At 33.0% G+C, this 72,089-nt stretch overlaps 1 protein-coding gene across 1 annotated transcript; it reads right to left on the reverse strand.

Moving 5' to 3' along the window:
- Nucleotides 1–7,228: 7,228 nt before the first annotated feature.
- Nucleotides 7,229–17,126, reverse strand: LOC141713330 (asparagine synthetase [glutamine-hydrolyzing] 3). Its single transcript, XM_074516692.1, has 14 exons — nt 16,844–17,126; nt 15,472–15,610; nt 14,647–14,742; nt 14,192–14,333; nt 13,284–13,379; nt 12,824–12,918; nt 12,148–12,309; nt 10,409–10,489; nt 10,110–10,331; nt 9,899–10,033; nt 8,248–8,328; nt 8,075–8,161; nt 7,859–7,966; nt 7,229–7,775 (listed from the first exon to the last, which is right to left on the reverse strand). The coding sequence occupies exons 1-14, from the start codon at nt 16,921–16,923 to the stop codon at nt 7,620–7,622; spliced, it is 1,680 nt and encodes a 559-aa protein (XP_074372793.1). The 5' UTR covers nt 16,924–17,126; the 3' UTR covers nt 7,229–7,619.
- Between the last annotated feature and the right edge of the window lie 54,963 nt (nt 17,127–72,089).

Here is a 72,089-nt window from a genome sequence, read left to right on the forward strand (position 1 = left end):
ATATTTTCGAGAATGTTTTTCAAGTGTATTTATATTTTAAATATTAATACAAGAGATATTCCAATTTGCTGAAAAATCAATATATATATTTTTAAAGAATATACTCTAAAAATTCAAAGCAATCAGATCGTAAAAGAATGATCGGAATATGATCTTTCTTAGGCTCTCTTGCATTATTAATAAGGAAACAAGTGGAAAAGGAATATCAAAATTTGGGTATTCTTTAGAAGGCTCGTGCTAAATTTATTTTAAAAACAAATGCTTTTTAAGGGATAAAATATATATGCTTATATATGTATGGTTTTGAATATATGATATTCATGTGAGTTGTATAATCATAAGATGATTATGTAATCTGTATATATACTGATATATACATGATTTATGTTTGTTCTAATTATGAGAATCATATTAGATACAGATTCTGAATTGGCTGCTGCAGATTTGCTGAAATCTGGGTCTGGTGTCCGATTTACGCAAACGAATACCCTATTTCATAGGTAAACGAGCGTCTGAACAAAACTGATAGATAAAGCTATCAACGACTCGTCTGTAAGGCGTTTGACGTCGTTTACTGCCCGTAAACAGTGATTCTTGTTTTTCTGATTTGATTCCGATTTTTGTCATATTTTCTTTTTATGATTAGATCATGGATAATATGATATGTTAAGATCAGATTATGTGTTTTAACATGCTTTTATGTGTTGTATGAGCATGGTGGATGGTTATGGCCTTTCGACCTTAGTGTAATGGTTTTGGTTTTGGTTTTAAATACGACTTGCATGTCGTCAATCTTTGTAATCATAAATCTCGAATGTAACTCGAGTTATTCTTGTAAGTTCATTAGATTAGTTTTATTTTCAATCATGTAATGTAATTGAAGACTCAAGAAGGCTATCCAATGGAGGTGATACAGAGAAGAAGACGAGGCATACAAGAAGACTTATGTAATAAGTAGTTGTATTTATTTCCATCACCATATTAGATTGACCTTGATCTTTATCATGAGCTTGATAAAGATCACATAGGATGGGGCCATAATCAAACATATTTACTTTATTGCACTTTACATTTACTTGTTCATTTAATTTTATATATGAGATATATGCCTATGTTTACCATGCGATGATAGATTTAGGTGAACTTAAATCAATATAAGGCGTGCTCTAGAAAATCTAGAATAGGAATCGTTTCTTGCCTTAACAATAAATATTATGAATACGATCATGAGATTCTTGTGTTTATAAAACACGTAATTGAATATGAATTTTCAATATTGAGAGAAAGGATGATTCTGTCAACAACAGATTTCTATCTGTAAGAAAGGGTTATTAAGTGACGCCTCTTGACAATGCTCCACCCGATCTGGGAATCATCTGATTATCGATTATTGATTTAAAATATTTAATTTAAAAGGAAGAATCTCTTTATAATATGATTATGATTGTAACGTAATATAATCCCTCTAAAATTAAATAATATCAAGTAGTAATTGGCCAATGACACAACGGCCTTGTGTCGGTCATAGCCTTCCAACATGGTAGAAAGTGGTTCTTATTTATACTCTAAGAAATTGATATTTGATAAATATATATTAATGTCTAAATTTATTCCCCTCCTCATATTTGTCCAGGTAATTTTCTCTCTTATCACAAATATATTATTTCTCGGAGAAAATACTTTTAAATACTTAAAAATATTTTCCACACTTTAAAAGTATTTTATATTTTAGGAAATATATTCTAAGTATTTATTATAGCCCAAACTTGAGCCAAAAAAAGTCTATCTGTTTTCATAAAAGGTCGTTCATATTTTATTTGGAACTGAAACCTGATTTAATCGTTTTAAATCCAAATAAAATACTTTCACTTGCTAGAAAATCTTGAAACTTGATATTTGTCACTTAAATGGTATTTCTATGCATGGTTAAAGTTTCGTAATTTTTCAAGAAACTTTGTTCGGGTGTGATTTTTCGGGTGTTGACCAAGATTTTGACTGAGTGTTTGACCAAGCTACCTTTGACCAAAAATTTCATATCATCATTTTATGATATTTAAATAATTATCATATTTTTGGTTGTATTTATTAAAGGGTTTTCAAAGTCGTTATATTAATGGTGCTAATTACTTAATTAATTAAGTAATTTTTGATTAATTGAAAAAACTAAAATACCACTATTATTTAATTAAAAGTTGCTAGGATTTTTTCTCCATAAACTTGTTTGTCCTATATGCAAGTTGCAAACAAACACAATTAAACCTGCACATCATCAATTCACACCACTTTCTTCATCCACCATTCATTTTAACTCAATCTCAACTACTCCCTTCACCTAACTCCTTCTATAAATAAACACCCACCCCAACCATTTTTTACAAAAGTTAAGAGCTAATTAATTTCTGGGCATTTTCAAGAAGTATTCTCTCTACACACTCTCTAAAATCTAAACCCAAATAATTCATCTCAAAAACTTCTCTCTTATAAATATACATCATATATCCAAGGTTTTTGATCTTCAAGCTTAGTTCCACCAATCAAGCTCTATCATCCCAAGTAAAGCTCATACACACCACTTTCTTGCCTCCCGAAGGGCTGCCCAAGTTCGACCAACAAGCCAAAATCCGTCCGAACCTCCAGCGAATTTTTTCGGCAAACTTTTCCATTCATCTTTTAAAAGTAGTAAACCTCTTAGTTTTTGTATGAGTCTTAACCGAACACACTTAATATTCATATAAGAAGCTTAGTATTACCTTCTCTTCATCTTTACAAGCTCTTATATAGAATAATTTGAAGAAAAACAAATTCGTATAAGGATTGTTTAATCGAACAAAATTCGACAAATTATACACTTCTAGCACGAAGTGATAATTTTATATAAATCTTGATTTAAATTCCTTACTAGCACCTCGGTGTTTCTTGGGAATTAAATCACAAAAACTAGCATTTTATTCTTTAAACTTAAACGCACTTATTTTGGGCATATATTGATATATTTACTATAACTATTTAACAAGACTTAAGCGACTTCCCTCACTAGCACCTTTAGTATTTCGTGAGAAAAACTTAAGGCTTATATTGTATATATCTATATATATATATCTGTTTATTATATTTAGTTAAAATATTTAAGTGAATTCCCTTACTAGCGCCTATAGTGTTTCGTGAGAAAATCTTAAATCTTTTAAGTAAATATAAGTATATATATAATCGTATAAATATTAAGCGACTTACCTTACTAGCATCTTCAGTGTTTCGTGGGAAAAACTGAAGGCTTGTATTGTTTATATATATACACATATAAATTGTGCTAATATAATTTAAACTCTGCTCTTATATTTTGTGATATATTGTGTTTAAATTACGCACCTTTCATTTTCTCAGTCAAATATATTATAAGTGCAACTAGTTAAAGAATAAGGGTAACGCTCTCGATTTTTAAAAGTCTACACACGGCTATATTAAACGAGAAGTTATTTTATCAAAGATCTTAAAGGTATAACGCTTCACTAAGGACTTGATATATTTATTACTTCGGAAATAAGATATATCATCCAAAATGAAGTAATATCAAGTATACTTTGACTTTTATATTAGTCGAAAGAAAGTATACATTTATAAAGCCTTAAGTTACTATACTTAAAGGACTTAACATTTATACTCTCGCACTTCACTTTATCTATGTCGAGTAATAATTAATATACTTTGATTAAAACTAATATTATTTTAAGAATATTTGTACGTCATTAGGTCTAGTTAAGTATTTTACTAGTCCCAACCTTTTTTATATAACGGGTATTGTTTCGTAGATATTATCTTCTTCGTTTTGCAGTGAGGTGAAGTATAGTGAGGTGATTCTTGTTCTAAGACCCATGCCATAGACGTACTAACGGGGAGTTAGTAGTCTTTGCACAGTGAAGAAGAAGAAAGACCCAATACCAACTATTAAGATCCAAGATCGGCAAAAGCCTAGAAGGACAAAGACTCACCAAGGGTTCTACATCAATTTTAAAAAAATAACGGGGTGTTATTGTCTAAGATAGGTTGTGTAGGTTTACACATTTATTTTGAGGTGGTAACCCAGAGTTACGCACTAAAACAGATATTTGGTGGGGTTGTAAAGGCTTCTCCGCCTACGTAAAGAGCAAGGTTATTTTAAGGGAAAAACTCGAGTTCGGGAGAGGAGCTCGGGGACTGGACGTAGGGGTGAGCGAATCTATTAGAGGTTGCGCCATCACGAACCAGGATAAATCTCACGTGGGGTATTTTCTTCCTTATCTTTTATTTTCACATCTATTATCTGCATAACTACTCGGTAAAATATTTAAAATGGGATAAATATTTTTAAAACCCCATAATAATTTTTAAATTGGTAATAAATCTGTTCAACCCCCCTTCTAACTTAAAATAGCCATTTTACGGGACCTAACAAACAAATTTGTTGCCAAGTAAGTAGTACCTCCACTTTTGAACGGCCATAATGATGGCTATCAACTCTTTCTCATAGGTGGAGAGTCATAAGTGTTTGTTGGCCGACATCTTACTCAAGTATGCAATTGGTCTCTTCTCCTGCATAAGGACTGCCCAATTCCCATGTAACAAGCATCTATCTCCAGTATAAATGCCTTGTTGAAGTCAGGCAAGGAAAGTACAGGGGTGCTCATCATTGCAGCTTTAAGTTGTTTGAATGCTTCTTCAGCAACTGGATTCCAACAAAGTTCCCATTTCTTAGTATTTGTGTGAGAGGCCTACTGATTGGACCATAATTAGCCACAAATCTCCTATAATATCCTGTAAGCCCTGAGAACCCTTTTTTCTGTTGGGTATGTCCATTACATTAGTAGTTTTTATTGGGCCTGTCCAATAATTCCTGTTAAGCTGTCACTATATAAACTGACACACTCTTTTTGTGCAAGGCATGAAGGGAATTATTGAAATGATATTTTGTTTTCTTTCTCTTTCTATCCAATCTGCTTTATTTTACTAGTTAGTCTCCATTACTTGTACTAGTTTAATTGTAGTAGTGAGAAAGTGGTATTAGAGCAACCCTGGGCCATGGCTGAAACTGTGAAAACCCCCCTACAAAAGCATGAAAACTCCATTAATGGTCTGGAATCAAAACTGGATCAGGTGCATCTGGTGATAGAAGAAGAAGCACACGGAAGTGCAGAAGTTTTAGAAGGAGTCAAGAACCATATGGTATATCTCACATCCACTACAGAGGAGAATAACAAAAGGTTCGATGACCTGATGGAGACCATGGAATTTTTTTAAAAAAAATCGGAAGGGTAAAGATGGTGAAAATATGGAGGTAGGATCTTCAAGCAAAAATGGGAAGCAAACTGGGGCTAAAAACATAAGATACCCGCCTGGTTTTGGATTGGGACCCCATACCCCAACCCATTTTGCTACACAAACTGATATTACCCACTGGGAAGAGGTGAGACAGAACCATCAAGCAAGAACATCTGTAACTATGGGGGAGGTCCTTGTTCTGCTAGATCAACTCCACAACAGAGGCAAAATATGCATACACATGAGACGCATAAGGTAAGGCCTCAAGCTTCTCAAAACTCTCATTATATACACCCTCCCTTTACACCTTACTCTGCACCACCACACACACCCCAATCATACAACCAACAACCACCAGTCCTGCCACCACTACTTCAGCAGTACTACAACACCATGGGCTATTTTCTAGATGGCACTTTACCAAGCTCTGATACCACTTTGTCACTACTACATTAAAACTAGTACAAGTAATGAAGACTACAGCTAGTAAAATAAAGCAGATTGGCTAGGAAGGGAAAGAAAATAAAATAACATTTCAATAATTTCATTCATGTCTTGCTCAAAAAGGGTGTGCCAGTTTATATAGTGACGGTTTAACGGTATTAATGGATAGGCCCAATAAGAACTACTAATGTAATGGACAGGCCCCATATAAAAAAAGTCGAGCGACATCGTATTGCTGAACAGAGAAATAAAGACTTGGCGCCTAATTTACTTTACCAATTCAACCCAAATTTCCTCAATTCACGACAATACAACAGAAGGAAATACCTCTAGCAATAGGTTGGTGGCAGAAAATTTTGGTGGCAGAAAACTTTTACGGCAAACTGATTTTCCTTCCCCTCCTTCCTTCCTGATAATGTCTTGCATTTTATAGTGCTCGGTTGATATGTGTAAGAATTAGGGTTCCCAAATAGGTCAGGTTCGATATGTAATTAGGGTTTAGGATTTAGGGATTTGGGCTGATTTTTGGTAGGCTTTCTGCTGGGGATCGATAGTATTAAAGTTGGGCAGCGGCGGGGCAATATAGAGATGCAATGGTGTTAAAATCCGGCGATAAAAAGTGAAAACCATCGGTGAACAACGATTCCGACGATGAATAGTAACGTAAATAGTAAAATTCAGGATTTTGGCTCTGATGCCAATTTGATGTAGGACAAGATTTGTAGAAACGATGATTTATTAAACAAAATATAATAAAAAGATCAAATTAATGAATTATATGATCACAAGGTTAATTAATTAATATTATTCCCAAGAAAGTGTATAATCAAAGTTAAGTAAAATATTGGGATCACAATCCTTATATAGTGAATAGAAAACCTAATGAACTTAAACTCGTTAACAATTAGACTTTGTTATAAATAAACTACTTACGTTAACAATTAGACTTTGTTATAAATAAATTACTTAATTAATAAACTCATAGCCCCACATACTAGACATATAGATAAATATATCATATATATGTAGGGTGACAATCCATGAAAGGCTATAGAGGTATGTAGATAACTATTATTTAAAAAATATAAATATATAATATATTTCATTTTTGGTTATATGTAGTTACGAATTTTAATTACCAAATTAAAAATGAAATTGTACATTTTTTTATTTAAAACATCATTGAAATTTGATGAAATAGTTTAAAGTGATATGTAATAAAATCACAATAAAAACACACTTATTCACAATTATTTCACAGTATAATCAAATTTAATATCATTTATTTTCAAATTTTAATTATTAAACATTTTATTATATTTAAATATAATTATTTTTCTATGTTAACACTAAATTTGATGAAATCCTATAATAGAATGAAATATTCTATTACAGAGAGCTCTTTTCAAGAAAGGCCTGCATATGTATACTAAGTAAATGAATTCTTTATTTCCGTTCCTCATCAAATAGTGCCAAAAATTAATAGACAAACTAGAATGTCAACTAAGTTGAATAGAAGAGAAGAATGTGAACCGAATTTGTGAATATGGAGGACTCATAGACAAACGTTTCATACATGTAATACCCTAACTAGGGATCATTACTCTTAACTATAGTGGCGATGTCAACAGGGCGATGAATGGACAAAACCCCCATATATTATCTAGTTAATTCCTACATGCATAGTCCTCCCCACTGCTCCACCAGTACAGAAAAAAAAACTGAACACATCCACAGAATACATTTAACATTCGAAGTTTGAAAAAAAAAACTAACATGTAATCAACCAACAACTTGCATCGAAACTGAGTCTCAGCAATAAAATGTACAATTGCTAGACTGCTAAGTTTACTGCTTTGCGATATAGATGGAGCGCTTAAGCATTAAGCTTTACTGTCCTCATAAGCAGCCTCATGAACACCAAGAGCAGCACGGCCAGATGGATCAGGGTTCTTTGACCAGGACGCATCCCATTCCAGTGCTTTTGCTGTACTACATGCCACACTTGGACCACCCGGAACTGTTGACCTAGCAGCATTCTGCTCATGTGGATTGGACGAAAGTGAGATGAAAGAAGAATTAAATTCAAACATTGAAAATATGAGTCGATGCAGAACCACACCTTGGGATAGAATTTCTCAAATATAGTTCGATAATAATAAGCTTCTTTTGTTGTAGGAGTGTTTTCAGGGTAAATGTAGCTTGCCTTCATTAACATTGCATCTGTAACCTGAAACGATACACATGGTTAAATGATTAGCAATTGAGGAACATTTGAGAAAATAGGAATAATAAACATACAGCTGTTCGCAACAATTAAGCATATAAGGTGAAAAACCTGTTGGTTTGCATGATCTTTCAAGCCATCAATCCAACTGTACCCCACTCCATCACTGAATTGCTCCTTCTGTCTGTACAAGATGTGCTACAAACCCAAACCAGCACCTCTCAGCAACTCTATCACAGCAGTGTGCAGTTCAGTTATTATTAACATACTAGAAAGAGACAAACCTTTGGCAAATATGGATTCTGATCATCATCAAACGCATGGCGTAATACCCACTTCTCAATCCTTTTCAGATCAGGCCTAATCTGTCATTTTTTTATACATATGGAGATTTTAAATTATGAAGCTGATTTATTTATTAACATCCCGACTGATATGTTGAATATTTGGGGTGCACATATGGACAATTAGCAAGGATCATTTAGTTAAAATATTTTACCCATTTCAAAAGGACATTTATACCACAATACTTTAATGAGGCAGTCACTAAACTGTGGCATGGTGATTACAACAGTAATATAGATATATGATAACATGAAATACTTCCGTTAAAAGACTTGGCACATAAATTCCAGAGTACAAAGAACGGACCAACACAGACATACATCTGTGATTTGTTTTATAGAGTTACAGATAAAAAACACCAACAAATTAAAATGACAAGTTCACATTACTTTAATAATGTTTAACCAGCTTTCAATGTTTAGAATTTTACTAGCATAAATCCCGTGTGATGCACGGGTTTCCATTATTATTTTAAATTTTTATTTATCAAGTTATATTATATTTTTAAAATATTTATATAAATATATAATGATTATAAATTTATAATAAAAATAATAAAATAACATGTGGTCGTAATTCAGTAGAATAAATAGACTATTTCTAGTAGTCTAGTAGATATGTAACACTATTATTAATATCTTTTAATAATAGGATAAGTTGTATTCGTAGTTTAGAGGATAAGTATACTATATTTAGTAGTAGTTTAATAATTTAGTAGTTTATTATATATATAACACTATTTATCTATTTTTGTAATAATCAAAATTAGGGAATTATCGTTGAACCAAACCGTTGAACCAAATTATCTCTATTCCGGCTATTATAATATAGTATAGATAAGCATCACAGTAAGCATTTCCATCAAGCTAGCTTATAATAAGCAGGCATAAGCATATCTTTCACTGAACAAGCCTGTTATGAAAATTTAACCAAATAAAACAAAACAAAGCTTAACTGAAGTAGGTGTTCGGTGATGTGTTTACCAGTCTGTTTCAGGTTTCGCATATTCAAGCTCTTTTTACACTTCTTTAGTGATATAGGGCATGTTAGTGCTAACCTTAATTTCAATCCTTCTGCCAAAAAATTTAACCATTAATAACATATTCATGTCATGCGGCCTTAACTCCATCTATTTCTCTGATGAAGGCTTTCCCTTTTATAATATTAATCTGAATTGGTTCTCATGCCTAATTACACTGGAACGTCGGTATTAAATAGAATACATCCTCTTCAGAAAACATCAAATTGTATATTAAAAGATACATGAAATTTTGGTGGGCATAGAAAGATAAAGAAATTTGTAAAATGCACTAGTGGCAACTGAATGAGTTGGTTAAAAAATCAAGTCATAAGCAGCAAGACATATTGAGGTGTGCCTATACCGCCGCAGCAAGGTGCCAACATAACTAAAACCTTTAAAATGAATTGTTAGCAATCCTAAAGACAAAAATGCATTTATATTCAAACAACCAAACGCAAACCCCAACAGTAACCCAGCTTTAAATGTTCCTATCAGGAACAACCATAACCTTATCAGAATCTATGCGAAAGAGAGGAGAATAACAAACTTCCGGGAGATGTACACTTTACCATTTTCCAGTCAGGATCGATACTCATTGCGACATCAATGAAATCTTTGTCTAGAAAGGGTACACGTGCCTCAAGACCCCAAGCAGAAGTTGATTTGTTCGCCCTCAAGCAGTCATACAGATGCAGAGCCTTAATCTGATCAAAATCAAACTAACAATCAGACATGCAACTTTTATGGAATCTAATTATGCATATCAAAGGGTTACAATACCTTCCGACATGTTTCCTGATGAAATTCCTCCTTGTTAGGAGCCTTGTGAAAGTACAAGTACCCACCAAATATTTCATCTGAACCTTCGCCAGAAAGAACCATCTTTACTCCTAAGGATTTTATCTTTCGAGACATAAGAAACATTGGTGTGCTAGCTCTGATAGTGGTAACATCGTATGTTTCTATATGATAAATGACCTCCTCAAGTGCATCTATACCTTCCTGGTGCAGCAAAAAATATCAGTATTCAACCATGGTTACATGACAGATGACTTTACCATGCTTGAGAAAAAACTTGCCTGGACTGTAAAATGAAATTCATGGTGGCGTGTGTGAAGATAATCTGCTACTTCTCTGGCAGCTTTCAGATCTGGAGAACCCTGAATGATGAAAATAAAATCGACTATGATGGTATTAATATTTTAGCTTTGATTGCCTGAAAAATAGTATAAAGATGAATCAACTGAGCAGATGTTAGCATATAAGGTTAATAGTTTATGAAACAAGCTTGATCAAAACACTAGCATAAATGCATTTTAACAAGTATGCAATTCTTCATCTATTAGACTCTGCAGTTTGCGTGCTCGCCCATGCATACACATGTTCAGCCTCACACGCGCCTGCATATTCCTCTTTTAACTAGCAATCACAATGAGTACCTTCAATTACTAAGGTAAGTTATCCTGCTAGATTATGAATTATGTCTGTAACTTCATCTTTTTTCTAATGAGGTCTGTACAAGGTGACTAACAGTAATAATTCTGGTTCCCTACAAAGTTTGCGACACGCTACAGAGTACAATATAAACAAGGACTATCAGAATCAACGTTAAAAAAGTATCCGTGAAGTGTGACAAAATTAGAAAATAATGATGGGATAGTTGCCAATGTACTTCTCCTCTGGTTTTCTAAAAAGTTAATAATTAACCAAATAATGCTGTAATTTGTTTCCAATAGCAGCTAGGGCCTTTTGTGAACTTCTAATTCAAAATTTCACTTCTATGGTCTAATTGCTATGTATACTTATGCGCGTGTTCACTGTTCAGAACATGTCAGGAGTGTTAAAGCCACAACAAAGACAAATTGCTACTTTGTTTTCATTTAAAACATAATGGAAAACCTGATGGCAGTGTCACCGTGGCTACCAAAAAAATAAAGTTGGCAAGAGCAGTGTTGTTAAAGGCGCGCCGAGGCGCACGAGGCGCAGCGAGGCGCACTATTAGCGCATAGTTCTTACCGAGGCGCAGCGCAAAATAGGTCCAGTACAGAGAACGTAACTTTACAATAGCCCCGCTCATCATACCAATATAGATCTACTGAACCATAACCCCTCAATTCCACGAACATAGTAAATTCTCTCCCAGAAATGTAGTTGCAGTTAATATGATACTCAGAAAAAAAAAAATTAGTATGATGGTTACAATGCCAAGTCTGATATTCGTGATAAAATGTCATGGGACATTGTCATCAAATTATGATTACATCAACGGAATCATGTAAGCACACTACTTGGCTATATACAATTGAAATTTGCAGGTAACTGTAAACTTTGCAAGTTCGGATTTTCAGCAAACGAGGTGATAACTTTTTAGTAGTCTTACAGAATTGAAACTTCCACCTTCTCTTGTTTACTTACTTATCATTACTTTTGTCGCAAGTACTTGATATTTCGAGTAAAGGTGAAAAGCCCAAGGAAGACATTAAAAACACTCTACAACATCTATCTTCAGAATAAGTGTGTAGCTCTATTATTACAACTATCCAGACATATAAGTGTGGGTATACAACTCATACATTGGGCGAAGACATACCATAAACTGACTAAAATACTACACCCACAACAAACATTTAATCCACAGGGGTAAGGAGAAAAGACACTTTATGAATTTTCAAGACCCTTTTACTAAAGCTTTATTGCATTATAGTTGGCGTTGAAATGAGATATTTATAGAGATTATTAAATTGGTAGTCTTGTGCCGTTGTTTTACCCAAAAAATATTAAGAATACTAGTAGCAGCGATTTGAACAAGTATTAGCACCTTCAAGCCAACGCAGAAGGTATGTAACTGAGACCCCCATTGACAAGCAGCTTCTGAGTCAACCAGATAGCGTGCAGCCACTGCAGCAACAAGTGATGAATCCAGTCCACCTGATAAAAGCACACCAAATGGTACATCCGTCATAAGTCTCTTAATCACAGCCTGCAATACATTAAGTAGGAATCCACATGAGATGCATAAAGAAAAACAACACTAAACTCACATACTTAAACAAAGAATATTTTTTAAAGTACAAGTGTTTGTAGATATAGAGAACTATCGTGATAAAGAAAAGCTGGCACACTTCTGCTCAACACAAATAGCATGAAAACATGTCACAATAACACAAAAGGAAAAAAAACCTAGATTGCGGTGAAATTGTATGAGTTGCCAAATAGAAACATGCAATGCAATAATGATCATCTAGACACAAACATAACAAATGAAACAATCCAGTCATGTAGGAATTAAGATTAAGAGTACAATAATCATAATCTTTCAACATATATATTACAGTTCTAATATATGGCTTTTAACTTTAATTGGATTTGGAACTACAATTATAACAGAATTTGCTTCGCTACTGGAAAAGTTTGATACTCATACTGTAAAAGTTCTCGAAAGTAACGCAGATGGTATATCATCCAAAATAAAAATTGAAAGATAGCCAACGAACCTTCTCAAAAGCCCTCCGTAACACTAGGGGATCATAAGGTGTTGAAGGGATTTTTTCCAAGTACCAAGGTGGGTTGTACCACCTCTTTATTTCACCTGTTGACATCAAATATGAGAGATCAAGACAAACATTATAACACAGAGAATGAGTTTAGAGCATAGAAAAGGTGATCAAGGTGGTAAAAGTGAAAACATTAAATCTACTTTCAAGGTTTATTGCTTTCCAGTACATAATTGTAACACAGGACTTAACTAATCAAATTAGTAACTCTAAAAAATGCCAAGACCAAGAACATTTAAAACTTTTTTTAAAATGGCATAATAATAGAGAGGCCTTCAGCAAGGCAGCTAGCCCAAAATAAGAGATGGGACAGATGAGCGGAAGTGGACATAGAGGCAGAAAACACTTTGACTTGTTAACATGCAACACTAAAAGTCAATATAATGCCTGCCACATTTACCAGTTTTGCTAGAATAAATATGCCCAGGAAGAAAAGACATGAATCGTTCACAATCATCACTCAAAGCCTTCATTTCTGAAGCAAACCAGACCGACCCTGCAAAAAAGGTACAACTTTCAAATATATTTTGTTCCAAAAGTATTATCTTGTTGCATTTGTTAAAAAGTAAAAGATCATTAAACTGAAAAAACTGCTAGAATCCTAGCACAAATCCAAAAAAAAAGAGTAAATGAATACAAAAATTTAGAGAATATTATCAAACTTGTATTCACATTATGTATTGTCTTTATACAGAATCTAGTTCCACTAAGTGAAAGAGCAGGTATCAGTAGGGAGGAACGGAGGAATCAACAAATTAACATATCCTTTCTGACTTCTAAAAATAATATTAGGCAACTCATTATAAGTCAACATCCAGTAACACTTTTGAACTCGAGCAAAGAAGAATGGCAATTTATAGGCCAGGTTTCACTCTAAAATCTGTATTGTTGATTCAGTTTAGTGCTGCAAACAAAGAGGTCCGCAATTTAAGCCAGCCAAGATTCAAAGATTTAATACAAACACTACCTATATTACCTCATAAAACCTATAGGATTATCTTGTGAATTATTTTTTACAGGACATAGAGTACACCCAGGCCCCGGCACTAAATTTAGGTATATAATGATACTAAAACATAAAAAAGCTATGCCTTTTCCAGTGATGGTACAAATTTCATAAGCAAACATCTCTGAGTGGATACCATGGTGGCCAGTGTAAAGGTCGAGGGTTCGAGCCTTCTTGGGAGGTAGGTGATTAAGTAAATTTTTGTAATTGAATATACCAAAAAAACATCTCAGAGTGAGGGAAGTGATTCGATGAATTGACTGAAAAATGGTAGAAAATCAATCAACTTCCAAAATACATACCATCAAGACCCCAGCCAATGTACAGTGGGGTGATACCAATAGCATCCCTTGCAGCAATGTAACTTTTGTCACGGGTGTCGAGAAGTACAAAAGAGAACATTCCATCCAACATATTAACAAAACCTTCTCCATGTTCTTCATACTGGCAATGATCAACAGTCAAGTCTTAAGAAGTTTATGTAAATTTCCATCCTCTGTGTGTGTTGTCTGTGCATAACAGTGACAGATACCCCCCCCCCCACAGACACAGATAAATGTATATATATATATATATGTATCTATCTCTCTCCCTCTCTCTCTCTTTCTCTCTATATATATCCCTCCCTCTCTCTCCCTCTCTCTCTATATATATATATAGAGAGAGAGAGAGAGAGAGAGATTTCTTGGTATTGTAATACTGAATTTATCGTAGCATATTACATAATCAAAATCACCGCCTACTGCAAAGCACTTACAAGATGAGCAATCACTTCACAATCACTTCCGGTACGAAATTGGTGATTCTTCAAACTTTCCCTGAGAGCTTTATGGTTGTAAATCTCCCCATTTACCTACAAGCAGACGTGCAAGGATCAAACATGTAGTTAAGCTAGGAATAAAAGAATATCGGGAATATTTAAGTTACAATTAAACTGCAGGCACTTTAAATGCAAATGTCCAGAAGGTAGTCTAAAGTTGTGTTAATAAAGCATATTCAACATTAGTTTAGCACTTACAACTAAGTAATAATAGAGCCTGAGTTTGAGACGCTCTTTATAGAAATGAATTAGAAGTTCACGAAATTTTATCACCGAAGGCGAATTTTAAGTTTTTAACACATTTGAAAAGAGAAGTTGAACCACAATGGATAATCTAACTGATCAGCAGAATAGGTATATCTAGAAGGACATCAGTAAATCACAATTAAGTTCCAATGTGTTTCCTTTTCAAATTCTAACCAGGTCTAGTGTCTTAGGTACAAATAAGAACCTATCCAATAACCTATTGTGAGGTTCTACTTTGACATCCCAGAATATATTCTACTTCAGGAACTATAATTACATATATAATATATTACATATATGTAAACAAGTTCTTAGAATGAATTGGAGTGTACCCATAGGTCTTGGAAGCAACTATGCTGTGATGCTTGCAATTTGTAAATGTAAGATTGTAAACCATAAATTAAATTGCAGTCCACTAAGCTTTATGAATAATAAAGTATAATGTATATCAGCATATCAATCAATAGATCCTATATTAGAATAGACAAATATTCAAAAGAATTATTAAATCTTTACCGTTACAATAACGGTCTTGTCTTCATTATATAGTGGCTGATCTCCAGAAGCGGGATCAACTATAGCTAATCGCTGATGAGCAAGATAGCAATCTTCATAGCAATGCAATCCACTCCAATCTGGACCTCTATGTCGCAACCTACATTTCCCGAAATGATTGAGGGAGGAATAGTATCATCATTAATAGTTAAATCAGATCAATATGGCAGATGGAGCCTGACTAAAGAATAAAGCAGAATGACATCCATATAAGTTACAGACTGGGTCCGATTCTATATAGTAACTACTAAAGTCACTAATATCAACCAGTTCAATAAGTTGAAACTGGAGTAACTAAAGAATCAAGTTTTTTTGAATTTAGTATACTACCATAAATTAAAGCTAATTGCAATTTCATACTTAGTTGTTCCACTATGTTCTAATGCTATGCGAAAACCAAAATCTTTAATTGATGTATAGTCGATTATTTTTCAGGGTCTAACCTACAGTATTTGGTTATAGTGTTATAGTTAGAGTTTAGCTGTTAGCTTTAGTGTCATGCTAAAATATAACGCCATTGCCCGCCATTCCCCCAAACAGACAAAAACATAGCACTTGGTCCAAGAACAAGTTCACCGGAACCCCAAAGTTCATCGGCACCTGCTCTGTTTAGTTCTAAAGGATAACTTGAGGTGGGAATAGAGTGAAATCAGTACAATTTTTTGAGCAGAAAAATTAATACTCCCTCTGTCCCCCTAGAAAGTATACATTGGGGGACAGGGAGCCGGCACGTATTTTAACGCTCCTTTATAACATATTTGCATAAATTATTTTAAATTTTTTTTTCTTCTGAATTAAAATTTGATATTTGAAGTTTAATACAAAAAAAGAAAATTTTAAAAATAAATTAGGGAAGTATGTTTTTTATTCACCTTAAAATGCGTGTCGAACATTGAAAAAAACTGTATACAATCTGATGGGACAGAGGGAGTAATTTTAATTCATTCCTCCATTTCATTAAAAACTTTAAATATAATACCGATTGATCCTGTCAAGTTCTGGTCCTTACCATAATCGCTCATTCCTTCCTTACTCAATTTTCCGATTTCACTCTTTATAATTCTGTGCCTATTTTGTCATTTTTTTTCAATCCTCTTTAATCCTTTCCTCCGCTCATAATCTAGTTATCATCATACAGTTGAGTAATCACAACTTCACATAATACATTAGATCCATTACCACTTCAATCTCGCAATTAAGTTCGTATTTCTCAAAAACACCTTAATCCACAACATACATTAATCATACAACACTGAATTCTAAATATACATATTAAAATCAACAATACATATTACATCCATTCAATAAAAAAAATAAAATAAAATGCTTTAACCTTCTGGAGAGTTCGATGATTCTGGAGCGTTTAGTTTGAGAGCTATCAACACAGCCAAATACTGCTAGTATTCCACACATAGTTAATGCCCCTTGTGATTTTTACTCCCCACAGTAAATTGTGATTTTATTATATCTTCCCCCACCAAAGAGAGGGAAGGAGAGAGAGAGAGAGAGCGAGAGAGACTGTGTGCTGCGAGAGAGACTGTGTGTTTCTGTGTGTACGTGTGTGCAAGTATATTACAGTTACATATAGTGCTTTGTGGCGGCTGCTTTTTCACACTTCACTTTTGTCTGTCTTTCTTTCCTAGGCTTCGTCTTTCTATTTTTTAATTAATTAAAGGTCTTTTTTGTTTATTTTTGGGTTATATATTGTTTTCGCTTTAAATTTAAACTAGCATAACACCATACAATTATATTAGTAAAATTTGAGTATTATCAGTATGTATGATTTTCATGTAAAATCTATATTATATTATATTTACGTATTATACAACGTGAATGTGAATGCATATGTTCTTCAAACTGATCATGTTCTAATAAAATCATGTTCTACAATGTTCAACTTGATAAATGTATGAGATTTGCAAGTTATTTATTAAAATAGTGATATTCGTAGAACATGATTCACATTATAATACGTTTTACAAAATATTTTATACTATTTTACTTGCTGAACATATATGGACTCCCGTACTCAACTAAAAACAATGACTCAATTGAACTTAACTCATATATATATATATATATATATATATATTAGAATTCAATATTTTAAAAAAAATATTTAAAATTAGCAATAATAAATTTACAAAAAAAATATTTAGTGTTGGAAAATATTGTACATTTATTTTGAATTATTTGAAAAAGGTTAAAATTATAATGTATTGTACTATTTCATTTAATTCATGTTATGTTATCGAAATAAAAAAATTAATATTAGTCGATATTTTGAAAGGATTAACAAGTTCAACTAATATTGAAAAAAATTCATCAAATTGAATATATTTAATTTTAGAAAAATAATATACAATGTTATCAAGTACTATATAAAGAAATATTAGAATCATAAATAAAAGAAACTTCAAAATAATTTGAATGATGATATTAATACAAATTTATCTTCAGATTCTTAAAAAAAAACTTCTGAATATCCGTAGTTATTCTTTACGATATATGAATTAATTTTATGTCACATCCATGACTGATGTTCTGTTGAGTAAAAATAAATATTGTTTGATTGTCAGTTATACTACGACTGCGATATATAAATAATTGTAATTTATTTATAAGATAATAATAATTTTTGAGTAATCATAAATACATGTTATTTGAGTAATTTACTGAATAACAATTAGATATATACATGACCAAGATATATAGTATACAAATAAACGAGACCAACATAATTTACTCGAAAATATAATAAATAATAATTTACATACATACACACACATGTGACTTTATCTTTACCAATATTAAAAGATTCAATTTTAATGGTGTATTTCAGAGTTATTGATATATATATTAGAAAAAAATAACAAAAGTCTTTTATATTCTGAAAATAAGAATGATCAATTAAATTTAAGTTTTTTTTCAATGTGTTAAAAACTAAATAGATTATGTCAATTTTAATTTATGAATTGACAATTATCTCACATCTTATAAAATTAACTTTGTATAATAGAGATAATTAAAAGCTAAATATACGTCTGAGTTCAACTTTAGTTAATGAATTAAAACATTAACAATGATATTAAATCAACATAAACGTTGAATTAAAAAAAATAACATTTTTCTTAAAAAATAAACTTATATTAATTGTTTGGTAAATTCTACTTTGTTAAATATTACGACAACATGTCTTGACCTGTTTAATTATGCATTACTAATCCTTTTAAATTAAGCAAGGTAATTGTAAATTAGTAATGACTTTAGAATAAAATATCTCATTACTTCAAATTTATTTGACCAAAACTAAAAAAAATTACCCTACTCTGCAATATACATATATGTTAATTTTTAGTTTCTTTTTATAAATATATTGACAATATTTGATGGATTAACTTCAATATTTTTCTTTTACACGCAGAGTAACTACCCTGCTTATATTCATTTAGTAAATACAAATTACACGATACAAATAAGAAAATATTTATTATGATTAGTGAGATATATTAGAAACGTTATGAACGTTATTAATACTAGCTTAAAACCCGTGCGATGTACGGATCACACAGATTTTTTTTAATATTATATAATTTTTTAAAAAAGGTATTTTGAATTCAATTCTTAATTTTGTTCATTTAAATTTTAAATGATTTATTTTAGCATGGTGATAATTAATTAAAAATATTAATTGAAACGATTAAGTAATCACCATGCTAAAATAAATCATTTAAAATTTAAATGAACAAAATTAAGAATTGAATTCAAAATACCTTTTTTAAAAAAATTATATAATATTAAAAAAAATCTGTGCGATCCGTGCATCGCACGAGTTTTAAGCTAGTATTAATAACGTTCATAACGTTTCTAATATATCTCACTAATCATAATAAATATTTTCTTATTTGTGTCGTGTAATTTGTATTTACTAAATGAATATAAGCAGGGTAGTTACTCTGCGTGTAAAAGGAAAATATTGAAGTTAATCCATCAAATATTGTCAATATATTTATAAAAAGAAACTAAAAATTAACATATATGTATATTGCAGAGTAGGGTAAATTTTTTTAGTTTTGGTCAAATAAATCTGAGTAATGAGATATTTTATTACTAAAGTCATTACTAATTTACAATTACCTTGCTTAATTTAAAAGGATTAGTAATGCATAATTAAACAGGTCAAGACATGTTGTCGTAATATTTAACAAAGTAGAATTTACAAAACAATTAATATAAGTTTATTTTTTAAGAAAAATGTTATTTTTTTAATTCAACGTTTATGTTGATTTAATATCATTGTTAATGTTTTAATTCATTAACTAAAGTTGAACTCAAACGTATATTTAGCTTTTAATCATCTCTATTATACAAAGTTAATTTTATAAGACGTCAGATAATTGTCAATTGATAAATTAAAATTGACATAATCTATTTAGTTTTCAACACATTGAAAAAAAACTTAAATTTAATTGATCATTCTTATTTTCAGAATATAAAAGACTTTTGTTATTTTCTTCTAATATATATATCAATAACTCTGAAATACACCATTAAAATTGAATCTTTTAATATTAGTAAAGATAAAGTCACATGTGTGTGTATGTATGTAAATTATTATTTATTATATTTTCGAGTAAATTATGTTGGTCTCGTTTACTTGTATGCTATATATCTTGGTCATGTATATATCTAATTGATATTCAGTAAATTACTCAAATAACATGTATTTATGATTACTCAAAAATTATTATTATCTAATAAATAAATTACAATTATTTATGTATCGTAGTCGTAGTATAACTGACAATCAAACAATATTTATTTTTACTCAACAGAGCATCAGTCATGGATGTGACATAAAAATAATTCATATATCGTAAAGACTAATTACAGATATTCAGAAGTTTTGTTTTTAAGAATCTGAAGATAAATTTGTATTAATATCATCATTCAAACTATTTTGAAGTTTCTTTCATTTATGATTCTAATATTTCTTTATATAGTACTTGATAACATTGTATATTATTTTTCTAAATTTAAATATATTCAATTTGATGAATTTTTTTCAATATTAGTTGAACTTGTTAATCCTTTCAAAATATCGACTAATATTAATTTTTTATTTCGATAACATAACATGAATTAAATGAAATAGTACAATACATTATAATTTTAACCTTTTTCAAATAATTCAAAATAAATGTACAATATTTTCCAACACTAAATTTTTTTTTGTAAATTTATTATTGCTAATTTTAAATATTTTTTTTAAAATATTGAATTCTAATATATATATATATGAGTTAAGTTCAATTGAGTCCTTGTTTTTAGTTGAGTACGGGAGTCCATATATGTTCAGCAAGTAAAATAATATAAAATATTTTGTAAAACGTATTATAATGTGAATCATGTTCTACAAATATCACTATTTTAATAAATAACTTGCAAATCTCATACATTTGTCAAGTTGAACATTGTAGAACCTGATTTTATAGAACATGAATCAGTTTGAAGAACATACGCATTCACGTTGTATAACACGTAAATATTCAACTTGCTGAACATTAATGATATAACACCATAACACACGTTTATATCATGTAGTTTATTATTTTAATTTTTAAATTATTAGAAACATAAAACCTGAACCATTAGAATGGATTTTAATATAAACTTAGGATTTTGGACTCCAGAATTCCACACAAAAATATGGACTTTATGTATATGATTACTTATAATAATTATATAAAATTTAGGATTTGTCTCATAAATATTTGAATATAAATATATCTTCAATTAAATAATGCAACAAATAAACTATTTTTTTATGAAGAAGCACCAAATATCTTACCATTTTTCAAATAACATGTTAATGAAAATTATTAATTTTACGTTATAGTTGTAATTTAGTTTTTTCTAAAGAGACTTGAAAAATAGGACTTTGGGAGCATCTCTTTATAAATTCACCATCATTGAATAATATTTTAAACCTAATTTTTTAAAATGGAACATTAAAAAATAAATCAATTTAGTATATCTTCGTAGTTTTAACAGAGTTCGTGACATTTGTTGTGCAAGACATGCCATGTCTGTACATTAACAAGACTAAGTCAAATTGACAACCCTAAGTAAGTTGTATGATAATCTATGTTTGTATTATGTATTATAATTCTTAAGTCTGTAAAAATGTTCAAAGGCAGACTGAGGTCTTTTTCTGTAAACAGTATCAAGTCTAAGAATTCTATTTGGAAGAAGATCAAGAAGATCATGCCTCAGAAGAATTATGAAGAAGCTTGGAGATTGAATAAATTTGTTTTGGGAAAAATATTCTAAGTTAAGTTCTCTACAAGTCACATATTAAGTATTATAGAGAAGTCATTCGAGAACTCCAGAATGACTTATCGAGAAGTCAGGAAAGCTACTAGAGAACTCAGAGATATCGATAAGCCAAATTGAAGACATGAAGATTGGAGATATCAACAAGTCATTTCTTCACTAGAGAACTCTAGAGATATCGACAAGTCAAAATATCACTAGAGATCTCTGAGATATCGATAAGTCTATTTTCCACTAGAGAATTCAGAGATATCAATAAGTCAAAGTAAGACATGAAGATGAGAGATCTCGACAAGCTAAATTCTCTTACAGAGAACTCAGAGACCTCTACAAGTCAAAACAACTATGGAATAATTAGAGATCTCGATAAGCCAATATACTTATCGAGTTGTCAAGTTCTCTGTATGCCTAACTGGAGATCTCGAGGTAAACCTCAAAGTACAAATTACAGACCAGTTCAATATTCAAGATTATCAAGTAACAAACAATCTAATCAGTTGGATTGACAAGTCTACAAAAGCATCTTGAAGAGTACAAGATGAAGGGCCAAGATTAACTGGTAGAACAAAGTCACAGGCGTGCAAGATTAGCAAAGATACACTAAGCTAGAAATATAAAGATTTGATTATCTAAAAATAGGGTTTAGTATATTTTATTGCATGCTGTGTAATAACCAGTATTTACTGTTCTATAAAGATGCTTTGTTAGATGTAACAATTTAGATAAGAAAAATCTTGTATTCTCTCAAGAAGAAGCTCTTTATTAACAAAGAGCCTAGAAATTTTGTAGCAAAACATTCTTAATTTTAATATAAAATTAAGTGAGTTTTGAAAGATCTGTGTTACAACTGTTTTATGTTTAAACCTCTTCCTTAACACATTTCACTACAAGATTTAATTTACTTTATTCATCACCATTTATAAATTAAGAAAAGCATAAAAATACAAAAACACATCCAGCCCCCCCTATGTGTTATTCATTACCTAACAAGTGGTATCAGAGCAAAATCTGAAAGTAAACAGATTCAAGATCTTGGAAGAATGAATACACAGAAAATCCCTACTTTTAATAAAATTAACTACACTCTATGAAAGAAGAAATGTTGATATTTGTCAGGATGGCCAATCCACTATACATTCAGATCCTCAAGAATGGGCCCTTCAAACCTATGGTTAGAGTTGAGGAATCTACAGATGGAGACATGATTATCCCATCTCATTATGCTCCTAATGATCCTTCAGAATACACTGAGTCTGAGAAATAAAAAGTCTCCCTGGATAGTGGCTTGCAGTTAATCTTAATAGAGTCACTTGACAATGTAATGTACAACAACATTGTCAACTGTGACACTGCTAAGCAGATCTGGGAAAAGATAGAGATACTTTGTGAAGGAACTCAGGAAGTTAGGTCAAATCAAAGAAGGATATTGATTTCACAGTATAAGGGTTTTATGGCTAAGCCAAAGGAAAGCATTACTGATGTGTTTAAAAGGTTTAACAAGTTGATTAATGACTTGCAGCTTCATGATAAATATTATGAAGCTGAAGAAGTGAACTTGAAGTTTTTGCTCACTCTTCCTAATCATTTGGAACAGAAAATCTCAGCAATTAGAGAAGGAAGAGACTTCAGCAGAATAACTCTGGAAGTTCTATATGGAATCTTAAAAACATATGAACTAGAAATGATTCAAAGAAAATCATTAAGAGCTGGTCAAGGGCATGTTGTAGATGGTTCAAGTGCTCTAATTGTCAATGAAAGCCAGACCTCCAATAATGAGCCAAGATTTCAGACTCTAGTTGCCTCAACAAGTGAGCAAAGAAACAATGATTCACATGAACAAGTCATACTGGAATTGGAAGAAGATGAGTTCTACACCTTGGATGAACTTGATGAGCTAGATCAATCAATGGCCTACCTGAAAAGAAAGTTCTCTAACATTAGAGTAAAGAAGCCAAGATTTTTCAAGGGTAAAGGACAATTATTCAACAAAGACAGCAGCTGGAAAGGAAAAGGGAAGTACACATCTAATAGCAAAAATGGTTACAAAACTGGACCTGTTGACAGATAAAAAAAAGATAAGGTGTTTTAACTGTGATGAGTTAGGTTATTTTGCTACAGAATGCAGGAAACCTAAGAAAGCAAAAAAAAGATAAAGCTTATCTTGAATTGGAAGCAAAGTATGAAGCTCTTCTAAAGAAACAACAAAGCAAAGCTTATATTGCAGAGGGGATAATGATGAAGATGGGGAAGTTGGAAATTATGCACTAATGGCCTTGGAGCAAGGAGAGTCATCCTCATCAAAAACACAGGTACCAACTCTTACCACCATTGATTTAAATGTGAATCAATATAAGGAAAATGCTGAAAAGATGAGCATAGAAATGTTTCACATTCATACAAGTATGGTTGTTATTAATGAAGAAGTTAGCAGACTGACAAAGATAAATGAGAAGCTTGAAAATGAGAAACAAGAAACTGAATTGTTGACGGTAGAGCTTGAAGCTGTGAAACAAGAAAATGCCTACTTGAAAAACAAGCTCAAGTGTGCAAATGAGATTGAAGTTGTGTTGAGGGATAAGCTAGAGAAAAATGAAGTTAAATTAAAGTCCATCAAGAATGCATCTGAGTTGGTTGGATTATATCATGAAAAAAATAAACCATGTGCTAACATAGCCATTGGATTTGATTATGAGGCCTTAAATAGCAAAAAGAAAGTTGCAGATGACAAAGACAAGAGCATTGCTAGTGAAGATGTCCCAGTAATTCTGAGAAAAGTAAAGTCACCTGTGTTCAAGGCTTGAGAAATTGACTTCAGTGAATATGAGTTAATAATCAAACAGGAGCTAGCAGATGAAGATGTAGCAAAGATAAGTGAAGAAAACTCTCCTATTATTGAAGTTAAAATGAAGCTCATGGGTAATCAAGACTCCAAGACACATATCAAGGAAATAAAAACTGAAGATGCAAGAAAGAAGAAGAAGAATAGGAATGGGAAAATTGGAATAAACAAAAGCAATAACTTTGCTTATGTTGCAGATGCTCCAAGAAAGAAATGCGAAAAGTGTGGTTCTGTTAATCACCTAACCTATCTTTGTAAAAAGATGGTTAGCAAGCCAGTTAAGGGAGCCTGCAAGTATAATGAAGCCAAGGCAAATAATCCTTATTCATTATGTGATAAGTTTGACTGTAGTCCCTGCAATTTAAAAGTAATGAAGAGTTTCCACAAGCTGAGAGTAGATCTTAAAGAAGTTAGTATTGGATCTCCAGCTCCAAGGGAGAATGCACAAACATCTATGAACACTATTCTTTCTGAGACTTCTAACTCTACTTCTGCTAAATCATTTAACAAGAAGAAAGTACCCACACTGCTTGGGTTGCTAAACACACTTAAAACTCATTATGTGCAGGACAAAATGAAGAAGATAATATGGATCATAGACAGTGGATGCTCCAGGCATATGACAGGTGATACGTGTTGGATTTTTAACGCAGCGGGGTCATGGTAAAACACTTTTACACATACAAAATCCAAATAAAAGCATATAAATCGTGAATAAAAATTCGAGGGATCGAATATAACCTTTTAAAATAATTCGGAGACAACGATCAGAGATCCTTAGCAGTTGCTCCTCAAGTGTGAAGCACTCCACCGGTATCCACCAAGAAAACGATGTTAAGGAGGAAGAAGGAGGTGGAGAGAATTGGGTTTTCCAAACTTTTTGGGTTTTCGGGTTTGATGTGGGTTCGAATAAAATAGGGTCTATAATAGTGTATTTATAGGCAAAATTTTCAGCTGAAAGTTTCCCATAAATATTATTATTATTATCCCATTTATTATTCTCATTAATAATTAAAACACCTTTTAATCATTAATCCTTTTTCTAAACACTTTAGAAATAATTCTCTCTCTTGATTTAATTTCCAAAAATTAAATCCTTTAATTAATAATATTAAGAACTTTTCTTAATTAATTTATAATCAATTAAATCTCATTTAATCAATTATTAAATTTGCCAATTAATTATTTATTTCACAAATAAATAATTATTAGCCATTATTAATTAATTCCTCCACCATTAAATCATTCTCTTTTTATGGTGTGACCCTGTAGGTTCAATATTAAGCCGGTAGTAGAAATAAATAATAATAAAACTATTTTATCATTATTTATATAAATTCTCTAATTTATTAAATATGATTAATTAATTAATCACATTTATTCTACATCGTGAGTGATGCTTCTCAACATATCGTGACTATCCGGATAATATGAATTCACTGCTTAGAATTCCAAGAACCTGTCAGTGAATAGTTATCGTACAATAAACTCCTTCTACCATACAATGTCCCGATTAAATACAAGGCATGGATCTCGTGTCAAGCCTATCTAATTCAATTACTTGTTTACCATTTACTATGCGTAGTTCTATGCAAATTAGAAACTCCTTTCTAATTTCATTCACTCTGGCCAGAGATTCCTGAACTAGCATAAGTGGATCAGCCTTAAACATTCGCTTCCTTCACTGGAAGGGGTAGATCCTTTATTGATCATACACTATCTTCGTGTACAAATTTCTATACCCAGAAGAGCCCTAATAATTATCCCTGGAGACTAAGAACTAAACCAAAGCATAGTTCAGTGTACACAAGATGACTATGATGACCTCAAGTCTAAGGATACTTGTACAACTATCACTATGTGAACAACTGCTGACACGTGAGTGAACTCCATCAGTTGTTCAGCTGTGCGAGTCATGTTCAGTGAACTTATTCCATAATAAGCACCTACATACTAGCTATAGTGTCACCACACAAATGTCTATGAGAACAGACATCCTTCTTAATGAAGCAAGCATAGTATGTACCGATCTCTGCGGATTATTAATTACCAGTTAGTAATCCTATGACCAGGAACTATTTAAGTTTAGAGTTATCATCTTTTTAGGTCTCACTATTATGATCTCATCATAATCCATAAAAAGCTTTACTCTAAACTATGGTATATCTTATTTAAACACTTAAATAGATAAAGCCCGTAATAAAAACAAAACAAGTCTTTATTAATATCAATGAAATCAAAACAGATTACATAAAAGTTATTCCTAAATCCTAATACACGATTGGACTTAGGACATATTCCTTTCAATCTCCCACTTGTACTAAAGTCAATCACTCTGGTATCTAATACCCATCTTGACGATCAAAATGACTTTCATAAAGTAGCTTTGTGAGTAGGTCTGCTATGTTGTTATGTGTGTCAACTCTAATTCAATACAATATAAGAAATGTTACCGCGCTCCCACTAACCCTTTTGTAGACGCATGGTTCATCTGCGTTTTTGATAAAATCAAACTCTTTGATTGTCTCATCAAAACGAATGTTCCATCTTTCGAGAAGCTTGCTTTAAACCACATATGGTTCGCAGCAGCTTACACACTAGGTTTTCATTTCCCTTGGAAAGAAAACCATCTGGTCATCTTTTAGATTTCATAGTCGCAGTAAGCAGCATTCGCAAGCAAAATCCGAACTGATTTTAACAGGGCTACAGGTAAAAGGTTTCATCAAAGTCAATCTATTGCCTTTGTTTGAATCCTTTTGCCACAAGCCTGGCCTTAAAGGTCTCCACCTGGCCATCTGCTATAATCTATCTTTTGTATACCATATACATAGATTCCATTATTGATTTCATGGCACTATGCCATTTCTCTGAGTCAACACTACTCATAGCCTCATTATAGGTTACAGCCTCATTATAGGTTACAGGGTCGTCATCATCAATGATCGACAACTCATTGTCATTCTCAATGACAAGGCCATATTACCTCTCAGGTTGGCGAGACACTCTCCCTGACCTACGAATGGGCTATTCCACAAAAGTTTGTTCATTCAGAACAGGTGTTTCCACTTGATCCGTAGTAGTTTGTGCTTCTTGAACTTCATCAAGTTCAATTTTGCTCCCCATGTTTCCTTCAAGGATAAACTCCTTTTCCAAGAAGGTAGCATGTCTGGAGACAAACACCCGATGATCGGTGTAAAAGTAATACCCTAAAGTCTCTTTAGGATATCCCACAAAACTACATTTTACGGATCGATATTCCAGCTTATCTGGGTCAACTTACTTGACATAAGCTGGACATCCCCAAATCTTAACGTGTTTAAGACTCAATTTCCTTACTTTCCATATCTCATACGGAGTTTGAGGAACAGATTTGGAAGGCACCATATTCAGTAAATATGCTGAGGTTTCCAATGCATAACCCCATAGGAATACTGGAAGATTTGCATAGCTCATCATGGACCGAACTATGTCTAACAAAGTTCGATTTCTCCTTTCAGATACCAATCTGGAGGAGTCCACTGGGAGACTATACCATTTACTTTGAGATAATTTAGAAACACTCCATTAAAGTATTCACCATCTCGATCTAATCGAAGAATTATAATACTATGTTTGGTTTGTTTCTCCACTTCATACTTATATTCTTTGAACCTTTCAAAGGCCTCAGACTTGTGTTTCATCAAACACATATCTGAATCCAGATCTATCATCTATGAAAGTAATGAAGTATGAAAATCCACCCATGGCTTGCGTAGACATTGGTCCACATACAACTGTGTGTACCATTCCTAGCAAATCTGCAGCCCTCTCTCCATGTCCACTAAATAGAGACTGCAGTGCCACTCTAAAGTGAGATTTTCATCATCCCTTTTCTTTTATTAGTTTGTTCAATCTGAAATAAATTATGTCACATACATACAGACCATTATTTAAAGCACCACGTCCATAAAGAATATTATCTCTAAGAATAGAACATTCATTATTCTCAATAATAAAAGAAAATCCAGCCAAGTCTAACATGGGAATAATATTCTTCACAATCGAGGGAACAAAATAACAATTATTTCAAACAATAGTCTTGCCCGTAGGCCTATGTAAATGAAATGATTCTACATCTTCAGCAGCAACTCTTGCTCCATTTTCATCAGTAGAATCACCTCCTCTTCCTCAAGAGTCCTACTTCTCCTTGGTCCCTGCAACAAATTGCAGATTTGAGAACCACAGGCGGTATCTAATACCCAAGTAGAAATTTGATTGAATGAGATATTCATTTCTATCATGAACATACCTGAATCAGAAGCGGTAGTCTCACTACCCTTCTTCTTCTTCAATTCTGCAAGATAAACCTTGCAGTTCCTCTTCCAGTGCCCCACCTTGTTACAGTGAAAGCAAACAACTTTGCTCTTGGGGTCTTCAGCTTTTGGTGGAACCGGCGTTTTCTCACCTACTTTCTTCTTCTTGGAAGGGTTCCTCTTCCTTTTCTTAGGATTGGAACCTTCACCAATTAGAAGAACAGAACTCTTCTTAGGGGGAAAATTCGATTCCGCAGTCTTCAACATGTTGTGGAGTTCAGGCAGGCTGACATCCAACTTATTCATGTGAAAGTTCACAACAAACTGCGAGAACGAACTCGGAAGCGATTGCAAGACCAGGTCTTGGCTCAGCTCCCCATCCATGACAAAACCAAGTTGTCCAAGACGTTCAATCGAATTGATCATCTTTAGTACATGGTCATTCACAGATGATCCCTCAGACATCCTACAACCGAACAGCTCCTTCGATATCTCATATCGAGCTGTCCTCCCCGCCACATCATACAACTCTTGTAGATGCATGAGGATAGTGTGAGCATCTATATGCTCATGTTGCTTCTGTAGCTCAATGTTCATAGAAGCTAGCATGATGCATTGAGCAACATTTGCATCATCTATCCACTTACGATACACAACATGTTCATCATTATGTGCATCACTAGCAGGTTCAGTAGGCTTAGGTGAGTCAATCACGTATTCCAGCTTCTCAATCCTGAGAACAATTCTCAAGTTTCGAAGCCAGTCAGCATAATTAGGACCAGTCAATTTGTGAGCATCTAGTATGCTCCTGAGTGATAGTGCAGAAGACATAACGTACAAAGTAAATCTGTAAATGATAAACACATAACAACACTTAGCAAATATTCGATTTCATTTCAAAACACTATATGAATCGGGTCTTTATTCATAAGTGGCTCCCACTAGTTTTCCTAATTTATTCAACCCCCTACATGAAAAATTAAGCATTCATAATGCTAGTGGGAATAGGGATCCTACATTCCATTACACAACCCCGGCTATGGCACGAAACGCCATGTAATGTTCAATAGGCAGACAACTCTTATCAATTACATCTTATGTTATTCCCTAATCAAACTTTAGCCTCTTGAATAATTGAGTCACGGTTGTGGCACGACAAACTCAATATTCTAAGTCAAGTCTAACCCAACATTCCGTACAATTGAATCAGTCCCCAAAGGCCCATGGCTGTGGCACGTAACGACCTTTAGATTCTTATTCAATGTACATATCTCTATGTAATAGACAAATATTTCTTATTTCGAAATCAAAGCCCTCGGCTGTGGCACGAAACGACAATGATTCAAAAATAAGAACTACTTTCTACCATGTTGGAAGGCTATGACCGACACAAGCCCGTTGTATCATTGGCCAATTACTACTTGATATTATTTAATTTTAGAGGGATTATATTACGTTACAATCATAATCATATTATAAAGAGATTCTTCCTTTTAAATTAAATATTTCAAATCAATAATCAATAATCAGACGATTCCCAGATCGGGTGGAGCATTGTCAAGAGGCGTCACTTAATAACCCTTTCTTACAGATAGAAATCTGTTGTTGACAGAATCATCCTTTCTCTCATATCGAAAATTCATATTCAATTACGTATTTCATAAACACAAGAATCTCATGATTGAATTCATAATATTGTTATTAAGGTTATGAAACAATTTCACTATACTAGGTTGTCTAACAAACGCCTTATGTTTATTTAAGTTCACCTAAATCTATCATCGCATGATAAACTAAGCATATATCACATATATCAACATGAATAAACATCAAGGTAGGCATGTTACATCATCTAGCACATTAGTCTAAGCATTATACATCTCTATGTATCACAAGAAGCATTTAAAATCAATTCAAACGATCAAAAACAACTTTAAAACACTTCATGGAAATATAAACAGTTCAAAACTTTTATATAAACTAAAATTGATCACTCCATTAGATCCGTCTCGGAAAAACGAATCCAACGGTATATTGCACGCCCAAAACGGAGTTACGAAACTCCCAGAAAATCAATTTTAAAATCAACAGAAGGGCTGTAACGCATTACAGGAACGCGTTACAGGACCTGTAACGCATTCCCGTGATGCGTTACACCCCTTTTAAGGCAAAAAGGGTGTAACGCATTCTACAAATGCGCAATAGGCCTTCTCGCGTGCGCTGCACGTGCCTGATCCTGTTCGCCGCTTATCTGACCATCCGCCTGACATCTTTCCTTGGAAAAACGTGCATGTCTTTTCTTCCGTGCAGAACTCAAACAACAGCAGTAGATGCAGAGCAGAAGTGCAGATGTACAGATAATACAAATATATATATATATACTATATATACACATAATTATACTTATTAAATTATGAATTTTAATTGCAACAACTTCAAAAATTCATAATAAAAAATCTATACATCCTAAAATTATGAAAAAAATACCCAGACGATCTACAACATTTGTAGAACCCAGATCAACAATCAAAATTATTCTGAGAAACGATTTCTCATCAGACAAAATTAATCCATGATATAACTTGTAAAAATCATAATTAATTCATACAAGCACATAAAATTCTGAAATTTTTACCACAGATCTATATGCATACAACCTATGCTCTGATACCATTGTTGGATTTTTAACGTAGCGGGGTCATGGTAAAACACTTTTACACATACAAAATCCAAATAAAAGCATATAAATCGTGAATAAAAATTCGAGGGATCGAATCTAACCTTTTAAAATAATTTGGAGACAACGATCAGAGATCCTTAGCAGTTGCTCCTCAAGTGTGAAGCACTCCACCGGTATCCACCAAGAAAACGATGTTAAGGAGGAAGAAAGAGGTGGAGAGAATTGGGTTTTCCAAACTTTTTGGGTTTTCGGGTTTGATGTGGGTTCGAATAAAATAGGGTCTATAATAGTGTATTTATAGGCAAAATTTTCAGCTGAAATTTTCCCATAAATATTATTATTATTATTATCCCATTTATTATTCTCATTAATAATTAAAACACCTTTTAATCATTAATTCTTTTTCTAAACACTTTAGAAATAATTCTCTCTCTTGATTAATTTCCAAAAATTAAATCCTTTAATTAATAATATTAAGAACTTTTCTTAATTAATTTATAATCAATTAAATCTCATTTAATCAATTATTAAATTTGCCAATTAATTATTTATTTTACAAATAAATAATTATTAGCCATTATTAATTAATTCCTCCACCATTAAATCATTCTCTTTTTATGGTGTGACCCTGTAGGTTCAATATTAAGCCGGTAGTAGAAATAAATAATAATAAAACTATTTTATCATTATTTATATAAATTCTCTAATTTATTAAATATGATTAATTAATTAATCACATTTATTCTACATCGTGAGTGATGCTTCTCAACATATCGCGACTATCCGGATAATATGAATTCACTGCTTAGAATACCAAGAACCTGTCAGTGAATAGTTACCGTACAATAAACTCCTTCTACCCTACAATGTCCCGATTAAATACAAGGCATGGATCTCGTGTCAAGCCTATCTAATTCAATCACTTGTTTACCATTTACTATGCGTAGTTCTATGCAAATTAGAAACTCCTTTCTAATTTCATTCACTCTGGCCAGAGATTCCTGAACTAGCATAAGTGGATCAGCCTTAAACATTCGCTTCCTTCACTGGAAGGGGTAGATCATTTATTGATCATACACTATCTTCGTGTACAAATTCCTATACCCAGAAGAGCCCTAATAATTGTCCCTGGAGACTAAGAACTAAACCAAAGCATAGTTCAGTGTACACAAGATGACTATGATGATCTCAAGTCTAAGGATACTTGTACAACTATCACTATGTGAATAACTGCTGACATGTGAGTGAACTCCATCAGTTGTTCAGCTGTGCGAGTCATGTTCAGTGAACTTATTCCATAATAAGCACCTACATACTAGCTATAGTGTCACTACACAAATGTCTATGAGAACAAACATCCTTCATAATGAAGCAAGCATAGTATGTACCGATCTCTGTGGATTATTAATTACCAGTTAGTAATCCTATGATCAGGAACTATTTAAGTTTAGAGTTATCATCTTTTTAGGTCTCACTATTATGATCTCATCATAATCCATAAAAAGCTTTACTCTAAACTATGGTATATCTTATTTAAACACTTAAATAGATAAAGCCCGTAATAAAAACAAAACAAGTCTTTATTAATATCAATGAAATCAAAACAGATTACATAAAAGTTATTCCTAAATCCTAATACACGATTGGACTTTGGACATATTCCTTTCAATAAGGCCCTACTATCACAATTTGAGGAGAAGGCTGGCCCTTTGGTGACCTTTGCAGACAAAGGTTTTAAAGTTTTATTTGACAAAGATGAATGCATCTTCATCATCAAGAAAACCAATGAAGTTGCTCTAAAAGGAGCAAGGAAAGAAGTTGCCTTGTTTGTTGCAGACTTGGACTCAATAAATGAGGAAGGAATTTGTTGCTTCTACACCAAGGCATCCATAGACCAAAATAAGTTATGGCATAAGAAACTCTCACATCTAAACTATAAGGCAATCAACGCTCTGGTCAAGAAAGAGTTGGTGAGAGACATGCTAAAATTATAATTTGCTCAAATTGAAGTCTGTGAAGCCAGAAAGGAAAAATGAAGAGATCAAGTCACAAGTTAAAAACTATGAATTTCATAAGTGCACCATTGCAACTTATTCACATGGACTTGTTTGGACCAATAATTTCTTATCAATTTCAAGGAACAAATATGCACTTGTGATGGTGGATGATTTCTTAAAATATACTTGGGTAAAATTTATGCACTCTAAAGATGAAACTGTGTAAAGAGATTAAGAAGTGATAATGTGACAGAATTCAAAAATGCAACACTTAGTGAATTCTATAAAAGCAAAGGCATTATTCAAGAATTTTCTAGCTGCTAGAACACCTCAACAAAATGGTGTAGTTGAGAGAAAGAACAGAACATTAGTAGAAGCTGCAAGGACAATGCTGTAAGATGCCAAGTTGCCAACTAATTTTTGGGAAGAAGCTATTAATATTGCATGCTACACTCAAAACAGATATCTCATCAACAAGATACATGGCAAATCACCTTACTCAATCATGTCTAAAAGAAAGCCTATTGTAAAGCATCTTCATGTGTTCAGAAGCAAGTGTTACATTTTAAAAGACAACTCTGAATATGTGGGAAAATTTGATTCAAAGGTTTTTAAGCAATTTTTCTGGGATATTCATTAGAGAGAACTGCCTACAAAGTCTATGCAATTGATCAAAAAAATCATGGAGAGCACATATGTGACTTTTGATGATGACAAATGTGCAGGCTTGGAATACCTTGATGATAATGAAGCTGAAGCCCTTGCATTTGAAAATCTCAATATTAACAGTGATTCTGATGAAGAAGGTGAAGTCAATGCACAATAAATAATGAATGAAGAGTCTACTGAACAGGAAAATCATGAAAATGGAAGCTCATCTCAAACATCTGATTTTGATAGCACAAACTCAGGGGGAGAAAGAGAAGAAAGATCTACAAATCAAACCAATAATAAAGAAAATGATGAAGGCACCAGTCAACAAACTCACACCAGAAAATGGGATAGAAGTCACAATCCAAATGCTATAATTGGTGATTCAAATGCTGGTGTAAGGACTAGAAGTGCAACTGCTAATGAGTGCCTACATGCATGCTTTCTATCTCAAGTAGAGCCCAAGAAACCTGAAGAAACTCTAATGGATCTTGATTGGATATCTACCATGCAAGAGGAGCTTAATCAGTTTGAAAGAAACAAAGTTTGGGAGCTAGTTCCTGCACCAAAGAATAGAAGTGTAATTGGAACAAAATGGGTGTTCGGAACAAGATGGATGAAAATGGTGTAGTTACCAGAAATAAAGAAAGGTTGATTGCAAAAGGCTACTCACAGGAAGAAGGAATTGATTATGATGAAACTTTTTCTCCAGTTGCAAGACTTGAAGCAATAAGATTTTTTTAGCATTTGCTGCACATTCAAATTTCAAAGTGTATTAAATGGATGTTAAGAGCGCCTTCCTAAATGGTGAGTTTGAAGAAGAAGTTTATGTGCAACAGCCACCTGGCTTTGAAGATTCAGAATTTCTAATTTTTTTGTAAAGTTGCTCAAGGCTCTATATGGACTAAAGCAGGCACCTAGAGCTTGGTATGATACATTGTCAGAATTCTTACTTAAACATAGTTTTACTAGAGGTGCCATAGACAAGACTCTCTTCTACAAAAAACATGGTGATGATATGATCCTAGTTCAGATCTATGTGGATGATATTATCTTTGGTTCTACTAATGAAAATCTTTGCCAAAGATTTTCTAAACTTATGCAAAGTGAATATGAAATGAGCATGATGGGGGAGTTAAGTTACTTTCTTGGACTTAAAGTTAGTCAAAGAAGTGAAGGGATCTTCAATCAGCCAAACTAAGTATGTCAAAGATTTATTGAAGAAGTTTGGTATGGTTGATTTTTCACTTGGTTCTACACCTATGTCTACTAGCAACAAAGTTGGATGAAGATAGAAAATGCAAAAGTATAGATATTTGATGCTATAGAGGAATGATTGGATTATTGATTTACTTAACTGCAAGTAGACCAGACATTATGTTTGCAACATGTCTATGTGCAAGATTTCAAGCCAATCCAAAAGAATCACATTTGATGGCTGTTAAGAGAATTTTCAGATATTTGAAGAGGACTCCTAACTTGGGATTATGATATCCTAAGGGAACTGGTTTTGAAGCTGTTGGATACACAGATACAGATTTTGCTAGATGCAGAGGTGGACAGAAAGAGTACTAGTGGAAGCTGTCAGTTTCTTGGTCAAAGACTTGTATCCTGGCATAGTAAGAAATAACAATCTGTGTCAACTTCCACAGTTGAAGCAGAATACATAGCTGCTGGAAATTGTTGTGCTCAAGTGCTTTGGATTATAAATCAGCTAATGGACTATGGGCTAGTATTACACAAAATTCCAATATGTGTGACAATACTAGTGCTATATCTATTGTGGCTAATCTAGTTAATCATTCTAGGAAAAAACACATTGATGTAAGGTACCATTTTATTAGAGAACATGATGCTAATGGTACCATTGAGCTCATTTTTATTCCAACAGAAAAATAATTAGCTGATATTTTTACTAAACCTATGGATGAAACAACTTTCACTAGACTTGTAGGTGAAATTGGAATGCTAAATTCTTCATCCTAAGGCAAAAACTCAGCTAATATGTTGCAGCAGATTAATTTCCAGTAAATCAAAATTATTTAATTTTATTAGAAACTAACTAAAATATTATTTATAAATATTTCAGAAATCTCTGCATATTTATAATTCAAAAATAAAAATTCAGCTTGGAATTTTTCAATTCTAAGAAAACTGTCAAAATGTTAATTTACATTTTCAATATGTAAAATAAACAACGGATAGAATCAAAGTGATCAAAAGTATTTACAGAACCGAGTTCTCGATAAGTCTAATTGACTTATCAACAAGTCATTTTAAGACTTCTCGAGTGAGTTATCGATAAGTCAATTTTCTGACTTCTCGAGTGACTTCTCGATAAGCTTTATTATGACTTATCGAGAGTTCTCTAATAGTGTTAATTCACAGAGTTCTCTACAAATATAATTATTAGACTTATAGATAACTCGAAACTGAAATAATTTAATCCAATAAATTATTTTGGTAAAATATTTTGACAAAATTATTCTGATTTTTAAGTTGATTTATTCAAATAAAAATTAGAAACAATGCAATCCATTTTGGACAAATTGGGTATTTATTTGACATCTCGATAAGTTATTTTTTAGTTCTCTAAAAGAGTAAATTAAAATGACTTCTCGATATGTAATTCATTTTCAAATTGACTTCTCGATAAGTATACTCAAAACGTTTATTTTTGACTTCACGACAAGTCATTTGCTTTTACTATAAATACCCAGACATCTCGATACATATACTTACTCCTTCGAGAACTCTAAGTGACCTAGCTTTTCCAATCCAAAACTGATTTCTCTCTCATTTTAAGCTTTCTCTCTCTAATTTTTCTTACCCACTAAACTTCATACTCATAACAATGGCAGTAAACAATAATTGTACCCTTCATCCCAAAGGAGACCAACTTCCTTGCATTCTTAAATGCAAATCAAGCCCCTGAAACTTTCAAAAGTTTTGTCAAGTTCTTGTCTGAGACCTACTTTGTAAGGGCTCTTACTACTAATCTTGTGCTTTACTTGGATGTGTTAGGGGATTTTTGAAACACATCAACAAGGACAATTGTGCATGAGAACCAGGCTGCATTAATTGTAATAAACTGCACAATCAAGGGCCAACAGGTGGAGATCTTTGAAAATGATGTCAATATGGCATTAGGAATACCTACTGACAAGCTGGTGGAGGCTCCAACTCAGGATGAACTCTATGAATTCAAGGAATTTCATTAACTACTCTGAGAAGATCAACCTGGCCATCATGAACAAGAAGCATCTAAATAGGGAATGGTCCTTTCTTTTTCATTCAGTAATAAGGGTCTTCACTTGCAGGAAGTCAGGGTTTGAAAACATATCTAGTTTTGTCCAGAAGCTGGTCTACTCAATGGCTCACAACAAACAGCTCAATGTAGGACACTACATACTGGAGGAGTTGAGCACCAGGCTAACAATGCCATTAGAGTCAAGATGTAAGGAAATTTGTCTTCCTAGATTCATTATGTCTGCTTTGAACTATAAAGTGAATGACATACATTTGATAAATGGTGTAGACGGAACACAAATAGGCAATTGTAAACAAGTGTCCCAAATTTTATTTGGATCACTTATTACAAAGAACAGGGTACCTGTAAGTCTCAAAATCACTCCATTCATGATGGAGAGATTTAGGACTTACCCTTACCCCATGCCTGACATGAGGGCTAATGCTCAATCTAGAATAGAAATGGTCCCTAAACCTGTGGAAGTACAAACACAGGAAAACCAACAGGGACCTTCCACTGCTGAAACCCTTCCTTCTATACCTATTGCAGCTAGGAAACCAACCACTTCATCCTCCCAAAAGGGTGAAGTGAGTAAAAAGAAGAGAAAGCAAGAACCTTTACCAATCATAAATGAGAGTGGTAGGGAACATACTGAACCTAAGTCACCATTGGTCAAAAGGACCAAGAAGGCTAAGAAAACTGAGATGACCACTCAAGCCACATCTGCATCCTCCCAAAAGGACTGCGGTTATAAAAATGGGGCCTAAACATACTCTAGAAGCATCCTCTCAACATGGTGTTTCTATTGAAAAGAGCATTCTCCCCAATGCACCCTGTAAGGAGTCTACACAGCCAACACTTGAGCAAATTCAAGTGTATGGTAGGAGAAATAAGGATGGAACACACAAGGAGAGCACATCCCTTGAAGCTTCCTCATCCATTCAGGGGGAGCTTCCAACACCCAACTCTGCACCTCAAAATCTTATTTCTAATATTTCTTCTCCCAATTCTGAAATACTTGAATCAAATTCTCAAGTGTTTCCCCAATCAAGTGACTTGGTTCAAGAAACCTTGCTCACCACCCATACACTAAATTTAGATGGTGAGAGGCTACTAGCTGGGGTAGACCTTGATGACACCATCAAAACTATGAAGGATTCATCAGTTTTTACTGAAGACCCCATGGATGTCACAAATGCACCTTCATGTGCAAATCAGCCCTCATAGGCTGTTAGGTTTGAGGGTATTACTCATGAGGGGGAGCTATCTAAATCCTATCCAATTAAATTGGAGGTTCCTGTTCCAGGAACAACTCCCCTCAAAACCCTAGCATAAATTGCATTAGCAATAGATGCTAGGAGTATAATTGCCAATGATCCTGTCATAGAGGAGGCAAGAATAGCACATTCAAGTGATAGTGTGGTGTAAGACACACAAGGGTTTACGACTGGTGCACATTACAGTAATCCAGTCAAATCCCCTCCAATTCAATTGGAGGTTCCCACAACAAGTGTGGAACAACAACTTGTCATAACCACAGTATCTACTGTGAGTCAAAATGTGACTTCTGTCACATGTAGTTCTGATCCAGCTCAACAACCATCAACCTCACAACCTCAACATCCACATCTTGTCTCCAACTAGCTACAAGAAGTTGCACCTCAATCAAATCTTGAAGATTTCAGGGTGGATCAGCTTGCTGGACTTGCACAAATTTCTCAACAGTTGATGACATCAGATATGTCTAACTAGGACTATCAAGCCATCATGCTCTCCTATCAAATAGATGTCCAAGAACAACAAGACAAAATTGTTAATGAAGTCGAACAAGATGGCAACTGTGATGTTTGGCTAAATAAGGACTACAATCTGGAGATGGAGGGTGTTTTAGCTAAATTCAGGGTAGAATATTTGACTATTTTGGGCAGCAATGCTAAAGCACTGACTCATGGTGAAGTTTATGATGCCATTAATGAAGTTTACAAGTCTTAACTTGAAGCTTTCCTATCTATTTGGAAAAGCACTAGAACTCAAGATGGTTGGTCATGAAGACAAAATCAGGAAACTGGTGAAAGAGAAGATGGATGAGATCATACCATCACAAGTCAAGATCACTTCTAAATTCAAACATTTTACTGATCAAATGAAAAGGATGGATCTGACTGCCATTGAAAAAGATGTCAAAAATATCAAACAATCCTTCATTGCTCTTCATGAAGTGGTCCAACAGCAAATCACTAATTTAAATGATGCAAAGATCAAGCTGGACCAGCTTCACCAATCCAGATATGATCCTTCTGCATTGCTTATGGATGGCATCAAACAAGCTGTAGAAGCAACTTTTGGCTCCTCAAATTCTACAAGTTCACATCAGCCTATCTCAACCTTTACAAATCTTTAAATCCAATTTTATTCAACAACAAGTCTCAAACTTGCAGACCTCTATTGTCTCTCTAAATGCTCAAGTTCAAGCCTTGACTTCTCTAAATAATCAGATATCCAGACCCTGGTGGACTCTCACAAGCATCTCCAAATGTAGAATTATGTTGCTTTGGGGGCCATCATGGGGAAGCTCAACATACCATTGCCCTCTTCACCTGAACAAATAAGGCCAGAATTACCAACTCCCCTACTCATGCATGTCACCAAGACTAGGGGGAGATTGAGGCTAGGATTCAACAATCTAGGGATGCTAAAACAAAATCTAAAGAGCCTATTCAGGTTGTTCAAAGCTCTTCTTAAGTTGATGTTGGAAAAGAAAGACTTCTAAAGGCTGCAGAAGGATCTAATCAAGATCAGGAATTCAGTGAACTTCTTGCAATACTAAAAATGTCTCTTCAAAACAACTATGTGACCTACAAGAAAGCTTTGTCCAAGAACATCAACTTCATCAGGGCAATGGTTGTGAAAATTGATGACTTCTTGGAGAAAAGGATTGTTGTGAACATTAATGATGGTGGTGTAGACAGGTGTCTTCAGATGACTCTTTCAAATCTTCAAACTTTAAGAGCATCTGAACTGGATGTAATGATTGATAGAGTGAATCCAGTTATTCCAGAAGACGTTCAACTTCTCCATGAGCTCAAAAAGGCACAGATAGCAGCTTTTCCTGAAACCTATCTATATCCAAACAAAGGAATAGTTTATGTATGTCCAACAACCAAATAAGCCAAACATCTCCTGACACCATGTTGCCAAATACTCAATATAATATAAGAAAAGACAAGGATGATGATGAGCAGAATGATGAAAACAAAAGCCCTCTGGCTCAAATCCAAGTCAATCTTCTAAAGCAACTGGCAGCAAGGACAACAAGCAAGAAGAGAAAAAGGAGGATGAGAATAAGGATGGTGACAAGAAAAGGAGATGAGAAAGGAGAAGCATGCAAAGGCATGATGGCTCGGAACCACAACAAACCCTAAAAATCCAAACAACTCTAGCTCAACCTTCAAAGCCAACAAACTCAATCACCAAACCACCTCTAACCTCTAAGCCAAAATTCCTATACAAACAAACTGCTAACACCCTTCTAAAATTACCAATCACAACAAGCGAAACATCGCTCAAGAAAATCACAAACTTACCTTATGACAAGCCTTCACTCAAAACTCATTACAATACTGTTGGGAGGAAACCTAAGAAGGATAAGGATGCGGAAAAAGTACAAGTTACTGAAAGGGCCATCTGGAACTGTTTTAAGCAAAGTGATTTTCTACCTTTAAATTGGTGCATCTCAGATGAAGATTATTTTCAACAACTAGCTGAGGAAATAGTTAGAGTCTGGGTTGTAACACTAAGGGAAGTAATAATCTACTATGAAGATGGGTCCTTCATATTTCTTGGTTGTACCTTAATGGACTCTCTCTCCCCCACCAAAATCAAGAGAGTGACAAGTCTGCTAAAAGATAAGGATACTGCTACAAGAGCATGAAGATCTGTTTTGGATGAAGTGGTTGATTGTATGGGAGGAAAGAATAGCAAGGAATGAGGCTGAATATGAGGAAAGAAAGAGGAAGTATGATGAGGAGATTGAAATGTTCATCAAAAGATCATAAGAACTCAAAGCAAAAAGAATTAGCAGAATTTCCAAGGATGGAAAAATTCTAAATGTAAAAGCTGGTAAATTCATAAAATTCAGGATTGATTTACTAGATGGGTATCCAAAGCCAGACAGACTCAAGCTTGTGGAAGCTCTAAATGGGACTCCAATCATAGAAGAAGTAGAAATTCTTATGTACTTAAATGATCTCATTAGGGAAGAAGCGGAAGCAAAAACTGTCTTTACCTGAATGTAAATGATTGTAATTGTGTCAATTTTTATATATAAGTCTCATTTTCCATTTTAGCTTGGGGTTGGTCTGGTTAACAAGCATGAATTTATGTTAAGCAATCTTCTCACAAATTAGGGGGAGATTGTTGTGCAATACATGCTTGTACATTACCAAGACTAAGTCAAATTGACAACCCTAAGTAAGTTGTATGATAATCTATATTTGTATTATGTATTGTAATTCTTAAGTCTGTAAAAATGTTCGAGGGCAAACTTAAGTCTTTTTCTATAAACAGTATCAAGCCTAAGAATTTTATCTGGAAGAAAATCAAGAAGATCATGCATCAGAAGAATTATGAAGAAGCTTGGAGATTGAATAAATTTGTTTTGGGAAAAATATTCTAAGTCAAGTTCTCTACAAGTCACAGATTAAGTATTATAGAGAAGTCATTCGAGAACTCCAGAATGACTTATCGAGAAGTCAGGAAAGCTACTAGAGAACTCAGAGATATCGACAAGCCAAATTGAAGACATGAAGATTGGAGATATCGACAAGTCATTTCTTCATTAGAGAACTCTAGAGATATCAACAAGTTAAAATATCCTAGAGATCTCTGAGATATCGAGAAGTCTATTTGCCACTAAAGAATTCAGAGATATCGATAAGTCAAAGTGAAGACATGAAGATGAGAGATCTCGACAAGCTAAATTCTCTTATAGAGAACTCAGAGACTTCTACAAGTCAAAACAACTATGGAGTAATTAGAGATCTCGATAAGCCAATATACTTATCGAGATGTCAAGTTCTCTATATGCCTAACTGGAGATCTCGAGGTAAACCTCAAAGTACAAATTACAGACCAATTCAATATTCAAGATTATCAAGCAACAAACAATTTAATCAGTTGGATTGACAAGTCTACAAAAGCATCTTGAAGAGTACAAGATGAAGGGCCAAGATTAACTGGCAGAGCAAAGTCACAGGCGTGCAAGATTAGCAAAGATACACTAAGCTAGAAATAGAAAGATTTGATTATCTAAAAATAGGTTTTAGTATATGATGTTGCATGTTGTGTAATAACCAGTGTTTACTGTTCTATAAAGTAAATATTGGATGCTTTGTTAGATGTAACAATTTAGATAAGAAAAATCTTGTATTATCTCAAGGAAAAAGCTTAGCTCTTTATTAACAAAAGGCCTAGAATTTTTGTAGCAAGACATTCTTAATTTTAATATAAAATTAAGTGAGTTTTGAAATATTTGTGTTACAACTGTTTTATGTTTAAACCTCTTCCTTAACACATTTCACTACAAGATTTAATTTACTTTGTTCATCGCCATTTAGAAATCAAGAAAAACATAAAAATACAAAAACACATTCACCCCCCCCCGGTGTGTTATTCATTACCTAACATCTCATGTCAAATTTTGAATATATTTAAATATTGGGTCAAGTTCTAGATGTAATAATGTAAAATCAATCACTTGGTAATTTTGATACATAATATCAATTGACTTGATCGTATAAAGACCTCAAAAATATAATTTTTATTAATATAAGATATTATAAAATTTATTTTTATTGGTAATATATTCTCGTCGAACTCGAAATTTAAATTTATTAAACATAGATAGTGATGATATATTTTCGGCTGGGTCATGTAGTCAAATTTCGAGTATTTTTTTCAAAATGGGTAAAATTCTGATTTTGAAGCGAGTAATTTTGGTACATATTATCAATTGATTTGATTCTATAAAGAGCTCGAAGATATTAATTTTTACCAACATAAGATATCACAAAACTTCTCTTTGTTGGTAAGATTTTATAGTCGAACTCATAATTTAAATTAAACCTAGATAGTGACGTGGTATTCACGGGCAGATCATTAAGTTAAATTTTGAGTATTTTTTAAAATGAGTCAAGTTCTAATTTTGAATTCGAAATAAATAGAAATACATTAATTATAACTTATCTAAATATGTAGTACATATATATATTATTTATATAAGTGTATCTCTTTTCAACATATAAAAAAGTTAATTATATGTACAATTTATTTTTTATTAAAATATATATATTAAAAATGTATGAGACATACGTATCAAATTAAAAATTGTTTAATAAATAAGGGAATGATCCGTTTATGTACCATGCCTAACTTTATATCTCAAATTCAATTATTCAAAACTAACTCTACAAATATTTTAGTAATCATATTTAAATTTAAATAAATTGTCGATATTTACAACACTTACATATTATGTGTATGATAAAAAATTTAAGTGACAGTGTGGTGTATTGGTAAGATTATTTGCTTGTGAATGTATAGACTCGGGTTCAATTCCACCCAACAACCTATTTTATATAAATTTAAAGTACAAGGGTAAGTTAGTCATTTCATTGAGACTTTTTAATCTCATGAATATTATCACCATGTTCTCTTATTATATATAGAAGATATTATAATCTCTTTTTTTAAAAGGAAATTATAATATAATTGATATTCATAATTTGTTTAATTTTCACGTGAAATGCAATTTTAGGCAATAGACACAATATGTATTATTACCGATCGATCAATCAATATCAATATTTTATACATAAAAGAAAAATTCTGGGTTGATTTAAAATCGCTCTAGAATCTCTGATTTTATTCACATCCATGATTTTTACCCGCGCTACGCACACACATTTTAGAAAAGTAATAAATAACTAATCACCTTTCTAATTATATTATCGGACAACAAAAAACATATAGATACATCGTATACTTGAATATAAATGAAAGAAATTGCTACATCGTATCTGAAATGATCATCCTCTTAATTATATTAATGAATAATTTAAAAACATATAGATGTACCAAAAAAACATCATCGGGATATGCAAAAAAATTACACGAACTATTGCTTGGTTAAAAAATTGAATATAAATGAAAGGATTTTCTTCTCCAACAAATTTTGAGCATTAACTAAAACGTGTACTTAGATTTTTAATGATTACATGTGTTCTTATGGATTATAAGAAATTACCTCAGTAACAATCGAAAAACTTTGTTCGGTGATATAACATGTATATGACATCATTTATCTTGGTTAACAGTTATAGGAACTCGTAAAAATATTTCATCTGAATGAGACATAACTATTCATTTTATTCTCTTTACTCTGCAAAGTTTAATGGTCACGGGTCATTTTGAAAATGTTTGACAATGTATAATATGTAGAAGAACATGTTGATGTTCAAGTAGAGGATCAATAACCGGATAAGATAACTATAAAATTTGTAAGCGGGGGTAATTTAAATTACTTATGTAATCCGGCGATCAAAATATGTGTAATAAATAATGTTTTATGATCATATTTTTGTCAATTATAAAATTTTAAATTGTACGGCGTTATTGTTATAATGTTAAATAAATATTAAAGTCTAATTTGATGTAAAAAATAACACTGTGAATGAAATAAGTTATAAAATCAATAAAAAATTTATTATTCAAGATTGACAAGTTTTTACTTAGCATCATTTAATATAATTATATAGTAAAATATCACTTACGTCAACTCACAACATGTCTAAAATTTTATTATTAGAAATATTACATATATATTGGAAAAAATTGAATTATTTTCTATGAATCAGACTAAATACAATTAAATGAGATAACGTTCCTCGACGCCGTCTTCCAGCATCGTCTCACATTTTACATTTGATATATTATAATGACCATTAGAGGAGCGGTACGTTAGTAGCTTTCGGTTAGTGCGGATTGTGATACAAAGAAACTTGGAAACGTGGCAATCGAATTATTTGTGAAATAAATTATTGACTTTTTAAAAGAAATATATGTGACATGATAAAAAAAATATAAATTATAATTATAAATATTAAACTGTACAAATATTTTATAACTTTTTTTAGCAATTCTCATTATATTTAGTAAATATTAATATTGATATTATGTAAATAAAACACTATGAATAAAATAAGAAAAATAAAAGTTAAAAAAATAATTATTATTCAAGATTGACAAGTTTGTACTTAGTATCATTCCATATAATTGTATGGTTAAATATTACTTGATGTCACCTTATAACGTGCCTAACGTTTTATTTTTAGGAATCATATTTGATATTGGAATTTTTTTGAATAATTTTACATGAATATGACTAAATACGATTATGTGCGATAATGTTCCTCGATGTTATCTCGCGGCGCCGTCTTGCATTCGACAAAAGATATATTATAATTGCTAATGAAGAAGCGTTATGTTTATGTTGGAAATGGGAAAATTAAATTATTTGTGAAGTAAATAATTAGCTTGTTTTAATAAATTATGTGATATAATCATATTTTTATTAAGTATAAATATTAAACCGTACAACAATTTGATATTTTTTTAGTAATCATCATACTACTTATTAAATATTGAAATTTCGGTTAGTTTGATGTACTTAACTCTATTATGAATGAAATGAGAACTAAACATTTATCATAAAATCTTAAATTCATTATAAAAATGATAAATTGAGATTTAAAAGTTATAATAAAGGATGATTTTTCATAATTTGTAATTTATTTTTTCCTCAATTTGACTCGATATAAGAATATAATTTTATCAAATAACTTTACCCGACGTCGCCTATCAGAGCTGTGACACCCGGGTCAAATCCCGAGCCTTTTTTTCGAAAATCGGGTCAAGTCTCAATTTTGAGTCCGAATAAGCCGAAGCCTACTGTCCCAAATACAACCAACTTGGGTAACGACTAGCCCACCATAGGCCCCCAAAAGATCATGATTTGTTGGTGCACATAGTAGTAGTAGTACTTTGCCTTATAAACTGAACAAATTCTCAAATTTCCTCGATGTAAGACTTGGGTGTTACAAACTCCCCCATTAAACTCCTGACGTCCTCGTCAGGCCGAACAGACAGCCCATAGGTCCGGATCTTTGCCTCTCTAGCCATCGTGGGATAATACCAACTGGTTTCGTGTCCCCACCTCCGGACCTCTTGCCATTGTGGGATAATACCACTAGAATTCGTGTCCCCACCTCCGGCAACTTGACGCATCAAGCTTTCGAGAGTCGGCTCTGATTCCATATGTGACAACCCGAGTCAAATCCCTAGCCTTTTTTCGAAAACCGGGTCAAGTCCCGATTTCGAGTCTGAATAAGCCGAAGCCTACTATCCCAAATGCAGCCAACTTGGGTAACGACTAGCACACCACATGCCCCCAAAAGATCATGATTTGTTGGTGCACATAGTACTAGTATTTTGCCTTATAAACTACTCAGATTCCCAAATCTTCTCGATGTGGGACTGGGATGTTACAAGCGTTGTCTCGCATTTTATATAATGTTAATATTTTTGGAAAGAATTATTGTATTAGTGAAGATTATGATGCGAAAGATCTTGGGAATTGCCCAAATGACTTATATATTCAAACTGTCGATTTTTTTTAGTAAAAATGTAATATGGTGAAATTTTATCAAGTATAAATTTTACTAAGTATTATGATTTATGAATGGCAAGTTTTTAGTTAGTATTATTTAATAAAATTTTACAGTTAAATATTACCCGAATTCACCTCATAACGCGTCTATATAATAATGATATTCGAATATAATTGAATTCTTTTCCATGAATTTGGCATAATAAAATTATATGAGACAACGTTCCTCGACATCGTCATCTCGCATTTTACATAAGATATATTATACTAACCATTGGAGGAGAGTTATGTTAATAGCGTTCAATTAGTGAGTACTGTGAGGCAAAGAAATTTGGAAACGGGGCAATTGAATTATTTGTGAATTAAATTATTGACTTGTTTAAAAAAACTATGATAAGATATTATTTCTATCAGTTATAAATATTAAATCGTACCACAATTTTATATCTTTTTTAATAATCCTTATAATATTTATTAAATATTAAATTTGCGTTGATTCGATGTAATTTACTAAATTATAAATAAAATGAGATCTAAAATTTTATCATCATATCGAATATTCATTTAAAATAAAAATAAAAATGAGATTTAAAAGTTATACTAAAAGATGATTTTTGTGAATTTGTAATTTATCTTCCCCATAATCTTACTCAATATAACAATATATTTATGTCATACAACTTTACTCGACACCACCTCCCAACTCCGTCTCGCCTTAAATATTAAGATATATTATTTGATAAAGAGGGATTGCATTAGTGAATGGATCATTTTAAATCTAAATTTTTGTCTATGAATTTAACTCAATACAGTTTCATGAGACAACGTTCCTCAACGTCATCTATCGCCGGTCTCGCATTTTACATAAGATATATTACACCAACCAGTGGAGGAGCATTGTGTTAACCAGGATTGTGATACGAAGAAATTTGAAAACAGGGCAATTGAATCAATTTTTAATAAAGAATATTGACTTTATTTCATAAAATATGTGATATGATCATATTTTTCCAGTACAAATATTAAACTGCACAATAATTTGATATATTTTTTAATAACCTCATACTATTCATTAAATATTAAAATTTGTGTTGATACGATGTAAATAACTATATTATAAATGAGATCTAAAAGTTTATCATTAATTCTAGTATTTATTATGAAAATGATAAAATGAGATTTAAAAATTATAATAAAAGACGATTTTGTCGACTTTGTAATTTATTTTCCCATCAATCTCACAAAATATGACAATATAAATTTATCATATAAAGTTAATCAATGTCGCATCCCGGCACCGTCTCGTATTTAATATAAGATATATTTTTCTGATAAAGCGGATTGTATTCGAGGAGATTATGAAGAAAATGACTTTTGAAACGGGAAAATTTAAATTACTTATGTAATCCAACTATCAATTTTTTGTAATAGATAATGTTCAATGATCAAATTTTTATCAATAATAAATTTTAAATTGTACAATAGGTTTATATATTTTAGGGTAGTTATTATAATATTTAATGGGTATAAAAGCCTGATGTGATGTAAATAATTATAATGTGAATGAAACAAGATATAAAATTAATCAAAAATTTATTGTTCAAGTTTGACAAGTTTTTACTTAGTATCATTTAATATAATTGTATTGTAAAATATTACTTACTTCACCTCACAACATACCTAACATTTTATTATTAAAAATATTATAGATGTATTGGAAAAAATAAAATATTTTTTCATGAATTTGACTCAATACAATATAATGAGATAATGTTCCTCGACGTCGCCTTCTTGTGTTGTCTCAGATTTCATATAAGATATATTATATTGACCAGTTGAGCAATATTATGTTAGTTGCGTTAATTTAGTGAGGATTGTGATGTGAAATTTTTTAGAAACGTGGCAATTGAATTAACTGTAAATTAAATTATTGACTTTTTTAATAAAATATGTTATATATGAAATTTTTATCAATTATAAATATTAAACTGTACAACATTTTGACATATTTTTTTTATAATCCTCACAATACCTATTAAATATTAAATTTTAAGTTGATTTGATATAATTAACTATATCATAAATTAAATGAGATCTTAAATCTTATTATAAAATATAATATTCATTATAGAATAATAAAATGAGATTTAAAATTTATTCTAAGAAGATGATTTTTTCGAATTCAGAATTTATTTTCCCCTCAATCTGACTTGATAGAACAATATAATTGTTTCATACAACTACTCGACGTCGCCTACCAGCGTAGTCTCATATTTAATATAAAATTATTTTTCAGATAGAGGTAGAGCCGGCCAAACGAGCGGGCCGCGCGTGCCGGGCCGAATTTTTGACGGCTCGGTTTGCTTACAACTGAACTCGTGAACGGTCCGTGTAATTCAACGGTACGTGCCGTACTGAGCGGAGCCGATCGGAGAAATCAATAACCCGTGAACGGCCCGCGATCCAGGTGAATAAAACAGTTCAGCGGTTAAGCGGTTCCCATACGAATAAAGACGAACAAAATTTTTTACTTTTGTTTTTTGTTTTGTACACATGTACGCAAATTGAAGTCCAGGCGGTTAACTCGCGAACAACCGAGTTAATACTTTTTCTTTTTTACTTTTTACTTTTGTTTTTTTTTGTTTTTGTTTTTGTATACATGTTTTTACTTTTGTTTTTTTGTTTTGTACAGATGTATGTTTTGTTTTTACATTTTCTTTTTTTCGATCTTCATTTTTTCTGTTGAAATATATTTATGAATTTGAAAAACTAATTAGTGTTAAAATAAGGAAAAGAGGATGGTACCTCTATAAATTTTATTAATTAAAAAAATGTTACAATTGATTTGAGACGACTCCTCTCTAAAAAAAATTAATTGTGTTTACATTTTAAATAAAATACAAAACACAACAAATTCTAAAAATACATGGCAAAAATATTTTATCAGCTATTCAAATTCTTCTTGTTCTTGTGGATCGTTCGCTGACGTGCCCGATTCCGATGAAGTGTCCATCGTCATCCAAGTGTCCTATTCGCCGTCTGAATCATCTTTTATCCTCCTTTGTTGTCTCTTTGTCGCTTGATCCCAATTCTTTTTGCAAACACATATTTTGACCACATCCGGTGCAAGACTTCATCTCTTCTCGTCCAACACTCTTCTACCGGCACTAAAAGGGACTCGGAAGCAATTGTAAAGGCGGGAACTACTAAAATATCCCTTGAAATTTTAGCTAATACCGGAAATTGGTTCTCATAATTCTTCCATCATGTTAGTATTGAAAAATCCCCATCCAACTCATAGTTATATGAAAAAAACTCTTTAGTCATGTCAAATGAAGTTGTCGGTGTAGATGATATAGTGGAAATTTTATACTTTTATTTTTTAGTTAGGATACTAACCATTGTACTATTAAACCTACTAGAATTACTAGTCTTAGGTGGTATAATATTTTGAGTTTTAGGAGTATATAGATCTATAAGATGATGTAATAAATCTAAACAATTTTGCACATAAAATACGTGATTATATGAAACTCCTAACACCGAGTAATAATGTTCTAACATATTTTCTAAACCTTCCTTTCTAACATCAGGATCAATAAGACATGCAACACCCTAAATATAAGGAAATTCAGTAAAATATTCTATCCACTTAGTTTTCATATCAACAATAATTGCATCAAAACAAGGATTTTTTCATATGCTTTTAAAGTAGTAATAATATTAACACACTCAATAATAACAAGATGTACATTTGGTTCGTAAACGTAAGAAAATATCTTAGTACCACGTGCATAACAATCAAGCAAATCACGTACCATGATTGCCAAGTCCCATTCATTTTCGGTAATAAGTCTATCCTCCAATTGATTTCTTGGATCGAAATTATATAACTCGGTGATAACTACATTATATTTAATTGCCTCATATAGTAATTTATAAGTTGAACTCCATCTCGTGGGACAATCAATACCCTTTTTTTTTGGTATTAATCCGTTTCTCTACACAGTTTTTTATATTGTCTCTTTGATGTGTGTGATATACGTAAATACTTAATTATTTTCTAATGGGTGCTAAAAATTCGGTTATTTGTGAAATACCCTTTTGGGCCGATAAGTTAATTATGTGTGCACAACATCTAACATACAAGAAAACACCATCTAAAGTAGTATGAATATCTTGTGCAATATAGTAAATAGCTTTGTCATTTGCCAAAACATTTTCAAGTGTCGATCAAGTGTACCCGTACCGGTCCCTTTACAGTGAAGAAAAGGGGATTGATTTCGTCCACTTTGAATACAAAACTAAACAAAAACATTTAAATTTATTGGGATCTTCCGGTATTGCTTGTCTCAAAAAGTAATTCTAAACGTGCAAGGAATGTCTCGAAGTACAGGAGCTCTTTGTAAATTTTTTATATAAAAAAATTAACAAAGTATTCGAATTTTACGAAAATTAACAATCGAATTTCTAAAAAACACAAAATTCGAACATAAGTAACTCACTGTTTATAAATCACAAAATATAATCAATTTTTTAAAAATTACTTTCGACTATTTAAAAATCATAAAATATAGAAAACAAAAAAAACAAAAACATAAATTAAATATTTACAAAAACAAAACCATCCGTTTATACAACATGACCAAATTCTAAAACAAATTCATCAACTCAAAACTAAAATCCACAATCCTATACAACATAACTTGTTTACTATTTTCAGTAAACACCAAAAAATATGTCTGTATCACTCGTCTGTATACACGCATACACAAAAGCTTCCAAGTCCTACCTGAGATATAACGAATGACATACACGTATACACACGATATACATACAAAATAATTAAAATCAATCAAAAGCTTCAATTAAATACACAACCATCAGTTATGAAAACGGAATCTTGAATTTATAAGGTTCGATGTTGGTGATGGCGGTGGGTCGAGGGGGTCGCATTGTATTTGCTTGGCTCGAGCCCTGAGAGGATTGTGTGCCCCTTCCTTCTTCCATTTTCTTAAAAAAGCTTTCCTAAAAAACTTAAAAGTTTGCCTGAATTTTTATCATCTGGATGAAAAACTTGTAAGCTCTCCGGAAAATATGTTACTTGCTTGTTGTGCCTTGTGACTGTGATTTGTGAACTGTGTGTGAGGTTGTGGCTGTGATTGCTGTGATGTGCGTAATTAAAAATGAACTGTGAGAAAGAAACAGAGAGATCGAGAGTTGAGAGTTGTATACAGGAGTGTGGAGTTGTATACAGGAGTGGAACAGATTTATAGTAACGTTATAATCGAACGTTGGAGGTTGGCAGAAATGGCAGCAATAGAGCAGGTGAACGTTGGAGGCTTGGAGCTGTTACTAGTAGACTGATGTAGTAGTCGTTGGCGCGTCTAGGTGAGACGCGGGCCGAATGAATAGGCAGGTCGTACTGAGCCGATTTGGTTTGTCTGAATCATTTCAATTTAGGTGGGTCGTGCCGGTTACGGTTTAACAGAATATAACTCGTATTCGGTTAGTGTAGACAGGTGGTTTGAGCCGAATTCTGAACCGACACGTGATGAGGCGAATAACAGGAATTTTATGCGAGCCGAATTCCGATCGGGTCGAGCCAAACCGTTCGTTTGGCCGGCTCTAGATAGAGGGGATTGTATTAGTGAAGATTATGATGCCAAAGGACTTTGGGAATATGTAAATTTAAGTGAATTAGGCAATCAAACTATCTAATTTATTTTAATAAAAAATGTAAATTACTCATATTTTTATCCATACATTTATAAATTTTAACTCATACAATAATTTTATATTTTTTTAGTAATTCTCATAATGTTTAATAAATATTAGTGTTGATATGATATAAATAATAACACTATGAATAAAAGAAGATATATAAAAATTAATGAAAAAATTATTGTTCAAAATTGAAAAGTTTGTACTTAGTATCTTTCAATATAATTGTATGGCTAAATTTACTTAGTGTCACCTTACGACGCACCTAACATGTTATTATTAGAAATAATTTTGTTATTGGAAATTTATTTTGAATAATTTTTACATGAATATGACTAATTACTATAATATGAGACCGCGTTCTCGACGTCGCCTCGCGGCGCCGTCTCGCATTCTACAAAAGATATATTATACTGGGCAGTGAAGAAGTGTTATGTTATATTGGAAACGGTAAAATTGAATTATTTTGAATTAAATAATTTAATTTTTTAATATTAAACCATATAAAAATTTAAAATATTATTTTAATAATCGTCATACTATTTATTAAACATTAAAATCTCGATTGATTTAATGTAATTAACTCTATGAAGAATGAAATGAGAACTAAACATTTAACATAAAAATCTGATATTTATTATAAAAATGATAAAATGAGATATAAAAGATAATAAAATACGATTTTTCTGAATTTTTAATTTAGTTTCCCCTCAATCTGACTCGATATAAATATAATTATATCAAACAACTTTAATCGACGTTGCCTCCTGACACTGTCTCGCATTTAATATAAGTTATATATTTTTTAGATGGGGATTGTATTAGTGAAGACTATGATGCGAAAGACTTTGGGAATCGTCCAAATGACTTATGTATTCAAACTTTCGTATTATTTTAATAAAAAATATAATGTGGTCATATTTTATCAAGCATAAATTTTACTTAGTATTATCAATCGAAAGTTTTTACTTAATATTATTTATATTATTGTGTAGTTAGATATTACTTGATGTCAGCTCATAACTCGTTTAAATATTATTGATATCAGAAAGAAATTGAATTATATTTCATGAATTTGATACTATACAATTATATGAGACAATGTTCTTCGATGACGACGTCGGCTCCCGTCATCATCTTACATTTTACATAAGATATATTATACTCACCATTGGAGAAGAGCTTTTTTAGTAGCGTTCGATTAGTGAGAATTGTGATGCGAAGAAATTTGGACACGTGAAAATTGAATTATTTATGTATTAAATTATCAACTTTTTTTATTAAAATATGTGACATGGTCATATTTTCATCAAGTAAAAACTTTAAATCGTACAACAATTTAATATTTTTTTTAATAATTCTCATACTATTTAATAAATATCAAAACTTGAGTTGATTCGATGTAATTAGTTATAATACGAATGAAATGACATCTAAAAATTGATCATAAAATCTAATATTCATTATAAAACTAAATAAAATAAGATTTAAAAGTTATACTAAAAGATATTTTTTTATGAAAATCTATTTATTTTCCCCTCAATTTGAGTCGTATAACATTATAATTATATTGTACAATTTTACTCGACGTCGCCTCTCGGTGCCATCTCGCATTTAATATTAGATATATTTTTATGATAAAGGGATTGTATAAATGAAGTTTGTCATACGAAAGACTAATTTGGGAATTAAGCAATTTAAATAACTTATGTATTCAAAGTATCGAGTTTTTTTAATAAAAATATAATATGATTATATTTTATGAGAGCAACAATTCAAATTTAGCGCACGTGTCCTGTTTTTTAATCAGTGTAATGATGGATTTCCAAATTTTTAAAAATAGGAGAGTAAAATTGTTTAAATGATCTTCTCTGAATTATACTAAACAATTTCCAAAATTCTTTTATCAAAATATCGATTTTGATGTCCGATCTCTAGTACAAACATCCCAAAATAGGGCCAATAAAGTGACCCTAATTTTAGAGGAAAGTGCTTCATGCTTAAGGACGATGAGCATCTTGGAAAGTTTGATGCTAAAGCTGAAGAAGGTATCTTCTGGGCGATTCTCTGGAGTCAAAAGCTTACAGGGTGTATATGATTAGTGATCGAAAGGGTATGGAAAGCCTTAATGTAACATTTGATGATGCCAAGATCCCAAGTATTCAAAAGGAAGATGATGTCACAATCTTGATGTTGAAGATCTTTATGATGGAGAAGATGAACCTGAAGTTGTTGCAGATAACGATGATAATGACAATGGTAATGATCCTGATGATCATAATTCTCATTCTGATGGGAATGATCGTGAAACAAGTAATGATAGTCAGACTATCTTTGGGACTAGTCCTCAAGCTTCAGATTCTAGAGATCAAGTTGGCAACAACTCAGGGGGAGCAGAACAAGAAGAAAAAGAACATGGATCTGGTAGTAAGACTCACAATTCTGGAAATGCTGAGTCATCAAGAGCTAATCTACCAAAATAGAAAGTATGGAGTAAAGATCATCCTTGGTATTTGGTACTTAGTGATCCAGATGGTGGAGTTAAGACTAGAAGAGCAACAACAAATGAATGTTTCTATTCTGGGTTTCTATCTCAAATGGAACCAAAGAAAGTAGATGAAGCTCTTGGAGATCCAGACTGGGTGATTTCTATGCAAGAGGAACTCAATCAGTTCGGAAGACAGAAAGTGTGGAAGCTTGTACCCAGACCTAAAGACAAATATGTGATTGGCACAAAATGGGTTTTCAGAAACAAGCTTGATGAAGATGGAGTAGTAACAAGGAACAAGGCGAGACTGGTTGCTAAGGGTTATTCTCTAGAAGAAGGGATTGACTATGATGAAACCTTTGTACCAATTGCTAGACTTGAAGCCATCGGGATGTTTTTAGCATCTGCAGCATATTCAAATTTCAAGGTATATTAGATGAATGTGAAAAGTGCTTTCCTGAATGGTGACTTGAAGAAGAGGTCTACGTGGAGCAACCTCCTGGCTTCATAGATCCTGAGTTTGAAGATTTTGTCTATTTTCTCTTCAAGGCTCTTTATGGTCTTAAGCAAGCGCCGATAACATGGTATGACCCTCTCTCAGAATTTCTTCTTGAAAATGGTTTCACTAGAGTTGTCATAGATAAGACTCTGTTTCATAAGAATCATAAAAATGATATCATACTTGTGCAAATCTATGTTGACTGACATTATATTTGGGTCTACGAATGATGCACTTTATGCAAGGTTTGCTAAGCTTATGCAGAGTAGGTATGAGATGAGTATGATGGGTGAGTTAAACTTCTTTCTTGGACTTCAAGTGAATCAGAAGTCAGATGGTATCTTTATTTGTTAAATGAAGTACATCAAAGATCTTCTGAAGAAATATAAGCTGGAAGATTCAACACCTGCAAAGCCTCCGATGGTACTGCCACAAAACTTGATCAAGACAAGTTTGGTAAGAAGGTAAATATCACTAATTATTGAGGCATGATTAGATCATTGATCTACCTGACTGTAAGTCATCCAGATATTATATTTGCTACATGCTTGTGTGCACGATTCCAGGCTGATCCGAAGGAATCTCATCTGATAACTGTTAAATGAATTTTCAGATATCTGAAGGGTACACCTAATCTAGGCATCTGATATTCTAAATATACGGGCTTTGATCTCATCGGCTATATAGATTCCGATTATATTGGTTGTAAGATTGATCGGAAGAATACTTCAGGAAGCTGTCAGTTTCTTGGAAGAAGATTGGTTTCTTGGTTTAGTAAGAAGCAACATTCAATTTCTACTTCTACTACTGAAGCTGAATATGTTGCTGCTGGAAGCTGTTGCTCTCAAATTATGCGGATGAGAAACCAACTCCGAGACTATGGACTTGATTTGAAGAATATTCTTATCTACTTTGACAACACAAGTGCCATAACAACAATCATGTTCAACATTCTAGGACCAAATATATTGATATAAGGTATCAGTTCATAAAAGAGCATATAATGAATGGTATTGTGGAATTTTCATTATGTTCCCACAATGGATCAAATTACAGATATTTTCACGAAGCCACTTGATGAAGTTACCGTCAATAAGTTGGTTAGTGAACTTGACATGTTGAATTTGTCCAATTAATTTGAAATCAATAAATATAATTTGATTCGGGTAAACTTTACTACCCCTATGATGATGCTTCAAGGGGAAAGTAAGTTTACGTAATCTATTTCATTATATATGTCCATGTTTTTAAATTTGTTTGAAGTTAACTGATTACCATGTTTTACATGTTATTTGCTAGTGGTAAGTAGGTTAGAGTTTTTGATGCAATATATGAGTTGTTTGAATATTTACATGCTATATGCTTTTCTCTGACGCAAATACTCATGATATTGATATTTATTTTAGCACACACACACATCTTCATTCTATTGTACTCTAATCTGTGATCATGTCATAACTCTGATTGATATAATAAGATCTTGTGCAATTAGCTTATGTACTCTGATTAAGATTCTGTGTGATTATATTATATTCTCTGAGTAAATTATGTATGATTTTTGAGTTTCAGACCCGAGGTAACTCTGACAACAGATTCCTTGGTCACTCTGATTCTCTGTTTATGCTAGAATAACTCCTGTTTATCTTGTGCCAAAATAAATTTGTAGCATGATTAGTGATATGATTATGTCAGGAGTAGTTTTTTATTGATTCAATATTGTTATGACTAATCAATTGGTACAGACTTGTTGGATATATTTTTGGCATAATTGATTATTTTTATGACTTATATGTTGATCTTGTGTGTAACTCTAATGATCCTGCTATGCTTTTACTCTATCCTTGATATTAGATCTGGGTATACTTCTTATACTCTGATTACCTTATGCAAGTCTTATAGGTTTAAAATAGAGTTCACCCCTTCCTCTATAGTAGTTATCTATATTGGACTAACATGAACTGTTTTGAGCTAATGAGATTTGATTGAGTAACATTGTCAAAAGAATCAGAAAGCATGATCATCCGAGACATCCTTCATAAATCCATATTGTGGCAAGTAAAGGTAAATTTCTCTGGTTCTGAAATCACTCTGTTATTGATTACTAAATTCTTTGATATTGTACTTTGGATGTTTGTGATCTTCAACACCCTCAGTGGTTTCAGGAACTGACTATGAGCCTATCAAACCTCATAGGTTCTAACCCAAGTCATTAGAACCAAACACTTCTTAAACCACATCCTTACCTGACTCTGATAGATTCACCATTTGATACCACTTTTGCTCGGATATGTCTAAAGTAATAGTTGGTATCAATACCTATTGGTATTGGAGTTGTGATAAGAATGAGGGAGATAGTGCCAAGAAGCACCACATACGGAATGAAATGTCAAACCTACAACTCTGTCTCTCACAAAGAAGTGGAGAATCTATAACTTTAGACATATGTAAGCCCATCTGTATTCTCTCAAAAGGATATAGAACTAAAGAGGCATATAAAAAGTTACTAGGTGCATTCTCCCAACAGAATGTTATCTATTGAAAATTCACCTGTCAGCCAGGGCATCTCAATGAGAGTCACTACCCCTTGATTGAAATATTTCCAAAGCACATATGAGATTCACACACACAAGGAAGATATTGACGCAACAATTGTTGTTAAACCATATCAAGGTCAATAACAATGGTTGAAATCCTGGATCAAGTTTATGCTTATTATCTCTGATATTGAATGAAAACTTATAATCTTGGACTATTAACTCTGATCTATGAATTTGGTTATGACACTGGACCATGCCTAGGTTCATTATCTATAATTTTGAATTTGGGTTGAAACCCTAAGATCTGGTATATATTTATCTATACTCTATTGAATATGGGTTTATGATCCTAGATTGGTTACTCTGATAAGTCTTCACAGACTTCAAAAGAAATCTTTGATCCCTAATGGCATATCATTATTCATTGATTATATTCCCAGAATTCAAATCTGGAAATGATTTTGACTTAGTCAAAACTACAACTTGTAAATGAGGACTCATATATTATCTGACGAGTTTATGTGGTATACTTCTTCATGGAAGTTGAGGGATATCAAGAATTCTGCCACTTAAAAGAATCTTAATTTCCCCTCTCAGAAGGAACATTTCTGAATCTCTTAATTGAGAGTTTCCATCCTTGAAGGTGGAAGGCAACTTTTCTATGAAAAGGATTTTCTTGCAGGTACACTTGGATGTTTGGAGCTCTGAGTGAGTGATACACTATGAGACTGAGTGACAAACACTTGAGTGTAGAGTGGAGTGAATCACAATGTGAGATCACTAAACAGAAATCACACACTTGCACTGTGAGGAAATGGTTATAATACATAATCTCTTTACTTGGTTGTTTGATCCTATGATTCCACTCTGATATATTTTGAAGGATTACTCAACTAAGGGGGAGAGATTATAGAGATTATCAAGATTCAATAGTTTTCTGAAACTAAGAAGGGGAGTTTCCAAATTTATTATACTAAGGAGGGGATTCATCTTAGGGGGAGAGATTATTGGGTTTCAATTTTTTAGAGTTTCAAAATGTTTTCTATGTGCTTTCTGGGAAGATCTGAAGATTGTTGAAGACAGTATTTGGAAGACGTGTCTATCTACAACTTTACATGAGGGAGAGAAGAATCTCTTCTCTACTTAAGCTGAATGTGTGTAGAAGATGCGGTAGATATGAGATAGTATTATTTCCAAGTATAGAGATGAAAGTTGAAAGCAGATTGAAGATTTTTGGTTATGGTTAGTTGAGTTATCCTCCAAACTGTGGCTTCTCCATTTATTATTTGACGGTTAGGTGTAACAGTCAAATAACGGGAGATTGTTGAGAAAGATTGAAGTTGTATGTATAACTCACCGATACTGGTTTGGATAACTCAACATAGAATAAAGGACTTTGAAATAATCTATATTCCACTAGAATCAGTACAGATTGTTTATTGGGCATATACAGGATGGTTTTGGTAGCTATAGTGAAGAAGACATCAATAGTATGAAGTTTATTAACATGTTTAGGAAACGGAAGAATAAAGTTAGAGTCATTTGAAGCAGTTATCAGGATCAGTATGAAGACCTCAAGGATTCTTAGTGAAGTTATTTATATTTGGTAGAAGACTTGACAATGATTTGAGAAGATATAGTGCAAAGGCCTGAGAGTGGAACTAGTCACCTATGAACCAGACCATTGCACTAGGTGTTAGTGATTCGTGAAAGAAAACATAGTATTATCATTAGGAATATTGTTAAGTGAGGATTCTTATATGGGAATACATGTTTTATGATTCAGAAGAAGATTCAAGAGAGAAGACTTGAAGACATGACAACTTTGGGATTGTAGTGCTCTACGGAAACTAAGTCAATGTGATCGCTACCTTGTAGTAGGAGTCACCCTGATCAGTCTATTAAATATCAAAAGCAATATCTTAGAAATACAGTTCAATATCTCAGTACAGGAAATGATCTTGACTTGGTACGAGCCTCATGGAATAAACAGAAGCAAAAATGAATTCAAAAGAGCATCTATCTTCCACTTGGTCGCCAGTTAGAATATTTTGACTTTGTGAGTATGCTCCCTAGCCATACTATTATGCCAAGTCGCAAGTTAAAAATGGGATAGAAAGAGAAACTTAGTTCATATACATCATTGGCCCACATGATTATCCTTAGCCCTCTTAGAACCCTTAAGGTTGCAAGTTATGTTCATCAAGGCATACAGATCACAAGTCATATGGCCTAGAGAGGGATATGGTCGCAAGTTAGAGATTAAGGGGAATGGTGAAGTCGCAAGTGAGCAAGAAACCAAGCACCATGCCTTGTGTACTATCCTAGTCACAGGTTAGAATCAACATCTTAGAAAAACTAAGGCAAACTCCTTCATTGAGTTGTTGAAGTCGCAACTTAGTACTACAAGGAGGGAATGTGGTCGCCACCTAGGTTTCATTGCCAAGAAGCTAAGTACAAAACCTCAAGCAACCCTAATAGTCGCCAGATACTACTTAAAAATTATTCAAGTAGTACTTTTACTTCAGGTCGCAAGAAAAGAAAAGAAAAGGCTACCGGACGCAAGGTACATGATTATACAGGTTGTCAATTTGAAATGAAATGATATAATCAAGCCATGTAGTCTTTCTTCTCTCTCCAACCTATCAACCTATATAAAAAAATAGATGCAGATTGGTTTTGCATCTCTCTTTGAATATAATGAAGCTCTTGCAAATTATATTCAGAATATTGAAAAGCTTGATTTGACAAGGAGAGTTCATGCCCAATTTGATTCACACCATTTAAAGTCTTAAAAACTTGTAACACTCATTATTTAAAGCTTCTTTGAATGTATTTAATATCATTTGATAAGAGCTTTCAATTCTTAGAGTGATAGATAGAACCCTAGATTGATAGTTATTGTATTTGGTTCTTTCTATACTTGTTGCTTCGAATATTTGTATTTGGAGTTAAGCAAAACATCCGGGAATTTATACTTTGAATAAAAGCATATTTACCCAGAATCATATGTGTTTATTTATTTCATTTTTAGTTTTGATATTTCACTGCATTAAATTGATAAAACAAAGAATATACATTCACCCCCTCTATATGTACCTTTTGGACCTAATACTATCATTTTGGCATACTGCATTTCTCTTTCCTCCTTCTCAACCTTTATCCTAGCATGTATTTCATTCTTTCTCTCAGCCTCTCAGATATCATAGCCTTCCACATTCTTGTACTTGTATCCTTGTCCTTCAAAAAGCTAATCACCCTCTTCAATTCTGTGGTTGACAATGTTTCCATTACTTCCCTGCTAAGCAAAATGAAGGTGCCATCCAAATACTAGATTCTTACTTCTGACAAAGAGACAACCCAAACTTTGACTATTTCTTCATATAGTTGTTGAAGTAGTCATCATCTATTATGCTCATGTTTAGAGGTAAAAGATCATCTTGATTGAAGAAGTTCTATATGACACCAACATCAGCTTGTATTTTCTTAGGTTTTCTCCCAACAGTCTTGAAATGAGTTTTAATTGGAGGCTTGAATGAAGGTAGGTTTATGATTTTCTTTTGTTTGACTTGGATGGATCTGACTGATATTTTAAGTAAGGTGTTTGCAGTTTATTTGACTAGGAATTTAGGCTTTTGAGGTAGGATTGGTGAGATTGTGTTTGTCTTGGCTTGAAGGTTTGAGTTGGTTGGATTTATAAAAATTTACTTCCTGGACATTTTGCTTCTGTGACTCCCCTTCACCAGCTCTTATACTTTTCTTTCCATCTCATTTCCTCTCTTATTTCCCCTTTCTATTCTCATACACCTTGTTGGCTGTTGCTTTAGAAGATTGACTTGGATTTGAGCCAGAAAACTTGTGTTCATCCTTCTTCTGCTCATCATCATCCAAATCATCTTTAGTGTTGAATTGAGTTTTTGGCAATAAGTTATCAACATTTCTCAAATATCTTCCCAATATCTTAATCATCTTTTCATTTTCTACAGTCTTGATCCTTTTGTGTTTCAGGTTAGTTTTTAATGTCATGATCAACCTCAAATTCTCCATGACACGGTGCTTTGAGATCATGAAATATTTGCACCTTTTGGTTGATGAACGGATGTAGGTCACTCCCTTGCTAGGTTGGAGATATGCTCCTGGAAAAGCAGCTATTTGAGCCTTTTTGAGTTCATTTAGCAAGAGAGTTTTCTCTGGAATCACCATATTGACTTTGTTGATTAGGATTTCCAGCTCAGATGCTCTTTTAGATATGAGATAGTTGAGAGACACCTACATACATCTGTCCATACCTGAGTCATTAATGTTTGCAACAATCCTCATCTCCTGAAAGTTATCTATAGTCACCATCATCACCCTTAGAAAGTTGATATTTATGTCCAAAGCCTTTTGTAGGTGAAGAAGTTATTGGTTAGAGAAACTCTAAGATCCCTGAGCAATTCATCAAACTCTTTGTCTAAACAGGGTCCTTCGGCTGCTTTCTGTAGTCTTTATTTCCCAACATCAACTTGACTTGTTTGAACTATGGCTTGGATGGATGATGATTTTAGCAGTCTGGATTCTATCTCCCTCTTAGTCTTGGTAGTAGGCAAGGTGAGAGGAGTAGGAATTTTAGGCCTAACTACTTCTACAATACGGGAAGATGAATGTTCAAACCTCCCATAATAGCTCCCAAAGATACATAATTTTGCATTTGGAGATGTTTGTGGGAGTCTACTAGTGACTTGATATCATTCTATTGACTCTGCACCAAAGCTGTCAGTTGGGAAACTTGAGTTGTCAATGAGGCATTGGAGGACTGTAGTGATGATATTTGAGCTTGCAAATTTTGTATTTGTAGGGGTGTTGTTGTAGACAAGGGTTGTTGTGAGCTTGACACTGCCAAAGAACCAACAGAATTCTGCACAAAATTCTTCACCTCCTCAATGACCAAGGCTGAAGGTTCAAACCTAGCTTTGTAAAGTTGATCCAGCTTGACCTTTGAGTCATTATGTTGAGTGATTTACTTCTGGATTACTTCATGTATAGTTATGTAAAGATTTACTTAGCTTGGACACATTCTCTTCTACAGGAGTGAGAGAGAGGGCTTGGAGTATGTCTAAGAATTTGTTGAACTTGGTCTTAATTTCTTGAAATGTTGGCATCAGCTCATCAATCCTGTCATTTACCAACTTCTTTACTTCTGTTGATGCTTGACCAGATTGCTTTCCATGTCTCTTCCAATATGATGAAAGGCCTTTAATTATGCTTTGTACACCTCTGTCACAACATCATATACTTCCCGAGGAGTGAGAACCTTAGCATTACTACCCAAAATGATGACATATTCTTCTTTGATTTTTTCTAAGGCCTCCTCCATAGTTGTTGTAAAATTCTTTGAGAGCCATGCATCCACATTACCATCTGCTTCATCAGCAATTTTCTCATGCTTGCACTTCAACATCCTCCTTATATGAGAGTAGTATTGTTTTATAGTCTTGGTTTGACATATCTATTGTAAGGAGTTGTTGGGAGATATTGGCTAGGCCTGCAAGTTGCTCAACTTAAAAGATCATCAACTATTGTAGGTTGGCCTTGAGCATCCTGCATCCATTAAGATAGTAGGTGAGAAGGTTGTGGTGTAGTGTTTGAGGTGGATGTGATGTCTGTTTGGTTTGAGGTGGAGGGTATCGAGGTAGTAGGTAACCCTGTGACTGGAGTCATAATTGAACTCACAGTTGGAACTGTGGTTGTGACAGTGTGTTATTCACCAATAACGGGAACCTCTATTTGAATTGGAGGGGATTTGACCAGTTTATTATCATGTACCATGAACTCAAACCCTTGTTCTTCTTTCAAAGAACTGGCACTTGAATGTGCTATACTTGCCTCCCCAATAGTTGGATCATTGGCAATTTTACTCCCAACTTCAATTGACAATGCAATTTCAGTTAGGGTTTTGAGGGAGAGTTATCCCTACTTGAGGAACCTCCAGTTCAATTGGAGAGGATTTAGATAGCTTCCCCTCAGGAGTACTACCCTCAAATCTATCAATCTGTGAATATTGTTTATCACATGAAGGTGCTTGAGTAACATCCACAGGGTCTTCAGTTAAAAATGATAAAACCCCTGTGGTTTTGATGGTGTCATCAAGGTCCACCCCAGCAAGTAGCCTCTCACCATCTAAATGTGGTTCCTGAGTGGTGATCACAGTCTCTTGAACTGTGTCACTTGATTTTGACAACACTTGAGAAGTGGAGTCAAGTGTTTCATTATATGAAGAAGAAATTTGAGATATTAGATTAGTGATGTTAGCATTGAGTGTTGGCAGCTCCCCTTGAATGAATGATGGAGCTTTAAGTGATGTGCTCTCAGTATTAGTGTCGACCTTATTTCTTCTTTCATCAACTTGAGAGTGCTCAAGTTGTGATGCAGACTCTTTACAGATTGTACTAGGGAGAGTGCTTTGTCCAATAGAAACATCCTGTTGAGAGGATTCCTCTAGAGTCTGTTTAATTTCCTCTTTTACAATTGCATCCTTTTGGGAGGAAACAGAGGTAGCTCCATGAGTGGTCAGCTCAGATTTCTTATTCTTCTTTGGTTTTCTGACCTGGTTAGACTATGTTTCTGTATGTTCCTCACAACTCCCAGTAATTACATTTAAGGGTGCATTCTTTCTCTTCTTCTTACTCATTCCACCTGTTGAGAGGATGATGTAACAGCCCACACTTTTGGACTATTAATTCTAAATACAAACACTTAAAGAAAATAGATTCTCATTCGATAATTCAAAATATATAAAGAAGGTAAAAATAGTGGTCAAACTCAATAATCAAAATCATAAAAATGGAGACGCAGCTCCGCAAATCCAATAATAATTGTCTAAATAGATATCAAATTTATTATTATGGCATGAAAGTCTTTATTTTAATCAAATAGCACGAAAGTCTTTTTTCTAATCAAATAGCACGAAACTAATCAACACATATCTCCATAATGTTCTCATTCCTTATTCTTAATATGCTCCAAATTCAAAACCTGGGATATTATAAGGGGTGAGTTACAAAGTTCAACAAGTACAAATTGACTAACTATTTAACAAAAACCAATGGGTGTTTTAATTAAATGATTTTTCTCAAAACAATAATAATTTTGTAAAATATTTTCTAAAATAAATCCAACCCAAAGTTTTATATTTTAAAATTCAGAATTTAAAACAGAACATGGCAGATTTTATAACAGATCAGAACAGATAAAATAGAACGAAATGATAATTCTTATAAATAACACAGTCTTGATCTAGGGCCACACTTTGCCAGTAGCCGACATCTTATTCTTATTCTTATTTACCACAGTTTGCAAGTGGTCGGTATCTAAAATTCAATAATTACGCACTATTAATAGGTATCTAAAGTTGCACACTCGTGCGCCTAATAAGGGTATCTAAAACTATTTCCGGAACTATGACGTAAATTACGAACAGGTTCGAAAACATAGAGACTAGGTCCTAAAATTCACAAATATTATATCTTATAATTTCGAAATCAAAGTTCTTATATTTTATACGAAATTAAAAACAGGATTGAAATATCTTTTTGAAAATTAAAAGTAAGTCAAAAGTACTAACTCAAAGTCGGCTACAGACCAAGAATCAATTTACTAACAATCCTAAAATTTTAATAAATAAAATGAAACAATTAAGCATTCACACTTAAGCACATACTTAACAAATAACTAATCATTTGATGTACAAAAAACTAGCCAGAAAAGGAGACCATGCCAATTAACCAAAAGAAAGCAAAAATACTGAAACTTATACACATGTAAGAATTTAGTTTGCATATATAAACCTGAAATCAACTTATCAAAAACTATGTCCTATCAATTTGTCCAGGTGAACTAACTAACATATCTTGCATGGATGGATTAAACTAACACCACCTACCTAACGTACAAAAAAATTAATTAATTTAAAAATCCAGATCACCTTAATCAAAATAATAAGTATAATTTTAGTTATCCTTTCTTTTGTAGAATTAATTAAATAATCGAAGTTAATGTCCAAGCAGTTGTATTGTCACAATAAATAAATAATATAATCATACAGTAACAAATAAGAAGGCATAAAAACATCAATTATGATACCATACAAAATCAATTCATCAATAAATTAATAAGAAAAACATATGCATGGCTAAACAACAAATCAATAAACCTGTATTATTATTTAAAGCAATTACAAGGCATGGAAAATGAGTGGAACACATAATCGAACAATACAAATTAAAAGCTTATTGTACCTGTAGTATCCGGGCGGCAAGCCTATACGACCTATTCTAATTCTTAAGGGTCTTTATATAGGCTTACAAAACCCTAATTTTAACTAGGAAATAATATAACCTCTCCAAGTAAATTTCTAAAATAAAATATTTGACACACACAATTACCTAAACTAAAAAAATATTGATTTTCTAATTTATTCTCACACTTCTTTTCACAAATAAAAAATCTTTTTCCAACTCAATAACCTGCACAAAAAGTTTCCCGAATATCTAAATTAATATATTTATCTAAACGAAATAATATATAATATCTAATATAAAAATTTACGGATTTTACATTCTTCCCTCAAAAGAATTTGGTCCCCAAATTCACATAATTTAAATTAAATTAAATAAGTCACCAAAAGAAAAGATATCATACCACAATTACGATATTTGTCATTTCCTGTGAGCTGAAACACACGTCCAACGCCTCTCTTATTGTCTGCTTCCTTCCTTGGTGGCGGTGGCGGATTTTACGGGCAATTCCAAATCTTATGTCCTACTTCTCCGCAATGAAAACAAGCACATGTATTCTAACGGCAGACTTTGTCGGGATGATTCTTGCTGCACCTCGAACACCTTTCTCGATCTCCTTGGCCTCCAATATTATCGTACACATGTGGCTTCTTAAGTGGTACCTCTTTGAAAAGATTGCCCACCAGTTTGAGCGAACCGCCTCTTATTCCAGCTGCCAGATGCCTTTTCTGATTCTGCCAAGCCTCTCTGGATCACTAAAGTCTTGTTGAGGATAGCCTCGTACATCTGAAGTTCAAAAGACTCTATGGAGTTCCTGATATCGCTTCGAAGTCTCCTCTTCCGAATCTTCGTGTTTGAAAGGGATATGTCATAGCCTATTTGTTTATTCGAGGATTTAACTCAACTCAAATAAGGATGTAACAAGTAAATAATGGTTCCTATCGTCAGAGAGATCTCTCAGAGTAACATATGTCAAAGGATTAAGTAACATTGTTCTCCTACAGACTTGATGACTTAATTCACTGGAAGAAGCTCAAAAATTGATCAAGCCTCAGTGATATAAATCAAGATTGTGGATTTAATCAAGTGATAGAGATCTCGTCAGGGTATCAATTAATTACAAGGATTTAGTCTGAAGAAAATCAAGAGTATCAAGGTCAAGGCATGAAGAAACATCACGGAAGTTAGTCACTCATGAACCAGACAGTACATCGAGTGTCAACATTGAAGTGGTGAAATTGATTCATAATTGACAGTGATTTTCAGAAGATTTTCAGAAGAATGGTTGCTGCTCAAGATTAGTATTAATTCTCTATTAATTAATTAAGTCATATAATTTAATTAAGAGAATAAATTAAATCTGCAAAGATTAATTTATTGATTAATTGAATTAATTGATTAATTAATTCAGAATTATTATTTGATTAAAATCTGTTTTAATCCTGCAAGACTATCTTTTGTATTAGCAAGACAATCGGTATGACAATCAATAGTCACACCGAAAGTCATGCTAGTGCATTTAGATTGTCTTGCCGAAAGTCCTATCAGTTCAATTGATAGTCCTACCGAAAGTCTTACCAGTTCAAAGGATTGTCATGCTGAGCTAAATGGATTGTCTTGCCAATTAAAATCACAGGATTCAATATAAAGCAGAGCGGCTGTTTTTCAAAGGTGAGCAGAGTATTGAATATCAAATTCAGCAGAACACGGAACAAAAAAAACATGCAGAGAAGTTATTGCAAATTCACAGATCATTTATTTCTAGTATTTATTGTTAAATCTAATCTACTAGAAATCCTTTTCTTGTTCTTGTGTAACTATCTAGCGGATCGAAATCCCTAGAACTTAATCTCAAATCGCTTTTATCATTTGATCTTTTTATTGCAAAAATAGAAAAAGTTCATGTCGAATTTATTCTAGATTTGTAATAATTGATTTGAGATTAATCCCTTGTAAACGATACCGTTGTTGTAACACCTTTCAAGTTTAATAATAGTTTTATTTAACTTGAATTTTTTTTCACTTTTTTATTCCATATTTTATTCGATTAAACGGTATTGTTTGTATTCAACCCCCCTTCTACAAACATATTGAGACCTAACAATTGGTATCAGAGCCTTCTGATTAACGAACAAATCAAGATCCTAGACTTTTGTGATTCTTTCACTCCTTGAATTTTTATTTACTCAAAAATTCATAATGACTACACAAAAAGTTGGAACTGCTAAAATTCCACTATTCGATAAAGAAAATTATGTTATGTGGAAGAAGAAGATGCTATTATTTTTACAAGTTGTAAATTCCAAATATCTGGAAGTGTTAAAGAAGGGTCCTAAAATTTTGATGGTTATTGAACCAGAGGTAATAGAAAATGATGTGGTGATTACCAAAGCAAGAACTTATATGAAAGATCCTGAGGATTTTTCTCCTGCTGAAAAAGAAGAAGCCTCCCTGGATGCTAGCCTTCAATTAATTTTAGTAGATTCCCCTGATCCCTTGATGAATAGACATGTGATGAACTGTAAAGATTCTAAACACATCTGGGAAACTATTGAGGTTATTAATGAAGGCACAGAGGAAGTTAGGGAGAACAAGTTAGAAATCCTAACCTCTGAGTATGAATACTTTAAATCCAATCCAGGTGAAGGAATTACTGAAGTGTTTGAAAAGGTACAATGCATTGATCAACAACCTGAACATTAATGGTAAATACTATTCCATCAGGGAGGTCAACAAAAAGTTCCTTTTAACACTGCCAACTCATCTCCAACATAGAATCACTGCCATAAGAGAAGCAAGAGATCTGAGTGAGATTTCTTTGGAAAGGCTCTATGGTGTGTTAAAGACTTATGAGTTGGAGCAGATTCAGTAGAAGGAAGTTTACGGGAAAGGAAGAGTGGTCAGCACGTCTACTGCTCTAGTAGCTTATGAACAACAACAACAACCACAATATCAACAACAATCTCAACAGTCAGAAAGAATGGTACAGTCTTCCAAGGTTGAAAAAAATGTGATAGTAGCAGAATTTGATCCTCCTACTACAAATCAATCAGGAGATGATTTTTATTCCTTGGAAGAACTGGAGCAATTGGAGGATGAGTCAATGGCCCTGATTGTCAAGAGATTCTCCAATGTCAGATTCAAGAGGAATCCCAAGTTCAAGTACAAGTCCAACTACAACAAGTTCCGGAAAGGTGGATCTTCATCCTCTAACACCAGCAGTGGTGGGTACAAAACAGGGATGGTTGATCGAAGCACCATTCGATGCTTCAACTGCAATGAGTTGGGACACTTTGCCACAGAATGCAGGAAGCCAAAACAAGTTAGGAAGAACTCTTACGATTCTAATCAGAAGAGTAAATCTGAAAGGGCTTACCTGGCAAAGGGAAGAAGCTGGGATGATACTGACAGTGAAGATGAAGAATTTGGGAATCTTGCTCTCATGGCTAGTGATGCAAACACCTCATCGTCAAGAAAAGAGGTAAAATTTACTGATGCTGAATTAGTTTATCATCTAGGAGGTTCCTTAGATTGTGCTCATCGTGATAATGAAATGTTAAATCAACAAATCATAGACCTTGAGAAAGAGGTCAATGAATTAAGACTTGTGCACATTAATCAAGATAAATTAAAAGAACAAGTATCTTTTCTAGAGAATAGAGTTGACTGTTATAGACAACTCGAAACTATTCTCAAAGACAAGATCACCGGTCTTGAGGCTAAGGTTAAAGCTTACTTTAATTCTTGTTCGAAGTCCAAAGAGTTTTACAATAAGCAAGCTGTTAATCAAACATCTGGAATAGGTTATGATTACAATGTTGCTATTGGAAAATTAGGCATAAACTCCCCTCCTCATGTATGTGCTAAAGGCAGGGGAGTACCACATGTGCTTAAGGGTGTTGATGAACCCCTCTATAAAGAATCAATTGTTGAACCATTTGATGAGACCTCATTTATTATTCAAGAAGAAATCCGTGCTGAAGATCATGCTAATGAGAAAGCTGTTTCCAAGTCAAGTGTGTCAAAGGTTCCAGTCAAAGTTGTGAAAGCAACTGAGACTAACTCAGACACACATGAGTTGGATAACACAAATGCCATGTCTACCATGCATAAGTTGCCTATTGTTAATCCCTCTCATAAAGCATGTGGTGTTCCTGATTGTATGTCTTGTGCTTTTAATTTGATGTATGCTTATTTTAATGGTAAACATGTTTCTAATGATAAGACTACTCCTCGTCAGCATGTGAATAATAGGAAGCATGATAGGTCTAAGACTGCTAGTCCTCCTAAAGCTAGAAAGGAGACATTTGTGCCTAAGCCTAAACAGAAATTTGTCAAGGCTGTTCACAAGGTTAAATGTCCAGTCATTGAGAAAGTTGAGAACATTAAAATTAAGAATGTTGTTTTGCCTGATAAAGGCCAATTTTACAAGTATGCCGAACCCAGCCAAGCTTGGGTTCCGAAGAAGGTCTAATCCATTTGTATTGCAGGGCATTAAACAGGTACAACCGGTAGTGTGGATTCTTGACAGCGGATCGTCAAGACATATGACCGGAGATAGAGCCCTGCTATCAAATGTGGTTGAGAAAGCTAGCCCAGTGGTTACCTTTGGAGATAACACCAAAGGTTTAACTGAGGGATATGGCTGTTTGCTAGCTGGAAATGTTATCATTGAAAATGTGTATATTGTGCAAGGACTTGAACACAATCTGCTTAGCATTAGTCAGTTCTGTGACAAGCTGAAATGTCAGATTCTGCACAAGAAAAATGAAAAACACTCTTTGATGGGAATCCGGAAAGGAAATCTGTTCGTAGCTGACATGAACTCTGGAAGCAATCCTGAAGTCAATTGTTTCTATGCAAAGGCATCGTCTGATGAGAGTTGGCTATGGCACAAGAGACTTTCTCATCTCAATTTCAAAATAATGAATTCTCTTGTCAAAAGAGAATTGGTCAGAGGTCTGCCTCGGCTGGAATTCTCCTCAGAAGGACTGTGTGAGGCTTGCCAGAAAGGAAAGTCAAAGAAAGCAAGTCACAGAGGCACTGACACATCCTCCATAACTGGTGTGCTGCAATTATTGCACATGGATTTATTTGGACCAGTTAATGTCCTTTCGATGTCAAAGAAGTGTTACTGTCTTGTGATAGTTGATGACTATTCCAAGTATACGTGGATTTTATTCCTTCACTCTAAGGATGAAACACCACAAGTTGTGATTGATTATATCAAGTTGATCGAGTTAGATTCTAATGTCCCTGTTAGAGCAATAAGGTCAGATAATGGAA

This window comes from Apium graveolens, chromosome 3 (assembly GCF_009905375.1).
Source record: "Apium graveolens cultivar Ventura chromosome 3, ASM990537v1, whole genome shotgun sequence".
NCBI classification, from domain to species: domain Eukaryota; kingdom Viridiplantae; phylum Streptophyta; class Magnoliopsida; order Apiales; family Apiaceae; genus Apium; species Apium graveolens.

What these genes read in the sequence shown, in the direction of transcription:
- LOC141713330 (XM_074516692.1), bottom strand. Translation starts at nt 16,923, where the DNA reads ATGTGTGGAATACTAGCAGTATTTGGCTGTGTTGATAGCTCTCAAACT. An exon ending in ATCATCGAACTCTCCAGAAG is followed by an intron (nt 15,611 to 16,843) that starts GTTAAAGCATTT and finishes CGGGAAATGTAG; the next exon opens with GTTGCGACATAGAGGTCCAG. An exon ending in TCGATCCTGACTGGAAAATG is followed by an intron (nt 8,329 to 9,898) that starts GTAAAGTGTACA and finishes AAAAAATGACAG; the next exon opens with ATTAGGCCTGATCTGAAAAG.